The following is a 72,089-nucleotide window of genomic DNA, read 5'->3' as shown; positions in this document are numbered from 1 at the left end:
TACGTCCTACAAAGTAGAAAGGCTGAAAGGAACAGGCAAAATCTAAAACTCCTATACATGCAATTAAGAATTTTCCAATAATCACCCTTGAGTAATAACTGTTCTACTATACGACTTTGCAAAGAGGCGCGTCGCTATTATTTTGAACTTTGATTATTTCAGTCTATGCTATGGAAATTTACCATTGTTGGAAGTATTTTATCACTATGAGGCAAGACATACGCATTTTATTTTATAACGAATGAAACATGTATTATTATTTCAGACTTAATGTAAACAATGGGGCCTTTATGGGTTTGCGTAAGTTTCCTGAGAGGGGTTGTTTCTCCTCAGCCTCTACGACTTTACATGCTTTTTTCCGGAAGTACCGGGTGACGGTCTTCATGAGGTGTATTGCCTTGTTCTCATGGTAACGGTAGAAGAACATGATAAAGATGTTAATCATGTAAAGGATCACCAGCACTAGCCATTCATACATGTTACAAAGGAGAATGAAATAATAACTAGATCATAGTAAACAGCTGCTGTAATTTGGTTCGAAGTGGCGGATAAAGGCTTTCATGTAAGATGGTGTCTAACTTAGGTGTCTAACCGTTTGACCTGCGCCCCAGTTTTGCCAATACAGTCAACGATATCATTGATGTAAGTGTATAGTTTGAAGATGGATTTGGAATTGTTCATCAATCATATTAACTAAATGCATTTATCATGCTAAGTACCGTTTACGTTCTATAATTGTTGGTCATTTCTAAGGGTAGTAGGAGATTATGAGTGTCTTACCAACAGACAAGTGTAAAGAGTTGCTTAAATATTTGGTTGAGTCAGTTTTCCAAGATGTGTATTGGTTTGTCAATATGCATGTAATAATAAGTTTAAACCAATCAATAATTTAAATGTACAAGCTAGCCAATGATAACACACATAGACAATATATCAATAGTTCATACAAAGGGCTGTCGTACGCCTCAAATTGTATTGCAACGCACTCGCAAAACAATAATGGACTTATCAGTAGACCTGTTGTGTTTTTAGAACCAAAATGATGTTTTATATATGTTTATTTGGAATAACATATGCTTAAACAAAGTGCACTATCACATTTGTACTTTTTAATGCAAAATGTTTTAGACCATCAAGGCTCGTTTTTATCCATTTGATAAAACTCATTCAATTAATTTATCATTAAATGACCACTATATGTATGACAGTGTTTATTTTAAGGCCATAATAAATAGTGAAAATATGATTCATGGCTCCTATTATCATCAAATACGATGGTATTCAAAGCCGGGGCTTGGAGACTCCTATTTGGGGGACTCTTTCCAAACTAGCCAAGGCGACGGCAAAGACCCTGGTCAGCCCCAATTAAACCGGTACTAACCCTTTTTTATTTTTTCGTATGATAGTGTAACGATTTAGATGATATTTATCATTGTTACACATACATTTTAGGGTGAATGGTATATTTGGCTTTATACCTTATCCAATGTTGGCGGCGATAAAGCCATAATGCAGTTTAAAGGCGTGGGCAAACATGCAATAATATAACACCTCCACCTCCGCAGGTAAAATTGGATACGGCTATAAGAAGCTTTAAACTGTTCGGATTCTCCATATCCGTTTCGTTTTGTATAGTCTGTATCTGGATTCTTTAATTATTGTTTAATGGGAACCGTGAAATATGACATTTTGATTTCTAAGGCTTAATGACGTCAATATGTATGTGCCTATAAGCGATATTGGGGTAACGGATTTGATGCGTGCTTAATATCTTGTTAATACCTCGCTACACAATGTTTAATGAATCATGTTTTAGCAAGTAACTTGTTACTACAAACATGCTTCTATTCAATACAAAATTACACATGCAAAGCAAAAGTGTCAACAATCAGAAATTAAAAATCCAATAACTATAACGAATAGCTTTTGTTTGTGTTTTATTCCAATAAATCTTTTCCTTAAATGTGGAAACGGAAGAAAGATTACAGAACTTATAAAATCTTAATCGAAATGTTCGTGTTTTTCGCACGCCTTGCTGTTAAACAAAATATATATAAAGGTTTATCTTTTTGCAAATAACTCCTCGATATAGTCCCTTCAATTAGGGCATATTGAATTATTTTTGATGTATTTTCAAAAACAGCAAATAACATGAAAAAATAGATACAAAAAAGTCAAGTGCAGCAGCCAATTGAATGTTAAAACCCGATCAAGATTTTGATTTGGTCAAAGTTATCCAAAAATTGAATTGGTTCTTTAATAGAATTTAAAAAAAATACTACCAATCAATCAACTCGTTGAATGAGTCCAGAAACAAGAAGATAACATCTGGACATCTTATTAATATTGTGTGTTTACATCGGTTGTGACCTATGGTGTCCCATGTGTAAACCTCTTTGAAGTCACATTATTCCACACCCTGATAATGATCAACAGAGCTTTTATCATTTGTGTTTGAACAATCAGAATTAGGCTTAATTTTCTTTACAGCATTTGAAACGAAATCAAATGATAAAATAAACATAAACAACAGCACATTATTGTATGACGGATGGCTTACCTTAACGTTTAATCAAAGTATGGTACATTATTAAGCTTATTCAGATCCATTTTCTGCAGGTAATGTATTTAATCTTATATAAATCACACTTTTTGATCAGTTAATGATAGAGATGCAAACGAATATTCGAATATTCGAATATTCGATCAAACGTTTGGTATTCGAATGTCAAAATCGGTATTCGAAAAAAAGTTCAATATAGAGAATAAAACATATTTTGGCTACAACACTGATGTTGTTTATAAAGTACTTTTGTCTTGTTTTTACAACGGTTGGCCCAAAATGCCAGAGGTGTGAATGTGATGTCTAGACACGCGTCATGTGTCATTAAGGGACATACCGCCGGGTGCTATAAAAAGTCCCCCTACTTTTACAATAACTAGCTAGGAATCGGCGTTAACACCAATGTGTTGTCTTGGCTGCAAATACTGTGCAACAAAGCGCAAATCGAGGTGATGGCATGAATGCCATGTGCTACAATAATATTGTTGCATATATGTGATTTAAACTGTTTTCATTTTTCGATACAATTTTCGTGCTTTGAACTGGATTTTAGGATATATTTCCTCTATTGTTGTACAATAGCTCAGTCCAATCCACTTATGTTTTCGTTTTATTATTTTACTAGAACCGAATTGGTTTGGGGTTTCCATAGTTACATTCAGTCATTTTAGAGGTCAATCTCAGAACGAGGCTGATCATCCTACGGAAAGACCCTCCATTGGCGCAAAACACTGTTTGACTAGGAATACATATAATTTCACATTGTTAACAAAAGGCAGCGTAATTGAATTATTCGATTTGTTGTTTGTCTGCTTATAATGTATTGCCTATTTTTTTCTGAAAATGGAGAATTTTAAAGGCTCATTTGGGGAAAATCAGGGTCCGCCGCGCGTATTGTCTACGACAAAATAGGGTTAAAATGCCCCGGCTATTACTTTAGTGAATAATAATAATAGTTAACTACATCTTATAAAATACGTATTTCGGTAATCGAAAATTCGAATTTTCGATTGAAAGAATAATCGAATATTCGAATATCAATTTTGCCATTCGTTTGCATCCCTAGTTAATAATAAAAGAAACACATTCTGTCTAAACATTAAGAACCACATAGCCTATTTGACATCATATTTAATATGTTGCTCATTCGACTGAATGAAGCTTATTTTCTGAAACTATATATGGAAATGATTTGATTTTCGAAAGAGCGTCATGAAGTGATCTGTCACGTTTATGAACCTCGTAGTGAGACGAAAATTAATGAATGAATAATAGCTTCCAGCTTCGCCTCTAACAGGAACGTATTGGTGTTTCTTGGATGTATACTACCGCACAATTAGGTGTGAGAATTTTATAACGAGGAGGAGGAGTGATGGGGGTGTTGACCGCACTGAACATGTCATTACTGTTAATTAATCACATAATTATATTGTTGTACAGAGTCGTTTAGTCCTTTCAAAGGATCAATATAAATTTAGTGCCCAAATGTTATTACTCCCTGTCTGCAATAAGCATGACGTGTTGTGTGTAGGCGTTTCGAAATCACACAGTGCTTAGTCCACATAGTTGTTTATGGTCGTAAGGAATTATATGGTATTCATGAGTGATCAGTGTATAAGAAATGTCGTCAAAAGAAATAAATTGAGGCGCTGCAAGAAGATATAATAACTGTTTGAGTTCATGCTTATGTACTTTAGCTCGATTGTGAGGAGGATTGAACGCTTTTATGAACCATATTAGACTCTGTTTCCTGGGTAAAAAACATTTTGGTGTTCTTTTTGAGAGGCCATGTGAAATTATCCCTGGTGTGGATCGAGCCCACAATAGAGGTGGACAAAATTATCATTAGATCACTCGCACACTTTGAGTTTCTCTTACCATAAAACTATGCAAAACAAATTATTTAAGCATTATCTAGCTGGTTAGGGTTTAAACCTTCAAACGGATACAAAACAAATAACTATTTAACAATCAAAATATAGTGAACTAAATGCATTTATAAATCTTATAAACCTTAAAAACAATTACACAAGTTTACAAGTATATTTTCAACCAAAAACATGTTATAAAAATTCGTAAGTCATCATCTTAAATGTGTTAAGATTAGGAATACATTCATAATGACGGAAAAAAACAACAAATATACGCGCAACAAAGATAACCCCAAAGACCTTTCGTTTTTAAGTCGATCTAGGAAAGTTACTCAACAATTATCATTAAAAAAATAGGTGTTGATATTTTGTCCGCGGGTATTTCGTTCGGGGGGATTTCGTTCGGGGGAATTTCGTCCGTGTAGAGTCCTGGGGGGAGGTTGTCTGATGGAATTCCGTCCTAGGGGATCTCGTCCGGGATGATTTTGTACGGTTGGATTTTGTCCCGATAAATATCGACCGGGTCACACACATGTTTGTTGGTATGCAACGCGTTAAAACAGTCTTATCTGGGAAATGCAAAGTAACATGGTGAGCGTATTATGTAGCATGAGCTTTCCTTAAATAAATTGGAAATTGGTCAAGATCCATATAACATTGATCTGAATCGATGTGTGTCTGGTAGAAATAGCGGCATTTCGAAATATCAATGAATTTAGTCAAATTATAACATGACAGATTCATTAGACATTAAAACCTCTCAAATTTGGCGTATAATAGACTCACATATTGATATACTTTTTTTGTAATATCTGTAATTCATGTATCTCACCTATCATCCGTTACACTATCAGTCATTTATGCTTATAAGTACCATACTTATTTATTTATAAGAGCTCGGCCTTTAAGAAGACAATGATGATCAACTTGTGCCTTGTTTCCGCATGAAAATGAGCAAATTTAGATATTTTGAACAGTTCTTGAATATCAGGATTAGATATGGAGGACATAAAGTAGACGTACACTAACAAATTCATAAATGCCTGCGTATACACTCTTTTTGTTTTGCGATAGCAATTTAAATTTAAATAGATAAAGAACTGTATTATAATTAATCATTACATAATCATTACATGTTGAAAAATCACAACAAGTGATATATATATTTGTTATATTACAACTACATACGATACTGCCAAATCGTGTCGTGTTCTGATATTATCGAAGGCTAAAAAGTTGGTATCCATTAAGGACAAGAAATCTAAGTAATGTATAAACCAATCAATTCTGCCAAGATATAGATTATAAAGTTATAATATGATATAAGCATCCCAAATGCCTATTAGTCTGTTACTTCAGATATATATAAAATTTACGTTTTGATTTAGATATATATCATTTGTATTTTTGAAACATATGTGTTCCTTGTTATGTTCATTTTCTATGGATTTCCCTTGTTAAATGCCATGTATCAGTGCTACCATATTAATTATTTTGTGATACATAACATGTTTTGTCAAGAAACTGTTGTTTACATGTTTACGACAAAAAATCAATTCTGTCTCTCTGTCTTTCTGCCTGTCTGCCCGTTAAGGATAACTGGACCATTCATATAAGTTGGAACGCCAGGTCAATTGACGGCTACCTTGAACCATTCATAAAATACACACTTACTCTTGCATTTTACCAGTTTCGGTCCATTATCTTTTGATGGGACACATTATCAGAAATCTTTCGTTAGAACTTAATATACACAATTACTAAGGAAAATATTTTAAGAAGATTGAAGCAAAAATATAAATATCCAATAGCTCCGGCTCTAAAAGTAATCTTGTCTGGGCTATGATTTCATCACGCATAGTGGGCCTGGAAAGTGGTTGTCAGTTGTGTTCAGTATTTGGTTTAATCAACAAGAATAAGGGCTAGTTTTTGTTTTGCACAAACAAATAAAAGTGGAGATTAATACGCCGAAGAGTATACTACTCTTGTACATAACTGAGTTGACGCCTAGTACATTATCAAAATGCTGAATGCGTTGAAAGACTGAAGGCGCGACACGCAGGATTTTACTTCTTGAAAATGCTGTTCACAGGCAATAACAAAAGCGCGGGATTTTATTTCATGACCATTCTGTTCAAAGGCAATAATAAAAGCGCTGTAAGCGTTTAAAGGCTGTAGGCGCGATAAGTTGGAATTTTCTTCTGACAATTCTGTTCAAACTGATAAACCTATGTACTTTGATATATGAACATCACTTTCATCTCGTTTATTGCTAGTGTGAAATTAATCAAATAAAACCCGATATTGGCTCGGAACATTCTATTTGTTGTTGGTATAGCAAGGCAGGCTCTTTTTTTTAACACATTTCCATTTTCAGCGTAATTTTCTGTAAGTATCTAATCCCCGCGGTTCCTCACCGATTAACAATTTATTTAAGACGTAATGGATTGCTTTCATATAATCATTTCAATCTGATGAACAAATTCGATTAAAGCAGTCTTTTAATCGTATAAGTTTTCGTCTAACTATTTTGTAACCCTGGCGCATTGATACTTTTAACAAGTTATGTCAAAAAGTAGATCTGGCGATATATGATTCCTTCCCTTTTCATTTCATTTAATGCATTAGACCGCATGCCTAAAATATGATAATATCAGAAAAGGTAGCATATTAGTGTTGCTTCATAATACACCGCATGAGCTAATTAAGGAGAGAATGACTAAAGGCATCCGCACATATAGGTTACTATTCAATTCAGTGCATTGACAGTGTTGCGTCTTCAATTTAAGTGAAGGAATGTAAACAGAGTCAGCCCCCGAAGGTGAATGGACCTCGGCTAACGCCTCGGTCCATATATACCTTCGGTGGCTGACTGGCCGGTCCTTATAATGTCATATTACCCTCAGTGGTGTGTTATATTTCTTACATATCACGCAGACAGAATTTCCCTTCTGTGGAGTGTGTGAACGTCTTATTTGATTGAAGTTTCTGGACTGTTCTACAAACGCCTACGTGCCTTTGGAAATCCCTGAAGGCTTTACAATGGACGAGACTTGTTGTTACAGGCTTGATTTTGAAAGGTTTGCAATAATTGATAGAAATAAAATCCTTTTCAAAAGAAAGAATGTAGCACCGTTCAAATAAATACACAGTTTTCATCAAACAAGTTCTTTTACTTGAAAGATAAAGTTTCATCACATATTTAGAAGTGAATGACGTCGACATGACGACATATAGCATTGAGAACATGAAATGCTACATGTCACATATTTTTAATTGCTAAGTCAGATTATTTTATTTAGAAAAAAAAAAAAACGTATAAATTTCAATTTTCCTCATGACTTTCTACCCGGTATTATTATGACTATATGTTATAATGATGATGGCAAAAATAACCCGACAATGTAACCACGTACATTGAAAGAAACAAAATGTTATATTTTCAATACCACATAATTATGTTGATGTGGTACTGAACTATTGTATATAAAAACGTTAGTTTCGACTATCTGGCCGCCTCCGAGATATTCTGCAAGATGATAATTAAATGTCTCACGCTAGTATATTACTTTAGAGTAAAGACTTTAGTTTATCTTGTTAACCTATCACAGTTATTTCCCAAGTGGTCGTATCATTTTATGAACAGGTGTGAGATGTGTCTGACTTGTTCGTTCGGCGGGCGTTAAAGTGATCGCTGTTCTATCGAGGATTGTTATCATTGCTCTGGCTGTTTCTTTCCTATTATATTGTGTGTCTTGTTTTATTTATGTCATTTTCCTATTCTTTCCGGGTTAATTTGAGGGCGAGATGTCAATCTTCCGAGTCTAAACGGAAACTGGATTATATTGACTTACTTAACCTAGCCTAGGAACCGCAGCACCTGTTAATCAAACTTAGTTCTCTAAATTATTGCTACATTGCAATACGTAACAGGACAGCAAGCATCAAGTTGATTTGTTAATGTTTTGCTTCATATCGTTTCCTTATCCTTGATAGCATCGACACAATAATCTTCCTCCATCCAGAAAACAAAATATTTAGGCGATGAATATTGTAGACACTCCCGGTCGAATCAATCGTTGAATACAAATAAATAACACAACATCCTATTTGCTTCTATTGATGATTCTGAGAGGAAGCGTAAATCAACTGTCAACTAAGGAATATATATTATTTTACCGTGCAAACAGGAATAAATCCCCTTCTGTGGAATGCGTGAAAGTCGTATCTAATTGATGTTTCTCGAGATTTTTTATTATCTTTCTCTAAATGTCATTGCTCTCCTCACGCAACAGAAGACTTTGGACACACCATTGGGATAAACAAGGGGTGAAATACTTTCGCGCATGCTTCATTTTGACGACTATATGACAATTTCTAAGATTAACGACAATTCACGGTAGATGCTTGTGTAAATATTTGTTATACCAGGGGCAATCGTAAAAATGCAAAATGTCACGATAAAATAAAACAAAAACAATACTTGTTTCTCTGCGATCCCTGGGAGATGGTATATTGTTTGCCATTTTCTTATAAAAACTTTGTTTTTAAAATTGATTTAATGAAAAAAGCCAACAATGTCCCTTTTCGGGTTTTACCAACGTTGAATTTACCGTTCCGCTGACTGGTCCAGGGTGTGTACCCCTGAATTGATCAGTGAACGGTGCATGTATGTATATTCCATATGTATGATGAACATCATGTGTACATGTACTTTTGCTTTGATCTTAAGGCGATGATTTTAAATATTGTTTACAGATATTCTTTGTGTTTTGTCCTGTGTGTGCATCTTTTGTTTGTCAGTTTGACTTTTGATATACTTGCCGTAAAATCTGCGCTCTCACAGATTGATTGTTTTATTTTGTTTTTTCAATACCACAATAATTTTATATTTTCAATACCACAAAATTATGTTGATGTGGGACTGGACTTTTGTATATAAAAACGTTAGTTTCGACAAACTGGCCGCCAGGTTATACGCCTCCGAGATATTCTGCAAGATGATAATAAAATGTCTCACGCTTGTATGTTACTTCAGAGTAAAGACTTTTGTTTATCTGGTAAACCTATCACAGTGATTTCCCAAGTGTTCGTATCATTTTATGAATAGATGTGAGATGTGTCTGACTTGTTCGTTCGGCGGGCGTTAAAGTGATCGTTTTGCTGTTCTATCGAGGTTTGCTATCATTGGTCTGGCTGTTTCTTTCCTATTATATAGTGTATATTGTTAATTTCTGTCATTTACCTATTCTTTCCGGTTTATTTTGAGGGCGAGATGTCAATCTCCCGAGTCTAAATGGAAACTGGATTATATTGACTTACAGAACCTAGCCTAGTAACCGTAGCACCTGTTAATACAACTTAGTTCTCTAAAGTATACGTACATTGCAATACGTAACAAGCCCGCATCAAGTTGATTTGTAAATATTTTGCTTCATATCGTTTCCTTATCCTTGATAGCATCGACAAGATAATCTTCCTTCATCCAGAAAACAAAATATTTAGGCGATGAATATTGTAGACACTCCGGATCGAATCATTCGTTGAATACAACTAAATAACACAACATCCTAATTGCTTCTATTGATGATTCTGAGAGGAAGCGTAAATCAACTGTCAACTAAGGAATATATATTATTTTACCGTGCAAACAGTAATAAATCCCCTTCTGTGGAATGCGTGAAAGTCTTATCGAATTGATGTTTCTCGAGATTTTTATTATCTTTCTCTAAATGTCATTGCTCTCCTCACGCAACAGAAAACTTTGGACACACCACTGGGATGAACAAGGGGTGAAATACTTTCGCACATGCTTGATTTTGACGACTATATGACAATTTCTAAGATTAATGGGAATTCACGGTAGATGCTTGTGTAAATATTTGTTATACCAGGGGCAATCGTAAAAATGCAAAATGTCACGATAAAATAAGCTAGTGTAAAGGTACTATGTGATACATTTGCAATAAAGAAAATAAAATTGGTAAAACTTGCAAAAAGTTGACATCTTTGTTTACAACGCAATGCATTTTCATTACTTATGTAATACACCACTTACGACACATGATTCTTTCGCAGTTTATGCGCATTTTTCCAATTCTCAATTTACTGGGGCTGTCTACCACGTTAATCACAGTAAGTTTTACGGTATATTTAACTGTACTTGCAAACAGATATGATTTTTGGACATTAAGTCAGTCCTGTTTGTCATTATCTGCAAGGTTACTCTAGTATATAATTGCAGTCCTGTTTCCTATTTTCTATTATCAAAGGAGGAAAAATATTTGGTAAAATGAGTCAGTATTACAAAAGTTAAGTGTCATTAGTTTATGTAGGCATCTGGTATCAAGGCGAGGATACACGTCTGTCGTAAATTCATTAGTGAAAGAATATCGCCATGATTATGAAAGACGTGAGAACAAAAACATAAAAGTTGTATCCACAATTTTGAAAAAAAAGAGTTTCATTCATATATTGCCGTCTGGACTGCTGAATACATATGAAACATTTATGACTTCTCTGTTATGAAACTAAACAAATAAACATACAACATTACCATAACATGATAGATAAATAAAAATGAATCTGCAATGGATTGGTTTTTATTTCAATTTATTTAATATTACACAAATCAACAATCATCAATATCAACAACAAACTTAACATAATTGTGACAGGAGTTGCAAAATAGAACCATGCGAAGGAAACGTATAGGAAGGAGCATTTTAATTCTTCAGTTGATCGTATAGAGTCACAAAAACAGTATCTTAGCTTTTTTAAGGAATTACCTAATGTTTATTCAATCCGATCAATGAAAAAATATTGTTTCTTTCCAAATAACGTGCCTCCTTGGATAAGACTCATTTTCGCCGACGATGTCACATGTGTCAATTAACAGTAATTAAATTGGTCATTGTCCAAAAGACCTGTTCAAGTACGTATTATGCCTATTGCATGATTAAGAATATTTACAACAACGTGTAAGTATACAATCATCTTGTACATTCTGTTTGTATGTATACAAATAATATTACCAACGGAAAAAGATGGAAAACGGGATGGTAAAATGCTTTTGTTCACCATTGTCTTCGGTTTGATTACAGTAGCCTAAGAAATGGTTTAAAAGCTTTTTGCTGAAATATTTTAAATATCTGATACCAGCTGAATAACGCGTCACTATGAGTTCCTCGTTATATTAATCGACATGATATTTGGGAAAGAAGACACTGATTGGCTCATCGTAAAGTCGCCAGAAAATATCCTCCTAAGTGTTAAACTTAGGACCATATTATGGTATGTTTATAATAAGATTAGAAAAACACCAAATGTTTAAGATTGAAACCAATTGCTTTATGTGTTTTATGCTAGTCTTGTCAAAAAACATTTAAATTCTGTCATTTTGGCATACAGAAATAACCGCCTTTAGTGTAGCTTGATTTGTCAAAATGTTATTAACTTTTTACAATCTGCTATCGAGTAAATAAGGAAAAAACTTTCGCTCGGTAACATAAAAACGCAAACGAAAAAATGAAATGACAAATAGTATTACGACACAGCTAATCAAACTTCTAATAATTCCAAAACTAATGGCAATTAATATACCATATACCAGTAACTTTGTATCCATGTTGCATTAAAGAGCATACATCACAAGCAAGGTACCAAATCGTAAACGTATGCCAAAAACACATTTCGGAAGACTTAACCGAACTCATGGCAGGCTTATTCGTATTATTGTTATCAGTAAACAGTGAAGACAATGTAACGTGCGGACTTAACCGTGAAAACAATGTTAAAAGTCTTCTAAAAATATTAATCGCATTTTATTTGCAAACAAATTACCAAGACTAATTTCTAATTATGATTCCGATCTCGGACAGGACTTTGCAACGAAGTCACCAACAACATTTAACTAAAAAAAGCACGATATACTTATAACAATTACATATACAACCAGACATAGAGCGCCAAACGGTTTTGTAAGTTTCCACTTTGCGAGGTTTACACAAACTAACATAAAAAGCAACCGTAAAAAGAAGAATAAGTGCCGAGTACGAGATCCCACCGCTGTTGATAATGAGAGGGTCGCCCTTTTTTCACGATGGCTGTGTCGAGAAGCCAGGGTAGCCCTAGACACATTAAGATGTCGAATACGTTACTACCGATAGAATTGGATACTGCCATATCGCCATAACCTGTGAATAAATACAATAGACGATGAAATTTTGTTCGACATGTCTATTCAAAATATGTACTACAATTATGTCATGGTCTCAACAATTAGTAAAAACGTGTAATTAACAAGTATAACTAAATATGTATGTGTCTGATGTGTAATAGCATCCGCTGAAATCATGATCGTATATCATTTGTTTAACAGTAATGCTAGAATGGTAATACCCACTATTACTATTAAATAACATGCTGAAACGATGGAAAGTAATAGCTATAGTGCCAAATTATCAACGCACGATTCTTATGGAAGCTTTTTTCAAATTAATGTTTCTGACTAGGTTGCTGACAAGGAAAGCCTTTTTTACCATCTCTTGCAAAGAAAATACTGCTTAGACAGTCTGGTACAGAAGTTCCGGCCGCCAATATGGTCAAACCCATTACCGTGTCAGGAATGTCAAACGCGTCTCCTAAAAAATATAATGAGAGAGCCATAATTGTAGAATTTATAACGTATAAGAATTACCTAAAACGATATTTCGACATTATATTATAGCTTTATAGCGCCAAAATTGTCAGGGGTGTAAGGCGTGCCGAAAATGTCAAGCATATCTCCTTTAACACACAAAACAGATAAAATGAATGCATTTGCCATTGATGCGATTGTATAAATAAGTTAATAACGAAGTAAAAAAGAGCCTGTCTTAGCCAGCAAGCAAAGAGGATATGTAGTGACCATTTGTCCAACACAGATATAAATATACTATGGATGCCAAACAGGTCTGTCCTCACGGTGTCCAGATTTAACGACAATATGTTTTTTGTGAATGTTGCCGGAACTGTCAAGAGCATTTCAACAAAGAATACGGCAACGAAAACGATAACATGGCATTGCATCTACTAGTTGTATATTTGTACGGCTTGCAGATCACCTAGTCGACACTCATCTGATATTGCTTAGCTAATAGAACAAATATCAAAATGTCTGAAATGCAGTGGGAGTAGATCCCTCATAAAGGTTATTATTAACAAACACTAATCGTATTTATTTCTGTAAAGCATCAAACTAGTAAAATGTTAGAATGACAACATAACAAATCTAAGGCGACTTATATTGTAACTACACCTTGAATGTAGCCAGATCAACACATCTTAACCCACCAATGATTGTCACCATCCACACCATGAGGTAGGAACAAGCTGCGATCCAGACAATGGACATGATGAAGGTCATTATGTAGAACTTGTGCCTCACCCCCTCCCGTCGGCAGTCGGGGATGGAAACGAAGAATATACACTTTAACGGCAGGCATCATAATTGCCCAGTATATCCAAAGTGCGGCCCCGTCGGGAAAGATAAACGGGGATTCGTACGGTTTTTCACCTGAGATGAGCATAATACATCATAAGCTCTTTCCAGTAAGCAAACTTATATGAAGTATCTAGAATAACTTCAATTTAAATCACTGCTCAGATTCACACTCAACACAGCGGTTTCATACACGTTAGGTAAAGTAGTCACCGCCTCTCGTTTATCACTTGGTAATGATTAAACTCACGTGACTTTGCTAAAAATAATGTTTTATTTCAAATATATATTTCTTATAGTTATGAAATATGCTCTTTTTAAAGACTGAAACAAAACCAAAAGGCAATGCATGGATATAAAATAAATTGCTTAACGGATTACTTGACCTAAAAAAACATCAAAGACATTTCCTTGCAAAAGTAATGAGATTTTCCAAAGACATTTTCAATATTTTGTTTTTATAGAACATGTTATCTAGTGATATTAACGATTGCTAGGCACCAACCTCATTTAAGAAAATCATGGACTATACGAATCAGATCATACGCCTGAGAGCGGTATACCTCAGTTATTTCGAGAAAATAGCACTTGTGTCTGCCCAGGAGAGAGCTTTTATAACAGTGCGTCATGGCTTCTGGAAAACTTCATCCAATAAATGTCACAGTATTACTGCAACATGTTATAATAATTGTGATAAAGTAAGACGAATGACGGACTGGTTAACATTTACTTTTTTTCTTTGTACGCGCCGGTAGAAAAATACAGTGCTCGTCAAAGGAAATCACCGAGTAGGCAATGTCCTCACTGTATGCTTAGATAAACGTATTTTTAAAACCTTTAGTACGAGAAACGCCTATGAGCTACAGTATATACTGACTGGTGTTAGATTTATACCACTTTTTATGTATGTTCTCATGAGGTCAGAGTCTTGACTCAGTCACTGATTAGTACGAGTAGTACACCCTGTAACGAAAAAATGAGTACAAAATAATAAAACTGAAAAGCGATAATATATACACCGAGTCATCATAATAATTATAATAGTGTTATTAGAAATGCGGTTGTATTCGACTCGAGTGGATTTTTGCAGATTCGGATTTCACGAGGCGCTAGCCGAGTGAAATCAAACTCTGCAAAAACCACGAGGGTCGCAATAATAATTTTAGCTACTCACATTTTATTTATAGCAATGGACATACTTTATGACGGACCTAAGTAAATAGGTTAACATACAAAATGAACCTACCGTATAATATAGCGCTTGATTATTAGCGTTTGTTCGGCCATTCCGTTGGTATTGCGCCATATCAGTACACTCAATTACGTCCGGCTCTAATAGTTTGTACATACTCCAAATAATGCATACTTATTAAGCTAAGTCTCATGATAGTCGTTAGGTTTCTGAAATCTATGATACCACTTTAACCCATAACCACTGTCTAATATTTTCCGACAGACGCAAACATAAAAACTGACAGGCAGCACTTAAGGAAATATCCGAGAAAATTCTATATGTCTTTACTAGACAAAAACATGACCGTGAAATGTACGCATTTTCATTTTATGATTTCACAGGAGGAGACTTTTAAATAAATAGTTATTAAAGAATGTGTTTTTCAAGGGTCAGAAATAACTGGAAATAGTGAGATTGAAAATTATAATTGAAACTACAGTCAAAAACCAATATACCGAATAATCATGGTGGTATGAACAAACTGATACTCACAAACAAATAATATACAAACACGAATTCAGACACCCAGTGAACTTAAATATGAGTCGTGTACCTTCTGGATAGTGGACAATCGGCTACTCAGAGCTTGTACTCTCTGCAGAGAAGCCAGTTTGCAGTGGTTTCAGATCAGCAGAAGATGTGCTCGCATTGTCAGATGTGTAGCTACTCCCCAGAGAATTCTCTGAAAATATTCATAAGATCATTATTGACTTAACGTAGACCCGTTCTCATCAAATCAGATAACAAAGCCGGTTAACCCATCATTTACAAATAGAGATATTTTAATAGTTGTTTGTTTTCTTGTATCGTGGTGTTCTTTGTAAGATGTTGGCGCTGTATCTTTTGTTCGAAGATAGCTCTGTGTCTTTCGTTTGGTGTTTTCTCTGTGCATATTGGTCGTTGTTAGCGCTGTGTCTCTTGTTCGGTGAAAGTCCTGTGTCTCTTGTTTGGTGTTAGCGCTGTGTCTCTTGTTCGGTGTAAGCTCTTGTCTCTTGTTCGGTGCAAGCTCTTGTCTCTTGTTCGGTGTAAGCGCTGTGTCTCTTGTTCGGTGTAAGCTCTTGTCTCTTTTTCGGTGTAAGCTCTTGTCTCTTGTTCGGTGTAAGCTCTTGTCTCTTGTTCGGTGTAAGCTCTTGTCTCTTGTTCGGTGAAAGTCCTGTGTCTCTTGTTCGGTGTTAGCTCGATGTCTCTTTTTTGGTGTTAGCTCTATGTTTTTGTGCAGTATCTTTTTCAGTGATAGCTAAGCGTTTCGTGTTCGATATTCAATCTGTGTGTCCTTTTAGGTGGAATCTCTTTTGTTGTTTTTTTGTACATTGATAGCTTTATGTTTTTTGTTTGATGTTTGCCCTGTACCTATCTTTCGATGTTAGCCCTGTGTTTCTTGATCGATAATACCCTTGGTCATGAGGTCTTTGAACAGGATCTTGGTTAAGTTGTAATGGAGTTGTCATAATAATTTCGATGGTTTTATAGGTGAAAGTTAATTTGTTGATATGTGAAACACCTACTCTTAATAATTGTTCGCCGTGCTAAGCGATAATTTCATTCCAAGTTTATTATCTTTTAAAAGATCTTATCAAGAGCATACGTCCACCCAGTAGTTATTTTATTCTGTTCCTACTCGATCATTGATTACGTCTCCTGAAATCTTAAAAATGCAATAATTTATAGATGCAGAACGCTAATGAAAATTCATCCATTAAGTGTTACCTATATTATTCTACGATTAAACGATTTCGAAAATCGGGAAGACTCAAACGTTATTGAATTATGTATAGCAACGCCCGTAAAATAAAATGTTACGATAACGAAAATCATTTTAAGAAAACATATATTATCATTTCCGAACTCCTCCATCTATATTTGTTATCGGATTTACATTTTAATGAGTGTCTTCAACTTTAAAAATCACCTAAGAAGCATTTATAAATTGTGTAGTATTTGAGTTGAAAGGCGTTTGCGTCACTATCAGAACATCCTATTACTCGGTATTAGCCATAACTTTAATGGTATATTTGTGTTCATAAAGTGTCAAATGAAATTGTGTTACCCTGTATGTCTCTTTTTGTTTGTATGTTTGCTATCATTGATTGTTTTTGTAATGTCTATGGTACTGATAGAAACATTAATAATTCTGCATGCTCCGTCTTCTGTAAAATAAGACCATCTAAAAACTGAAGATTCTAAAAAGTGATATAATTATGATACATTGGAACGATGCCATTTTAAGAAAACAAGCAATGTCGTCAAATATAAACAATCTTGTCCCTGGTGAATTAATGACGCATGAGTCTGGGAAATAGTTGTGTGCGTTGTGCGCTTCATAGAATCTAATTTCATCCTATAATTAGATAACAACCCTAAAAGGGTTGAATAAGAAGGCTTCCAGGAGTTATGTCTAATGATCGCATGGTATTTTCCCATAATTTTACGCTAGAATTACAATAACGAGAATGCACTTAATTTGCTTTCCGTTTGTCAAATAAATATTGAACATTCTGTAATGTTTAATTATTTTATTGAGGCGTTCTTCCTCATCGTAGAATTATTTTCACACACAGAAAAAGTTCTTGACCCGCCTTTATGCTCTCTACTTTCTCTTTACATTTATTTGAGTTCTGATATGAAATAAAAAAAATCAAATAAATAATCGAAAACAAGAGAAGAAAAACATCGTAACTATATATCAATCACTACTTTTAAATGATTATTAATGCAAGTAGTAACCAAATAACTAATTTAAAAATGACGTATCTTTTGCAAATCATGAGCTTATCGCAGAATTGCATTACTATTACTGTTCTTTGTACACCATACGAAAACATTTTGTGAACAATATTATGATAGGTGTGTAAATATTGACTATCTTGTTGGGTTGACTGTTTACAACTTTATTTGAACTGAATTTGAATTTCGTGCTAGAAATCATACGAGTCCATTTATTTTCCTTGAGTGGCTGCCTCATTCATTTACTTTTCCAATACATTTTATTTGTTTCAATATATATTACAAATCGAAGGCCTTCTTCTTAATACGTCCTACAAAGTAGAAAGGCTGAAAGGAACATGCTAAATCTAAAACTCCTATTTATGCAATTAGGCATTTTTCAATAATCACCTTTGAGCAATAGCTGTTCTACTATATGACTTTGCAAAGAGGCACGTCGCTATTAATTTGAACTTTAAGTCTATGGAAATATACCATTTTTGGAAGTATTTCATCACTATGAGGAAAGACATATACGCATTTTATTTTATAATGAATGAAATACGTATAATTATTTCAGACTTAATGTAAACAATGGGGCCTTTATGGGTGTGCGTAAATTTCCTGAGAGGGGTTGTTTCTCGTCAGCCTCTACGTCTTTACATGTTTTTTTCCGGAAGTACCGGATGACGGGCTTTATGAGATGTATCGCCTTGTTCTCCATGTAACGGTAGTAGTACATGATCAAGATGTTAATCATGTAAAGGATCACCAGCACTAGCCATTCATACCTGTTACAAAGGAGAATGAAATAATAACTAGATCATAATAAACAGCTGCTGTAATTTGGTTCGAAGTGGCGGATAAAGGCTTTCACGTAAGATGGTGTCTAACTTAGGTGTCTTACCGTTTGACCTGCGTCCCAGTTTTGCCAACACAGTCAACGATATCATTGATGTAAGTGTATAGTTTGAAGATATGGATTTGGAATTGTTCATATTAAGTAAATGCATTTATCATGTTAAGCACCGTTTGCGTTCTATAATTGTTGGTCATTAAAAAGAGACATTCCTAAGGGTCGTAGGAGATTATGAGTGTCTTACCAACAGACAAGTGTAAAGAGTTGCTTAAATATTTGGTTGAGTCAGTTTTCCAAGATGTGTATTGTTTTGTCAATATGCATGTAATAATAAGTTGAACCAATCAGCTATTTAAATGTACAAGCTAGCCAATGATAACCCACGTAGACAATATATCAATAGTTCATACAAAGGGCTGTCGTACGTCTCAAATTGTATTGCAACGCACTCGCAAAACAATTTGACTTATAAGTAAACCTGTTGTCTTTCTAAGAACCAAAATGATGTTTGATATATGTTTATTTGGATTAACATATATTTAAACAAAGTGAACTATCACTTTTGTACTTTTTAATGCAAAATGTTTTAAATCATCAAGGCTCGTTTTTATCCATTTGATAAAACTCGTTTAATTTGTCATCGAATGACCACGCTATGTACGACAGTGTTTCCATTAAGGCCATAATAAATAGTGAAAATATGATTCAGGGCTCATTGTTTATCATTGATCATTGTTACACTACCACTTTTGGGTGAATTTTATATTTGGCTTATTCAATTCTACTCTTAACTCGTACTTTAACTGCCCGGAGGATGTAGTGAGAGAAAGCCACAAGAGGCTTTAAACTAGTCGGATTCTCCATATCCGTTTCATTTTGTATATTCTGTATCTCGATTCTGTAATAATTGTTTAATGGAAACCGTGAAATATGACATATTAATGTCTAAGGCTTAAAGACGTCAATATGTATGTGCCTATAAGCGATATTGGGGTAACGGATTCGATGCATGCTTAACATATTGTTAAAACCTCGCTACGTAATTTTTAATGAATGATGTTTTAACAAGCAACTTGTTAAACTACAAACATGTTTTTTATTCAATACAAAATTACACATGCAAAGCAGACGTGTCAACAATCAGAAAGGAAAAATCCAAAGACTATAACGAATAGCTTTTATTTTTGTTTTTTATTCCAATACACCTTTTCTTTTAATGTGAAAACGAAATAAAAATTACAGAACTTCTTAAAATCTTAATCCAGAAGTTGGTGTTTTTCGCATGCCTTGTTGTTCAACACAATATATATATATATATATATGCAAAAAGATAATCATTTATATATATATATATATATATATATATATATATATATATATATATATATATATATATATATATATATATATATATATATATATATATATATATATATATATATACATATATATAAATGATTATCTTTTTGCAAAACATTCCTCGATATCGTCCCTACAATTAGGCCATATTGAATTACCAACATTCTTTAACGTATTTTTAAAAACAGCAAATAACATGAATAAACATAGATAAAAGTTAACTGCAGCAGCCAATTGAATGTAAAAACTCGATTAAGGTTTTGATTTGGTGAAAGTTATCCAAAACGTTCTTGGATAACTACTAATCAATCAACCCGTTGAATGAGTCCAGAAACAAGAAGATAACATGTGGACATCTCATCAATGTTGTGTGTTTACATCGGTTGAGACCTATGGTGACCCATGTGTGAACCCCTTTGAAGTCACATAATTCCACACCCTGATATTAATCAACAGAGCTTTTATCATTTGTGTTTGAACAATCAGAATTAGGCTTAATTTGCTTAACAGCATTTGAAACGAATTCATACTATAAAATACACATAGACAACAACACATTATTGTATTATGATGGATGGCTTAGCTTAAAGTATAATAAAGGTATGGTACATTATTGAGCTTATTCGGATTTATCTTCCGAAAAAATAAAACAAAACACATTCTGTATAAACATAAAGTATCGCATGATTAATAGCCTAGTTGACGTCATATTAAATATGTTGCTCATTCGACTGAATGAAGCTTATTTTCTGAAACTATATATGAAAATGATTTGATTTTCGAAAAAAGTGTCATGGCGTGATCTGTCACGTTTTTGAACCTCGCAGTGAGACGAAAAAGGAATGAATGAATAATAGCTTCCAGCTCCGCCTCTTACACGAACGTATTGGTGTTTCTTGAATATAGATTACCGCTCAATAAGGTGTGAGAACTTTATGAGTAGTAGGAGGAGTGGTGGAGAGGTTGACCGCGCTGAACGAGTCATTACCGTTAATCAATCACAAGATCATATTGTTGTACTTAAGAGTCGTTTAGTCCTTTCAAGGGATCAATATGAATTTAGTGTCAAAAGGTTATTTCTCCCAGACTGCAATAAGCATGACATGTGTGTAGGCGTTACGAAATCACCAAGTATTTCGTCCACATAATTATTTATGGTCGTAATAAATTACATAGTATACAAGAGTGATTATTGTATGAGGAATGTCGTCTACTTAAAAGGCGCTGCAAGAATATATTAGAAGTATGCTAATGTATTTAAGCTCGATTGTGAGAATCGCTGAAAGCTTATATGAACCACATTAGACTCTGTTTCTTGGGTAAAAAACGTTTTGAGGGGTCATGTGAAATAACCCGTAGAGGTGCTCGAACTCATAATAGTTAGAGGTGGACAACTTTACTTTTAGATAACTCTCACCATTAGAGTTCCCCTTACAATAGAGTTATGAAAACCTGTTCTTTTTAGCATTATCTGGCTGGTTAGGTTTAAGAACCTGTAACAAAGGTAAAGAACTAAACCCTGTGTGTTTTAATAATTAAAATAAAGCGACCAAACTACATTTATTAAGCAATTGAGACAATGGCACAAATATTCAAGTATATAGTCAATCACAAACATGTTTTAAACATTCGAACAACAATATGTTGACTGTGTTTAGAGGTTTCATACAAGCCTATGGCTTTCTCCTCAATTCCATATATTATAATATGTGTACGAGGTATGTTCGGAAAGTTCCCTGACTGTACTTATAACTTTGTTATTTTTCAACGTAGAGCTTTGAAACTTCGGTCAAGTTGAGACACATATATATTCATTTTGATAATAAGCGGACATTCGCCTAAGTTAATACTCAATAAATTCTAAAAATATTGTATCCATAGCAACATAATATTTACTGTTGTGGAGCAAGCCTTATATGTTCCTATAATGTTCACATTAAACGATTTTTGTAACATCAAAAAACGCGGGAAACGTCATCATGACGCCGAACCACAACATGACGTCATTAGGCCTAGAAAAAAATTGTTTGGTTAGGGTAGGCTTTTTTTTTTCAAACTGACTATAAAAACGGTAGGGTCGGGTTACCCGAACCAAATGTATTTTTTATTAGGTCTTAGTAAAATACGCATGACGTCATTTGAGCAAAACAAAATCCAAAACAGGAGCTCAAAGCAAACATGCAACGCGAAATCATTGAAAACCAACGTGTCGTGATATAGTTTCTCCAGTGTTTAGATGTTTAACCATCGAAAACATTGAGAAAGTTGATGAAATCATTTGGAGACAAAACTTCGAGGCGCACAGCTGTTTTTGAGTGGCACAGACGCTTTTAGGAGAGGCGCGAGTCAACATCCGACGACGAGAGATGTGGGAGACCGGCACTTGTGGCGAAAAAGCGCGTAATGGTAAAGTCGATGCTTGATAGGGACCGACGAGTGTTTACATGGGAAATGGCCGAGGAATGTGACATTGGGGTAGCAGCTTATAAGCTAATTACTGAAGAGTTTAAGATGACAAAGGTGTGCCCACGTTGGATACCAATGCTGTTGGATGACAATCAGATGAAGGATAGGGTGAATAAATCATTGAACTTTTTGGAGGTCCTATCGACGTGAAGGGGACAGATTTCTTCAAAGAATAATCATAACGGATGAAACGTGGTTTCATCTGTTCGACCCTGAGACTAAACAGCAAAGTATGGTCTGCAAAACATCGTCTTCACCACAACCAAAGAAGGCTCGGGTGACGAAATCAAAAGGAAAATTCATGTTCATCGTATTTATGGACGCCAACGGTATAATCCTGACACATGCGGTCCCGGCGGGCGTTACCGCAAATGCAGCGTATTATTCAAAGGTAAACCTTTTTAATAAACATATTTATAAACGAAATTACACATTTATATAATCATGCTATGAATCAAATGTAGAGAACTGATGCATAAATTCAATAATAACAGCAGTGAAACGGTGTAACCTCACAATGCATTATTTTTCAAATAGTCAACTTGGTATTTAATTTTGTGTTATTTATTGAACAGGTCGCGAGGCGGGATATGGTCCAAGCACTGCGCATAAAGAGGAGCGGCATGGAAGAGGACATAGAAAATGTTTTCTTACACCAGGACAATGCCCCAGCGCACAGAGCCCGGTACACAGAGTTGGCGTTGGATGTTCTCGGGATCGGCAGGTTGGAGCACGCCCCCTACAGCCCAGACCTTGCGCCACTTGATTTTTCGCTTTTCCTGGCCGTCAAAGCCCAGCTACGCGGAATCCGATTCGACGATCTCGAGAGCCTACGGCGTCACGTGCAGATAATATTCGTATGCGCTGCGTGGTGTCTCATTTTCTACTTCTAATTATCTGCATTGTGTCAATTGTTCATCGTTAGGCACTTGTTAAAGGCGTCTTATATTACAGAACTCCTTCCGGATTGCCCAGTTAGACTGTTTATTTTGTCTGCAAAACACCCTTTTCGTCGAGGAAATAAGGTTTTTCGGTCATTAAGTGTTGACATTTCGTCATGATACACAAGTCGTGCTACGCAAGTTATAATAACGACCAAAGAAACACAACAACGGCATTTCACTATCCAACCAATTTCAGAAACATTGTTGAATTGCATTGCAATCGTATAGACGAAAATATCATGATGATCATTCATGATATCTAAAGCTGATAAGGAAACCCGTATGTTTGTGATGTGTTATAAACAGAAATTGTAAAATGATTTTCATCAGGATTCCATGCGATTATTAATTCTTAATTGCAACATAATTGTTACCACGTTGGCTATATACTATAAGTTACGGGGTTAGATTATGACCCGACGTTTAATATATATATATATAAAACGTAGAAAAACTGGTAACATTGATCAAGACGCCAACGCTTTCAGTGAAATGTTTCATTTTTAATCGGATTTGGGAAATACACGCCATTTTGGTACGATATAAAGATTAGTGACCCGATATGAAAAGTTACGGGGTCATGGCTTCATTTTACTGACCGTTCCAAGGCGTTACCTAACAATTATATATATATATCTATAGAATTTATGCACTGTTCTTGTTTGTGATTTTATGTTCTATGTCTTTGGCGTTTGCCCATTGCCACTATTGCCGGGTTTATGTTTAAACTGTTTGCTACTGAGCATGTTTCTGTACCTTTTTGCATAAATATTGACCAGTCGCGGTGGCCTTGACCATTGGCGTTGCGTCATTCATGTTACAGGCGTGATATATTCCACAGTCCTTCAGAGAACATTTGGTGGTATTTACATACTTTTACTCATCACTAAATGAATATCATTTCTTACCAAAAGTTTTTATCAATTAATTTCTGCATAAAGTAAAACGAAATATTAAAATCATTACACCACATGCAATTTAAGCAGAGCTTTCAACGGTATAATAATTGTTGGAAATATCTATTCTGGAGATCAAAGGCTTAGCCTTAGTCTTTCAATATGGGCTATTTTGTTTCTTGGGTAGGGGCTGATGTTCAAAGTGACGCCGTTCAAACGCCTAATCCTGGTCCTGCCGCTGCTACCGGCCAATGGGCCAAAAATATCAAAATGTTTCTGATGGCAATATCGTGCATGTAACAACCCTAATGTCTACTATCTCCCAGGTTGTACAAGATACTGACCATGAATGTATTGACTTACAAGGTGACATTTGAGCTCCGTTTGTTACTGACTTCAATACATTCTACAATGGAAAAAAGAAGGACAAGCCAAGAAATCGTCAACTTGAACAAACACCCTTTTTAGAAGCGCAATTTTAAGGCCGTACGAACACTTATGCGAAACAGGCAATGCCGCAAAACAACACCGTGAAAAAGACATTAAACACTTGTATTCGTGAGAAAGCTAGATGACATTGGTATTGATTCATTTGTAGTTGTTGTGAACTTTTTCAATCGGTCCGAAACTGTAGTAATATTTCATATGTATCTGAGAATCCGACTGACTTCTTTTCCAATGCATTTTTAATATTTCACAAAAAATGTCATGCAGGCAGCACATATGGGGATCAGAAACATATTTTTTACAATTGCCCTTTAAAACGATAAGTAAATAAAGAGCTCTGTAAACAATTCAAGAGCTGCTTAACTTGGTTATATTATATTTATTCTACTTCTTTGCCCTCATGGAATCGATTACAACTTTTACTGCCAAAGGAAATAAGCATGTTTTGCAAAAATCATCATCTCAAAACGACGTCCATCACGGCAAAGACATTCGAATGTTTTTGATCAATACAGTCATATTGGTTGAGCTGAACTACGTAGACGCTTTTACGCTTAAGAGAACGTCACGAAAATTACAATCGTTCGAATTAAAGTGTGTGTACTTTCCAACTTTCGTGAAAATTCCTTGTTGGTTTTGAGTGAATTGGTGTTTTTTTACTAGTTTTGCAACACCTAAATTATGATGCAAACAAATTAAGTCGTATGCTTCAAAATATCCGTTGTTAACCTTCCTGCTGTTTGCTAGTGAAATGTTATATATCCTTCTAGGTTTGCAACACTTCTATTAAGAGGCAAACAATTTAAAGAAATTGCTGAAAAATATCAGTCGTTTCCTAAATTATCATGTTCATCTATATATGACGTTTAGTAAGCAACCAATTTCAATTTTTCAAGTGACAAATGGATTTCTAAACTTTAATTAAAAATGCCCTTACTCTAAACACATGTTATCAGCGTAATTAGATGGGGATGCCCACATGCAATAATTAGTTTACAATAATGGCACAATAAAGCTTTCAAACAAATTTCGACTCAATGTCATACTGTGTGATAAAAAAGAATCGAACTACTTTTTGTTCACTGTAACAATATACGCAGTGTAAACTAAATTATACAAAAATGTGTATTTGTTTTGGCGTTTAAACATATTATGTATCAAACCTTCTGGGTACCAAAACAAAATATTTTGTTTCGCAAAGAGTCTTTAACTTGCTGTACATCATACTTTAATGTACATTTGTTAAAGTGTTCGGTTTGTTAAGGTTCTGACCACATAAATATTTTACTGATATGATATTGACAAGGTATTTTGAATTCAATAATTGGTATGAATGCAGGTCAACGGGAAACGGTGTTAAGGTTATTTCTTATATCCATAATAGGAATTATATGATAAGGGATATTTGAGAAGCTTCCTTGGAAGATTCTTTCAAAAATGAGGAAGAAAGTTTTACTGTTTTATTTCTTAGTTTTAGAGATCCTTCTGACTTTATGTAATTTACCGAGGTTTTAACTGACTTTACGACTTTTATTAAGTCGCCATGCTTTAAAACAAAGTGACTACAAGTACTGTCTGATAAACCAACAACGTAACCACATACAGTGAAACAAACAAAATTTTATATTTTCAATACCACATAATTATGTTGATGTGGGTCTGGACTATTGCATTTAAAAACGTTTGATGGGATTTACTGGCCACCAGGTTATACACCTCCAAAATATTTTGCAATATGATAATACAATGTCTCACGCTAGTATGTCACTGCAGAGTAAAGACTTTTGTTGATCTTTTAAACCTATCACAGTGATTCGTATCATTATATGAATAGGTGTGAGATGTGTCTGACTTGTTCGTTCGGCGGGCGTTTGAGTGATCGTTTTGCTGTTCTATCGATGATTGCTATCATTGGTCAAGCTGTTTCTTTCCTATTATATTGAGAATCATGTTTTATTTCTGTCATTTTCCTATTCTTTCCGGGTTATTTAGAGGACGAGATGTCAATCTCCCGAGTCTAAATGGAAACTGAATTATATTGACTTACAGAACCTAGCCTAGTAACCGCAGCACCTGTTAATCCAACTTAGTTCTCTAAAGTGTATGTACATTGCAATACGTAACAGGACAGCCAGCATCAAGTTGATTTGTTAATGTTTTGCTTTATATCGTTTCCTTATACTTGATAGCATCGACGAGATAATCTTCCTCCATCCAGAAAACAAAATATTTAGGCGATGAATATTGTAAACACTCCCGATCGAATCATTCGTTGAATACAAATAAATAACACTACATCCTAATTGCTTCTATTGATGATTCTGAGAGGAAGCGCAAATCAACTGTCAAGTAAGGCAAATCTATCATTATATAGTGGAAACAGAAATAAATCCCCTTCTGTGGAATGCGTGCAAGTCTTATCTAATTGATGTCTCTCGCGATTTTTATTATCTTTCTCTAAATGTCATTGATCTCCTCATTCAACAGGATACTTTGGACACACCACTGGGATATACTAGGAGTGAAATACTTTCGCACATGCTTGATTTGACGACTATATGACAATTGCTAAGATTATTGAGAAGTCACGGTATATGCTTGTGTAAATATTTGTTACACCATGGGCAATCGTAAAAATGCACACTGTCACGATAAAATAAAAAAGAAACACATGACTTCTTTCTCTGCGATTAAAGGGAGCGAGTTTAATTTTTTGGTGGATTGAGGATGAACTTATTATGTGATTTAGTTCTCATAAGCGAGTTAAAAGGGACTAGACTCCAGGTGATACAATTGCAAGAAAAACATTGTCAAAAACTTACATAAAGTTGGCATCGTTGTGTTCAACGCAATGAATTTTACTTACTGATGTATTACACCACTTACGACACATGCATCTTTCGCAGTTTATGCGCATTTTTCCAATTCTCAATTAACTAGGGTTGTCTACATGTTAATCACTGTAAGTTTAAATTTTTTTTCGATATATTTAACTTTACTTACAAACAGATATGATTTTAGGACATAAGGTCAGTCCTATTTGTCATTATCTCTCAAGTTACACTAATATTCAATTGCAGTCTTGTTTTTAATTGTCTTATGATACTGTGTTGTTGTCTTTTTGTACAATTTGTTTGATTCAGGCTGATGCAAACATGTTTTCAAATGGTATTGTTTAAACTATATTCTAATGATCACATTTCGTTGTGCTCATGTATATAAAAGGTCTAAAACTAGAAGCAATGTGAATGTATGTAGTATTTACAAAATGGTCGAGAAGCGTCTTTATGTTGGTACAATATTAAATATGAGGTTACATTTAGAGGTGCACAAGAAATAAAATAAAGCTCATACAAATATCATTAACGACTTTTTGGAACTTTGACTTCAAAAGATGTACACTATTTTGAAATATTCGCAAACATTTATCAGCAGAACATTCAATTCTGGTTTCAATTTGGTTAATGTTGGTTTCTTGGATATTTGCTTGTGTTACACTACACGATGACTTTTTTCTCTATTCACAGGAGGGATTTTTTTTTGTAAAATGGGTCAGTATTACAAAAGTTAAGTGTTATTTACTTATGTGGGCATCTGATATCAAGGCGAGGATACACGTCTGTCGTAAATTCATTAGTGAAAGAATAATGCCATGATTATGAAAGACATGAGAACAAAAAAGTTGTAGCCACAATGTTTATATGTTGCCGTCTGGACTGCTGAATACATATGAAGTATTTATGACTTAATATCAACATACAACATAACCTTGACATGCTAGATAAATTACAAAACCATGAATCTGCAATGAATTACTTTATTTCATTTCCTTTAATAATACACAAATCAACAATCAACAATATCAACAACAAACTTAACATAATTGTGATACAGGTTGGAAAATAGAATCATGAGGAGAAAACGTATAGGATGGACCATTTTGATTTTTCAGTTGATCGTATAGAGTCACAAAAGCAGTTTCCCTGCTTTTTAAGGAAAGGTTGAATTATGCTAATTCAATCCGATCAATGAACAAATCTTGTTTCTTTCCAGCCTCCTTGGATAAGACTCATTTTCGCTAACGATGTCACATATCTTTCAATTAACAGTAATTTAATTGTTCATTGCCCCAAAAGAGCCTGTTTACGTACGTTTTATGCTTATTGCATGATTAAGAGTATTTAGAACAAAATGTAAATATACATCCTGTACATACTGTTTGTATGTATGAACATAATATTAGCAACGGACAAAAAAAGAAGAAAAGGGGATGGTAAAGAGAAATTGTTAACCAATGTCTTCGGTTTTGATTACAGTAGCTTAATAAATGGTTTAAGAACATTTTTCTTAATTAATCTAAATCTCTGATACCAGCTGAATATCGTGTCACTATGAGTACCTCGTTATTTTATGATATCCGGGAAAGAAGCATCTGATTGGCTCATCGTAAACTCGCCAGAAAGTGACCTTCTCTGTGGTAACCTCAGGTCCTAATTAGGGTATGTTTATTATGAGATTGGATGAAGACCAACAATTGAAAATAGAAACCAAATTGGTTTAATGCTAGTCTTGTCCGAAAACCATTGCAAATTTCTATCATTTTGGCAAACAGAATTAATCTCCTTTTGTGTAGCTGAAGTTGTCATAATAACTTTTTTTACAAACACTGCTAACGAGTAAATTAGATAAGACTATTCGCTCGGTGACAATAAAACGCAAACAAAAAATGAAATGACAAATAGTTTTACAATATAGCTAATCAAACTGCTAATATTTCCCAAACTGATGGCAATCAATATACCATATTTCAAATATATTGCATTGTTAGATGCGCTACCGCAATAACTCATAGCAATTTGTGAATATTAACACATTTTATGTGTTTAAAAACATACACTATTACTATAATATGTCAAATGGGAAGTTCACAATAATCAAACATAACAATATACTTTAAATATAACTGCGCTCATGATATTTAATATTCATCTTGTGCGATATTTTCATCCTAAAGAAACGTTGAAATAATTTGAAAAAGGGTAAAATGTAATATGTCTAATGTAAAAATGTAAAAAGCGTACATATACTGGTAACTACTAATACCAACCCTAATATGAGTTCCGCTAAGGCTAACAGTCGCATTCATCGCAAGCAAGGAACCTAATCGTAAACGCTTGCCGTAAACACATTTTTCGTTAGACTTAACCGAACTCATGGCAGGCAAATTCATGTTATTGCAATTAGTCAACAGTGAAGACAATGTTAAAAGTCTTCTAAAATATTAGTTGCATTTTATTTGCAAAGCAATTACCAAGACTAATTTCGTATTAGGATTCCGACCTCGGACAGGACTTTGCAACGAAGTCACCAAAAACGTTTAACTCAAACAAGCACGATATACTTATAACAATGACATATACAACCAGACATAGAGCGCCAAACGGTTTTGTAAGTTTCCACTTTGCGAGGTTTACACAAACTAACATAAAAGCAACCGTAAACAGAAGAATAAGTGCCGAGTACGAGATCCCTCCGCTGTTGATAATGAGAGGGTCGCCCTTTTTCACGATGGCTGTGTCGAGAAGCCAGGGTAGCCCTAGACACATTAAGATGTCGAATACGTTACTACCGATAGAATTGGATACTGCCATATCGCCGTAACCTGTGAATAAATTTAATAGACGATTATGTTTGGCGTGTCTTTTAAAAAGTAAACGACAATAATGTCATAATCTCAACAATTTAAAGTATAATAAACAAAGATTAATTAATATATATGTGTTTGATGTTAAGGCACATGTTGAATTATTATCGTAAAACCTAAGATTAACAGTTTTGTCACAGAAGTAATAGTGACATTAAATTTTAAATTTTGACATACTAAAACGTTTGATAGTAATAGCTATGGGCACGAATCGTATGAACGCTTTTTCAAATTTATATTGCTAACTAGTTTGCTGATAAGGAAAGCCCTTTTATTACCATCTCTTGCGACGAAAATACTGCTGAGACAGTCGGGTACAGAGGTTCCGGCGGCAAGTATGGTTAAACCCATCACCGTGTCAGGAATGTCAAGCGCGTCTCCTAAAAAATAAAAAAATAAATAAGAGGGCCATAAGTGTTCTATCTAAGATATGTAAGGATTAACTCAAACGATATTCCGACAGCCGAAATTGTCGCTATCATAATATCGTCAGATATTTCAGGGATGTAAGGTCTGTCGGAATGGTCAAGGAAATATCCTAATCAAATCCGAGGAAATTGAATGCATTGTCCATTATTGCGAGTGTATAAAATAGTTAATACAGAAGTGAAATGAAACTTTCTTAGCCAACAAGCCTGTACAAAGAGAAGAAATATAGTGACAATTAAATAAACTGAACTTATATCAAACGTTCTGAAAAGTAGGCACTTGTGAGAGTAAATCCGTCATCAAGGTTATTGTTAACAAACACTAATCGTATTTCTCTAAAGTAGCAAATTAGTGAAATTTTTAGAATGGCAACATAAAAAATCTAAAGCTGACTTATATTGTGTCAGCTTGCAATCCAGCATACTTATTATTTCCGCGAGCTTGTTTAGAGGATCGTAAGTAACTACACCTTGAATGTAGCCAGATCAACACATGTTAACCCACCAATGATTGTCACCATCCACACCATGAGGTAGGAACAAGCTGCGATCCAGACAATGGACATGATAAAGGTCATTATGTAAAACTTGTGCCACGCCCCCTCCCGTCGGCAGTCGGGGATGGATACGAAGAATATACACTTCAGCGGCATCATAATGACCCAGTACATACGTAGTGCTGCCCCGTCGGGAACGATAAACGGGGATTTGTATGGCTTTTCCTCTGAAATGGACATAATATATTATAAGCTATTTCCAGGAAGCAAACTTAAATGTTGTATCTTAAAGATTTTCAATTTAATTCACTGAAAAAATCCTATAATATTATTTTTTTTCAAATATATTTCAACTTGAGGATTTGAAACATGCACTTTTTAAAGACTGTAACAAAACAAGAAGGCAATGCAAGAATATAAAATAAATTTCTTAATACATATTATTGCTGAAATCCAGCTGATTTGGCAAAGAACTGTTTGGTTGGGGTTGAGATATTTTTGAAACAACATATGACTGTTTACATGTTCATTCTAGCTATCTTTACATTACGGTATTCCCGGTGTCCTAGTACGTGCACATATGCATTCTGCATATAGACACATAGAACAGAGAACTGCTCCTGGGGAGTTCACTGCGTAGGAGAGTGGCTATGAACTTCAATGTTCGAGTAGTACTGATACATTACAGGTCTTTAACTAATATGATTAAGTCTTTAGTTTATACTAACTTCTTCCTTCTCAAGTGTGACGAAAACCGATCATCCTCAATACTGTTATAATGAGAAATCAAAAACCTTACTGAAAATTGAATCACATACCCTTTTGGTGTGGGATGGTACAGCTTTACCTTAAGACCACTCTTACCCTCTAGATTTAGCATATAGTAAGGGATTAGTGATCATTTATATCCCATGACCAATTCAATATTGTGAACATTTTGGGCCGATTGTTAAGAACGTTGTAAAAGTTAAGAACGTGAATAACGACCATTCTTTGTTACTTTTAAACGTGAAATATTTGATGATGTGCTTAAATATGTAAATATAAAACAAGATTTTCTCAAAGCTTGTTAGAAATACAGCATGTTGACAAGTACTCTAACAAAGTTTCGTATAGAATTAAAACTATTGTCTTATCATTTCACAGGAGGAGACTTTCAAAAATATAGGTATATTAAATGTGTTTTTTCAAGGGTCGGAAATAAGTGGAAAAAGTGGGATTAAAGAATATAATTGAAACTACAGTGAAAAAACAATATACCGAATAACTATGGTGGTATGAACATACGCACAATTAAATGATATACAAACACGAATTCAGACACCAAGTGAACTTAAGTATGAGTCGTATACCTTCTGGATGGTGGACAATCGGCTCCTCTGAGCTTGTACTCGCTGCAGAGAAGCCAGTTTGCTGTGGTTTCAGGTCAGCAGAAGATGTGCTCGCCTTGTCCGATGTATAGTTACTGCCCAGAGAATTCTCTGAAAATATTCATAAGGTCATTTTTGACTTACAAGTAAACCTGTTCTCATAAATTCAGATAACAAAGCTGGTTAATCCATTATTTACCAATACAGATATTTTAGTAGTTGTTTGTTTTCTTGAAGCGTGGTGTCCCTTGTTCGATGGTAGCGTTGTGTCTATTGTCCGTAAATAGCTCTTTCGTTTGGTATCTTCTCTGTGCTAATTGTTAGGGTTTTAACTCTGTGACACTTGTTCGGTGTATGCCCTGGGTCTCTAGTTCGGTGTGAGCCATGTGTCTCTTGTTCGGTGTAAGCTCTTTGTGTCTTGTTCGGTATCTTTTTCAGTATAAGCTCAGAGTTTCTTGTTCGATATTATATCTGTGTTTCCTTTTGGATAGAATCTCTTTGTTCTTTTTGTTCGTATATAGCTCTGTGTGTCTTGTTCGGTGTAAGTCCTGTGTCTCTTGTTCGGTGTTAGCTCTGTGTCTCTTGTTCGGTGTAAATCCTGTGTCTCTTGTTCGGTGTAAGTCTGTGTCTCTTGTTAGGTGTAAGTCCTGTGTCTCTTGTTCGGTGTAAGTCCTGTGTCTCTTGTCCGGTGTAAGTCCTGTGTCTCTTGTTTGGTGTTCGCCCTGTGTCACTTGTTCGGTGTAAGTCCTGTGTCTCTTGTTGGGTGTAAGTCCTGTGTCACTTGTTGGGTGTAAGTCCTGTGTCACTTGTTGGGTGTAAGTCCTGTGTCACTTGTTGGGTGTAAGTCCTGTGTCTCTTGTTGGGTGTAAGTCCTGTGTCACTTGTTGGGTGTAAGTCCTGTGTCACTTGTTGGGTGTTCGCCCTGTGTCACTTGTTCGGTGTTAGTCCTGTGTCTCTTGTTGGGTGTAAGTCCTGTGTCACTTGTTTGGTGTAAACCCTGTGTCTCTTGTTCGGTGTAAGTCCTGTGTCTCTTGTTCGGTGTTAGCTCTGTGTCTCTTGTTCGGTGTAAATCCTGTGTCTCTTGTTCGGTGTAAGTCTGTGTCTCTTGTTAGGTGTAAGTCCTGTGTCTCTTGTTCGGTGTAAGTCCTGTGTCTCTTGTCCGGTGTAAGTCCTGTGTCTCTTGTTTGGTGTTCGCCCTGTGTCACTTGTTCGGTGTAAGTCCTGTGTCTCTTGTTGGGTGTAAGTCCTGTGTCACTTGTTGGGTGTAAGTCCTGTGTCACTTGTTGGGTGTAAGTCCTGTGTCACTTGTTGGGTGTAAGTCCTGTGTCTCTTGTTGGGTGTAAGTCCTGTGTCACTTGTTGGGTGTAAGTCCTGTGTCACTTGTTGGGTGTAAGTCCTGTGTCACTTGTTGGGTGTAAGTCCTGTGTCACTTGTTTGGTGTTCGCCCTGTGTCACTTGTTCGGTGTAAGTCCTGTGTCTCTTGTTGGGTGTAAGTCCTGTGTCACTTGTTTGGTGTAAACCCTGTGTCTCTTGTTCGGTGTAAGTCCTGTGTCTCTTGTTCGATGTTATCTATCTGTCTCTTTTTAGGTGTAAACTCTATGTATATTGTTCGGTATCTTTTTCAGTATAAGCTCAGCGTTTCTTGTTCGATATTAAATCTGTGTTTCCTTTAGGTTGGAATCTCTTTCTTCTTTTTGTTCGTATATAGATCTGTGTTTCTTGTTTGATGTTAGCCGTGTGCCTCTTGTTCGATAATAGCCTTGATCATGAGGCCTTTGAACAGGATATAGGGTACTGGAGTTGTCATTATAATCTCGATGGTTTTATAGATTAAATTTAATTTGGTGATGTGTGAAACACCTTCTTTTGGAAAAAGTTTTTTACCTTCCTAATAATCTTATCAAAAACATACGTCCATCCAGTAGTTATTTATTTTCTGTTCCTACTGTATCATTGTTTACGTCTTCGGGAATCTTAAAAATACCATAATTGATAGATGTAGAATATTGATAAAAAATCATCCATAAAGAGTAACCTCTTTATTGTGCATACTTAAACATACGTCTGCGAACTAACGGTTTCGAAAATCAGGAAGGCATTCCAACGCGATTGAATTATGTATTGCGACGCGCGTAGAATAAAAAGTTACGCTAAAGAAAATCATTTTAAGAAAAAACATATATTATCATTTCCGAACTCCTACTTCTGTGTTTATTTTATTAGATTTGCATCTTTTTCTGAGTTGGTTTAACTTTTAAAATCACGTAACAAGCATTTATACACTGTGTAGTATTTGAGTTGAAAAAGGCGTTTGCACGCTATCGAAACATCCTTTTCCTAAGTTGTAGCCTCAACTTTTGATGGTATTTTGGTGTTGATAATAGTGTAAAGTGTAATTGTGTTACCCTGTGTGTGTCTTGTTTGTTTGTATATTTGCTATACATGATTGTTTTTGTAGTTTCCATGGTTTGTAGAAACATTACTTTGTTTTACATACTTCGTCTTCAGCGAAATAACGACCTCCTAAATATTTAATACTATTCTGAAACGTGATTTAATCATATATAGCAATGAAGCATTTTTAAGATAACATGTAATGTCGTCGAATACCAAAAAACATGTTTCTGTTGAATTAGTGGCACATCAATCTGGGGAAAAAATTGTGCGCTTCATAGAATCTCATTTCATCCAATAATGAGATAACAACTGATATTAGAATGGTTTTAATAAGCACGCTTCCAGGACATTATGTCTAATGATCGCATGGTATTCTCCCATAATTTTACGCGTGAATTACAGTAACGAGAATGCACTAAATATGCTTTTAGGTTGTCCATGAAATATTAAATATTCTGTTTATGTTTAATTATTTTATGGAGGCATTCTTCCTCATCGTAAAATTCTCTCACACACAGAAAGCCTTCTTCGTCCGTCTGTATTCTCTCCGCTTTCTCTTTACATTTATTTGAGTTATGTTTTTATTTTGTAATGTTTTTCAAATAAATACTATCAAGCAAAACAGAAAATAAACATCGTTACTGTTTATCATTCGTTACGTTTAAATTATTTTTAATTCTGGTCATGACCAAATACCTTACTTAACAAATAACATACAGCAACGTGTGTACATGGTAAGGAACCATTTGCAAATACAAAACCATCATATCACTGGCGATAATATGATTCGTGGCTTCGATTGTCTGGGTGCATCTTAGACAAGTCAATAGTATATTTGTGTATTACGCTAATATTCAAGAAGTTGAGTTGTGACTGCATCATACATTTTACCTTACCATTTTTCCTTTAATAAATCGTACACACTCAAGGCTTTCTAAAAACATTCAACTTATAATGCTTACTGTCACTCTAAACTCGCATTCAGTTGTTCCTGTTTAAGTAATTCTGAAATACAATAGTTGTTTTATTTGCATTATATATTTAAATCGAGTTTGAATACATCTACTTTTGCAAATCATATGCAAAGACTCTCATTACCCTAACCGTTCCATTCTGTTGACCATTAAGATATTTGTGTACAATTTTGACTCTGTTGTGAGCTTGACTGTTTATAACTTTGAATTTGATTTTCGTGCTAGAAATCATACGAGTCCATTTATTTTCCTTGAGTGGCTGTTTCATTTATTTACTTTGCCAATTGTTTTTATTTTTTTCAATACAATTTGAAGAACTTCTTCTTTATGTTTCCTACAAAGTAGAAAGGCTGAAAGAATGCGGATAAAATTGATATTACTTAATAAGCAATTTAGCATTTTCCCAAATCACATTTGAATAATAACTGTTCTACTTTACGACTATGCAAAGAGGCGCGTCGCAATTCTTTTGAACTCTACCCTTTTCAGTCTGTGGAAATATACCATTGTTGGAAGTCTTTTACCACTATGAGGCAATATATATGAATATCTCTTTATAATGCATTTTATTTTATTACGCATTAAAACTTCTCGAATAAAATACGTAATAGTAGTTCAGACTTAAATGTAAACAATGAGGCCCCTGTGAAAGTGGGAACAATACCTGAGAGGGGTTGTTTTTCGTCAGCCTCTACGTCTTTACATGCTTTACTCCTAAAGTACCGGATGACGGGCTTCATGTAGTGTATCGCCTTGTCCTCCAGGTAACGGTTGAAATACATTATCAAGATATAAATCATGTAGAGGATCACCAGCACTAGCCCTTCGTACCTGTTACGAAAGAGAATAAAATAATAATTAGATCATAGTAAACAGCTGTTGTTATTTGGTTCCAAGCGGCGGATAAAGGATTTTACGTTCGAGGGAGTGTAACCTAGGGGCTTAACCGTTCGACCTGCGCCCCTCCCACAGAACCGATTTTTTTTGGTTTAAAGTGTTGGTAGATGCACTCACCCTGCTAGTGATATCTGTGAACATGTTTCGTACCAAATTAGCATTTAGAGGCAGTTTTGCCAACACATTCATCTATATAGCATATAAACTATTTTATGTTCTCGAAAACGATGTCAATAATGTAATTGTATAGATTGAAGATGGTTTTGGAATTGTTTATCAATTATATTAATTAAATGCATATAGCATATGAAATACCATTTACGTTCTATCATAGTGCGTCATTAAAAACAGACATTCGTAAGGGTCGGAGGAGATTATGAGTGTCTTACCAACAGCCAAGTGTATAGAGCGGCTTAAATATTTGGTTTGGTCAGTTTTTCAAAATGTGTATTGGTTAGTCAATATGCATATAATGATAAGTATATAAGTATTAACCAATCAACTATTTAAATGTACAGGCTAGCCAATGGTGACCCGCGTAGACAATCTATCAATAGTTTATACAAATGGCTGTCGTAAGCCTAAAACTGTATTGCAACGCACTCGCAAAACAATACTGGACTTACCAGTAGACCTGTTCGTCGTCGATGACTATGACAAGGGCTGCTATTGAGATTAGGTAGAACAGACAATCTCGAGTCATTGGGTACCATGTCAGCTTCACCACCTTTTAAAAGAATAAATTGTTGATCTTAGGTGTTCATCTATTGAGAACAAGTCAATCGGACAGTCAATGGTATTTCGTGTACCATATCAGTTTAAAATTAACTTTAAATGTCATAAAAAGGGATCTTAAGTGTTTTTGATGCAAGGCGTATTTTTATAGGTCAGGGAGTTACATTTAACTGAGGTTTGGCGTTACAACGTCTATTGGACTTAACATAAACAGGCAGCCCCAAGTACAGTTCAAATTTCTAGGGTTGCCCCTAAAAAGACACCTGTACTTGTTGCTATGAAGGTAATGGACGCAAGGGAGAGCGTGGTTACGTACGTAATAAACTTTCATCACAATCGAGCTGAAACATTACCTACCATGCCAGCAAAGATTGCACAGACGCCGATGATGAACAGAATGTTAAAGACAGCTGATCCGACAATCGTACCGACTCCAACGTCACTCTTGGCAATAAATACACCTAAGTTGTAAAGAAAAGTTTCTATTATTTGGGCAAATGATCAGAGATATATGTTATTTATGGACTAAATACAAGGTTTTGAAATCTGAAAATTAATATTCGCTTTAGAATACTTGTTTATATGCTGGACGGCTTTAAACTAGTTTATCTTATATGTTTCTATAAAGAAAAGAATACCATAATAGTAGTTAATGTTTCAAAGGCCTACAAAATTATCAATTTAATTTAAAACGTTGTTTCTTAATTTCACATGCGAATTTGAAAGACAATCAATTACCTACTTAAGATGGTATATGACAAGCATTCGATTGCCCTCCTTTAATATTTTGGACAAGTGTATTAAATACTAAAACAGACAATTTCATCAAGTTTACATCTATAAAATTAACATATCAATGTACTTGCCTATAACGGAAGTGAAAAATTCTGGTGCAGAACTTCCGGCCGCCATGAAGGTTGCCCCGGCAACGTCCTCCTGGAGGTTAAGTCCTGTAATGGAAATACATTTAAATTTGGAGTACCTAAATCATATTTGAAGAAGTAAATTGGAATTGGAATTTGATAAGCTCTTAGTAGAAACAAAAGGTCATGTAAAACTATGTTAAGCTCCATATGAATCTCGTATCCAGTTTTTCACATTCAAATTATAGCAAAGTGAAATGCACTTTTAAAACTAGTGTATGAGTTAGGAAGTATATTATGAGCCATAAACTAATTAAATTTGGCGTTAGTGACATCTAAAAAAAGTTTGGAGACAAGAAATCATATTATGACGCCACAGCTGTTATGCGACTAAGCGTAGCAACAAACTTTCAACTTCTTCACTCTCTTCTTCATCATCGCTTTGAAATATAATAAAAACTGATTTATTTGTAGCAACAAAGAATACAAAATTAAATTACTTACGTTCACAAATGAATTCCAAAGATGGCACAAAGTAGTCATCACAAACTATTGCAAGAGCCCCAAACATGTACAGTGCTATGGCAATATGGAGTGCAATGGCCCCATCCTGGGTCTCCTTAAGTGTGAACCAGTTTTTAGGGAACTCTTCGATCGCTCGAGAGGTACAGTTCTTTTCTTCAACACCGACTGCACCAAGGGATTCTGAAATATGTTGGATAATTGTTATACTATTAATATTTAAAACGAGTGATAAAAATTATATTTGCTTTTGCTAAAATACTGACGTTGGCATGATGTTGTATGGTCTTGTTTTATTTGGGAACCGTGGGCAACCGAAGTTAACCAAATTGTCCAGTTTGGTTACCACAAACTTAACTCACATACGCCCGGGCCGGGAATCGAACCAAGAACGCTTCGGTGACAAGCGAGTGCACTAACTTTGTATTTATTATCAAAACGTGGAAAGTTACAGTCAATCTACGATAAAAACAAATTGGGTGACATTTTCGTTATGACCTTTTTTGACAGCAAACTAAACAACTACTACAAATGAACATTTAAATAAGTTTAGAGATGTGTTGGCCTCTGGGCTCGTCACCATAAACAAATATATCTACAAAGTAACGTTAATGTGTTTGTAATACTTTAGTTGCATATCAAAACTCTTTCCTTTTCACATTTAAGCAACCATTGTTTATTCCTAATAAAATGTGTAACGAAACATTTGTTTAATGACTTTGCAATTTGTTCAATTGTTTTTGTCCTTGTTTTTGTTATCTAAAATTGCAAAAATTTGATATCTCTTTTCCTATTTGACTTCAATGTAAAAAAAACTCATTTCCATGTTTACTGCAAGCATCGGTTTATTGTACAATATTTTCTTCAAATAAATGTCACTTACGCGAAAACTATTGTTTTTTTCACTTTATGGTCTGATATTTTCTAGCAGGGATGTTTTAATTAACAAAAATCGTAAGTTGATATTAATCTTTACCCTTCCGTCTCAAATCAATTATTGTACATTAATTTACTTTAAAGAAGATTAATTGCAATTTTAAGCTTTTTTTCAATTAAACAATGCATTATACAGTGACAAGCCCACTAGTCTCACCGCTAACGAATACCCTGATTAGAGGCCGAATGTTCAGACTTACCATACACTTAACTAGACACACAACATTACTAAACAAAACGAAGTATAACATATATAACACAAATTTATCTTATAATGATGTTCAAATTATAAAAATATAAAGATAATGTTTTATCTTGTTCTCGTTTTGTAATAAAACATATTGGAACGGTCTACAAAGTAAGATTTGACTGGAACTATACGAGGACTAAATCTCACAAAGATTCCAACATTTAGGTCACATTGTTTTTGGCCAATAATTGTCTTTGAAACCTAACATTGTCTAGCCGACAACGCTATGAATGGGTAATACAATGCCATACATTCTTGCAACCACAATGCTATCATAATGAAATAGGATATGTTTAAGTAGACAATTTTCTGATGTTTCATTGTGATTATTCCATATTTAGTTTTAATGTTTCTGTTAATGGTGTTTGTTTTATTACAGTTAGGTTTGAAAATCAAGATATCTGATTTTATTATAACAATGCCTAGCACGTTATGTAAAACATGTATTCCATTTTAGCAATAGACATTTGTCTTTGTTGTTTCTTCTGTATTTTGTTATCTTATATTGCAAAAACAGTCCACCGTGAATGCATCACGTTAACCTCTTCTGTGTCACATCGTAACTAAATCGGATATCCATGTATAATGTCTGATTTGACCTGGTTTGCACTGAAATTAATCTATATCTCAATGCTTGTTTTCTTAACGATTTATGATCGTGTTTTATTTCACAAAAGGTCATATAAAACCCTGTTCTGCGACCCTCGTGACAAAAAGGACGAGATTTCACTGAAATGAACAAATATACTCTTATTCTTGCACATTGAAATTTTCCCTATATGTTTTTTATAACAAACCGAAATCAAAATTTGATTTTAAAAAAAAATAAATAAAGGGAAAAGCCTTTTCCATATCCTAATTTAAAGAAATATGTATTTAAGGCTCTGTAGTACGCCATATAAGAACCGGCCACCCGGTTAGCCTGCTCGGTAGTTTATAATCACAACCACCGTACGTCCATGCAGAATACAATTTTATTGATAACAATAAAACCTTGAATTTCAGAAGGACGAAAGGACAACTGCCATTGAAGGTCATTACACGAAACATATGGCCGATTTGTTGCCAAGTGCGGGTCCTTTATAGTATATTTATACACAAAATTGTGGGCCTGAAGTATTAAATCAAGCAAACGATGTGTGTGTTTTGGCAAATACTTTCTTTTAAATAAGAGTCTTCTTTGAATATTCTTAAATCTGGCATCTAAATACAAAAATAGTAGCACTATGACAAGTGTACTCAGATAAAAATGCTCATAAAAACGCATACAAGCTTGTGTCCGTTTTTCTGTATTAGCTTTGGAGTGAAGATGAGAGCTTTAAAAGGGGTTTAAACCTCCCGTGAGTGCTGACTGAGTTTTTACTGACAGTTACCCCCAACAATTACAGATGACGGTATTTTGATTGATGGATTATGTGTGTTGTCTTGGAGTATTACATGTGTCTTACGTTATCTTTGTTTGGCAAATAGTGTTTGGATGTTTGGCTTCCGTGCTTGTTCATGTAGTTTCAAATGTTATTTTCATTGGGTTTGACCTAAATGACATCACAAAAATGTGTTTATCACTCGATTTATCAAGGCGATGCCAATAAATAAATTTTCTTACGTTAGGGCAAAAAACGACACAAGAAATTTGAAGCATTCTATCAATGTCGGTGTAAAACCCAAATTCGCTTCACTTATAATGAAAAAAATCTTTATCACGCCACTAAAGCCACTATTGCTCTCTGTAATCAATCGGGGAAATAAAGTTCGATAAAAAAAATCAATAAATATCCTAAATATTTTTGTAGTTACTCTTCGATATAGAAATATCATGTTTATTGTTTCATACGAACAGCAACAAAAATATTTTAGCTCGGAAGACCAACCATTACCGAGCTACGCACTGTAAAATGTTACAATACCCAATATCCACAAAAGGTTGACGGCAGTAACGGTTTCCGTAGGTGGAAATTGATACCGTCATTCACTTACTGTTACAGAAATAGACACACATACGATGATGCTGTAAAGTGTATCTTTAATTGGGTTGAAAACAGCGGAGTTCTTCTATTTCTACTAAGAAAAGACATTTTCGGACGATCGGATTTTTTTAAACTTTTTGGAAACATATAAACAATTCCAAAATTGAATGTGTTTTATAATTCCTCTGTCAGCTTAATCAAAGATCACGTTATCATAAACCGTCCTTCATAGTGCCTTTTGTTTCAACGCAACTTGAAATAAGTCTTATTTCATTGATATATAGGGTATATATATGACCTGACGTTTTTTATGGTGACCTGTTCGGTGTGTAATCACAATTTCCTCGAGACCTCAGTTCGAAACGGTGATATTGGTCACCAGAAAAGCATCCTATCGTAATATTCAATTTATTATATACGTTTATATTAATTCAGTATTGTTTTCCGGTTTCAATTTTATTTTTATTTTTTGTTATCTTTCATATGTCCATATATGGAATGGCTCGCGCGTATGAATACTTATTATGTGTATTCAAAACAAGGTAGGCTATTCCAGTCAAACAAGTCAGGAGATTTAGATTAACTTTAATGAGCAAAATAAGTAGAATAACTTTTATATTTCACGCCATAAACAAATTGCTATTACGAATACCATTGTAACAAATGAAAGCAAAAACAAACAAACATCAACTGTTCTTATTTGACAATTTCAAGACATTTGTCTTTTTAGAAGACATAACGTAGGATGTTTTTACGATCGTCAATTGCAGAATTAGGGGGGGTTCGTGAAACATGACCATCGCTGTTTTTGCATTAATTATGGATGATTTCTTAACGTATAACAAAAGGATTATACATTATTTAGCTTATTCGGAGTCCATATTCCGATGGTAAGATATTTAATCTAATATAAATTACATCTGAAATCAGTTAATAATAAAAACAAACAAACACGGATTCTGTCTAAATATAAGGTACCGTATGATTAATTGCCGAGTTGACGTCATATTAAATATGTTGGTTATTCGACTGAATGAAGCTTATTTTCTGAAGCTATATATGGAAATTATGTGATTCTCAAAAGAGCGTCATGGCGTGATCTGTCACGTTTTCGAACCTTGAAGTGAGACAATAAAGCAATGAATGAATAACTGCTTCAGGCTTCGCCTTTTACAGGAATGTACTGGTGTTTCTTGAAAGTTGAATACCGCTCATTTAGGTGTAAGAAATCTAATGAGGATGAGGACGAGTGTTGGGGGTGTTGACTGCACTAAACTTGTCATTACTGTTAATCAATCATAAGATTACATTGATATTCGTCAGAGTCGTTTATATCTTTCAACGGATCAATATGAATAAATTGTCCACATGTTATTTCTTCCTGACTGCAGGAAGTATGACGTGTTATGTGTAGGCTTTAACAAATCACCAAGTTCTTAGACCATGTATTTGTTTATGGCCGTAGGACTTTATATGGTATACATCAGTAATCATTGTAAGAAGAATGTCTTCCAATGAAATTGAGGCGCTACAAGAAGATGTTAGAAGTGCTTCAGCTTATGCTTATGTATTTTAGCTCGATTGTGAAGATGGCTGAACGCTTATATGAGCAACACCAGTGTCTATCTCCTGGGTAAAATACAATATTGATGTTCGTTTTGAGAGGCCATTTGAAATACTCTCTCATGATGCTCGAACCTACCAATTCAGGGGTGAGTGGTTGAGACCTTTATCTTAAGATCACTCTCACCTTTTGAGGTCCCCTTACCATAAAGCTAAGCAAAAATAATTATTTTAGCATTATCTGCCTGATTGGTTTTAGACAATAAAACGAAGACAAAGAACAAAAGTATTTACAATCAAAATAAAGCGATAAAATTGCAGTAATGAAGCAAAGAATGGCACAAGTTTGAAAATGCATTGACATCTTAAATGTGTTTATATAAGGAATACATTCAAAATGACTAAAACAAAAATTATATAAGAGAAAAAGAGAGATCACCAACGACCCTCCGTTTCCTGGTCGATCTATGGGAATAACTAAACAATTGACATTAACAAAATAGGTGGAGGTATCAGGGCGGATTTTGTCCGCGTCATTTCGTTTGGGGAATTTTGTTTGCGGAGAAATTGTCCAGGGGGATAACGTCCGGGAGATTTACGTCAGTTGGGATTTAGTACGGGGAGACATTGTTCGTCCGTGGAGTCCTGAATGGAGAGTTTCAGTTGCGTAGATATTAACGAGGGGAATTTCGTCAGGGAGAATTATGTCCGTTGGGATTTAGTAAGGGGAGAAATCGATCGTGGGATTTCTTCCGAGGGTTTACTTGCGGACGGATTTCGTCCGCGGGAATAAATGACGGAGACATTTCGACCGGGAGAATTTCGTCCGTGAAATCCCCAAGTCCGGAGGATTTTGTGCGATAGGATTCCGTCCGAGAGGTTTTCGTCAGGGGTTATTTTGTACGGTTGGATGTCCGGATAAATTTCGTCAGGCGGAATTTTTTCTCGGGGGATTTCGTACGCAAGAATGTTCATGTTTACATTTTTGTTTATATATGTTTGTATTCAACACCTTAAAAAACATTCTTTTTGGGAAATAAAAAGTAAAATGATGAACGTATTTGATGGTGAACGTATGATGTAGATTCGGATTCCCTTTAAGTAAATTGGATGTTGGTCAAGATGCCAGTAGCACCACTCTAAATCGATGTGTTTCTGGTAGGAATAGCGGCTTTACAAAATATGACAGAATTTATTCAAAGAAAAACATGACATATCCATTAGATTTTTAAGCTCTCAAAATGGGCACATGACAGACGCACGCATTGGTTAGCATTTTTAAATTTCTAAATGTCTGTATATCTCAAATCATTCGAATCCCTATCGCTCATTTATGCTTATGCATATCATCATAATATATTTAATAATCGACCTTCATAATGATAATCAACTTGTTCCATGTCTCCGCATGAAAATTGGCAAAAACATATTTTTTGCACAGTTTATCAATATCAAGATTTAAAATAGAATAAAATATAACTGCATGCGTATACACTATTTTTTATTAGCTTTTAAGTATAGTTATTCAAATCTAGATGAATGAAGTACTATATTTCTATAAATTATGACATAATGAAATAGCAATAGAAATTATATTCTTTTGCGATATTTTTACTGCTAAAAAGACTGCCGGATTGTTTCGTATTTTGATATTGTCGAAGCCTAAACAGTTGGACTCCGTTAAGGACAAGTGAATTTATAAACGAATATTTTGTTTGATAAATAAAACGCCTTACTGCCCTTAGTCTATAAAGTGATATATAACATTAGCCTCCCTACTCCCTATTATTCTGTTATTTCAGAATTGTACCATTTATATTTTTGATTTGGATATCTATAATTTGTATTTTTGAAATATTCTTATTCTCTGGTATGGTTTGTATCTATATTTTTCCTACCCATATGCCATATCATTTCAACATATTAATTATGTTATGATGCATGTCATGTTTTGCCAAGAAACTATTAATTAATTTCTATCCGTCCGTCCGTTCCGTCCGTCCGTCCGTCCGTCCGTTCCGTCCGTCCGTTCCGTCCGTCGGTCCGTCTTTCTGTCTGTATTACTGGAGCTTTCTGCGCCTGGCCAGTGGTTGTCATTTGTTTTCAGAATTCGGTTTAATCAACAAGAATAAGGGTTATATTTGGCACAAATAAATAAAGATAAAGAATGATTAGCCGATGTATTCACAGCACTAGTACAAAAACAAAACTGAGTTGATTCCTATTACAATATGAACGCGCTGAAAGCGTTGAAAGGTGTTAGGTGCGACAAGCGTGATTTTTCTCTTTTGATTATTATTTTCAAAGGCAATAACAATAGATTCCAACAACTATTTTAGAGATGCCCAAAATTATAACCAATAAGTGTCTGTCATTACTTTAGAAATCATCAATTACTTTTTTTGTAATGATGATTTTTAAACAATTAGAGACGTTTTATTACAGCAATGAAAAGCCTATCTGTGGTAGGATAAATGAATATTGCTTTAATCTGGAATGTTAATTGCTACTGTTAATGAAATGAATTTGACTATTTGAAGGAGGTAAATTTTCCGACTATACCCCGGTTCCTCACCAAGATTTTTTAATGATTCTTCGGCTTGCTTTCAAAGTCACATTGACGTTGCAATCTGCTGAATGTATATTAATAAAGCTGTCTTTATATTCTTACTATTTCAAACCGCAGAATACAATAGGTCCCATATAACACCAGTGCAATAATTCGTTAACATTTCATGTTATAAAAAAGATCTGACGATACCCGTTTTTATTAGCGTCACTAAGGGCAGTCGACCGCAGACATAAATCATAGGGTTTAATCAGAAAAGGTAGCATGTTATTGTTGCTTGAGTGTTGCTTGAGTCCCGCTCTGGATATTTTACACCGCCTAAGCTAAGGGAGTTGAAAAGGACTAAAGGCTATGTTGCCTTTTACTAAGCAATCGGTAGGGCGAATATTTGAGCCGTTGCTGCCTGAGCGTTGACAGTGTTGTCTTTACTAAATATGTTAATAAACTGCCATTCACGTGACTAAATAAGCGGAGCCAAGCTCATTTCGCGCCATAATAGTTGAGGTCAATGGACCGTTCTGCTGTTTTTTACAGTATATATCTTTAAGATGGGCCATTTCTTATGTTTAAAGTAAGAAATACAAAATTAACGAGATTTCTGTAGCTGATTCAGACCCTGCTGCCAGAAAAACAATCATTCCTTAATATATGTTTTCTATTTTGTGTAACTAATTAATTATATATCTATAAAATTATTCCAAATTAACATTGCCGTGGTACGTTTTACAATGTTTTTATGAGAGTGTTATGTTTTGCGTGTTTAGATGAAAATAATCCGCCAATGCCCGTCTCAGGTTTTTCTAAAGTTAAATTTACAGATAACTCGTTTTCCAAGGAGTGTACCCCTACACGTATCAGTAAACGGTACATGTATGTATGTGCTTTATGTGTGATGATGATGGACAGCATGTGTACTTTTGCTGATGTTGATCTTAAGGCGACGACTTCAAAATTGTTTACATAAACTCTTTGTGTTTAGTCTAGTGTATGCACCGTGTGTTTGTCAGTTTGACTTTTTGTATGTTGCCGTTAAATCTGCATTTCCATAGATTGATTGTTTTGGCACCTTTTCTATTTTGTGTGTCTAGGAATGAGCCGGTTTTTGCGTATATGTCTGGATGCAAGTGACAAAAGACCTTTTTCATCTTTACATTCGAAAACTGATGTGTTATGGTTAAAAGCGTATTTACTTTTTAAGAAAAAATAATGTTTGGGAGGTTTTTCCAAACAATTGAGATTTGTTCTATTGCTAGTAATCTTATATTGGATGAATCAAAGTTACTGGTGCTCGGCTGATTCTGTGAAAAAACAATAAAAATGGTCAAAACTGTCAATGTCTGAGAGCGTAACTTTAAGCAATACCACATTAATTTTTGAAGCTTGTACCTATAGTGTATATTGTATATTTGTCAGTAAAAATTTAATTGTATTTCGCAAAGTTTTAATTTGAGTCTCCCCAAGAAATACATGTGTCTTCATACCTATTTATTTCAAAGATTAGTTTCGGGAAAAAGACGTAAATGAAATCAGAACAGAAGGACATTAACGACCTCATTTAAGGACCAGGGCTATTTCCTTAAGTGCATGCGGACAGATTTTATGTTTATTGCTTCTCTGTAAATATCAGAAGCTGGCATAAAGAAATGGAGCAATATGTCGCATTTCCAACATCTCGTTGCTGTCTATAGCCTTAAATAAGCAATGGAGCGAAAAATACAGTATATCTTAATATCAGGTCAAGACCAAATCTTAAAGTTAGTAAAATATTAAACAATTGATGTTCTGCGTGGTTCAGTTATTGTCAACAAAGCAAATTAAATATTGACAAAAAACTTGAATGACCACCAACAATCGATACTCTTATTATATCACAAAATAAAAAATCGATACCTTTCGATGTTTGATCCAACAGAACATGCCAAAATATAACATATAAGTTTAGCTATTGGTTTTTGCATTTAACGTCCAAGTTTCTCCCGCTTGTTAGTAGTTAATTCCATATAAAATGTGTGTTTTTTTACCATAGTTAGACGCTACTTCAAGTTATCAAGGCGTCTGGTCTAACAAAGGTTGATCAGATTTCCCTTATTTGCATGCAACATCTATTTGTCTGCTAGACACTCTATCGTAAACCGGAAATAAGGTTTGTATATCAGGCACCGTTGGCATTTTGTCACTCCGCGCGATAACTAAAGATAGATAAACGCACACCATATGCGATTTTCCGTCCACGTAGTTTTAACATGCACTCTTACTCCCTAATAAGATTCACCACAATTAAACAATATTGTTTTGATATTCCAAAAAGGATGAATAAATGTCGTAAACAATGGTTCTTATGAAGGATACCGAATTTAATCTGAAAGAAATGTACATAAAACACATCATTTCTACCTTATTGGACAATAGTAGATCACAGTATATATTTTAGCATTCACCAGTCATTTAATATTTTTGCGCTTTCTTCTATTAAATACACGGTTACCATCTTGTTATCAGTCATTATTATTTTCCATAAATGCATTATTTAGTAAGTAGTTAAAGCTTTATCAGTCAATATTTGCTATACATGTGTATGTATAGTTTTCGAGTAAGAGTGACACTTTAAAAAACAATATTGAATAATTGAATAAAAAAAATCAAGCTAAAAATGATGGTATTTTAATATTTTGTTTCTGATTTAATGCACGGGAATGAGGTCAAATGACTTCTTTCTGGTCCTAAGGCTAATTTTCTGCACATATTTACACATCGTGCAATATTTTCAAGGTTACTTGCGCAATGATACAAAAAGTGTAGCTACATTGTATGATGCAATAGTGATGTATGATGCAACAGATTTGAGTTTTGTATTGGAAATATCTGTTGAAATCATTTATCATTTCTTATATTCATGAAAGAAATCGTCATCATTTTTATCAAACAAAAGTGAATAAATACGGATTGTTATTGGAACTTGGTTGAGGAGCACAAATACATAAACCTAACAACCACCATGTCCAAGCCTTGAGCATTATGCTATCTAACAGAATTTTGGTTAAATTCAGTGCTACTGGCTTGACTCTGTTATCTCTTTTTTATTATTTTGCAATACACGTGTGTATTGGTGGAGCAATATCCTTTGTTTGACTATATATGTAAACTTACTTATATCATACGATTAATGTACGATATTTATCATATTGTAAGTAGAACTAGATCGAAAAAATGCGTGTATACATAACACAATGTTTTAAAATGATTATTCGCCTCAAGTACGTTTATTCATCGTCATCGTATACACAAACAAAAGTAGGTCAAAATGACCCTTGATAAAGCATTTCAACATATATCAAAGCATATAGCACAAGGGATATTACACATGTACATTACTTTTTCAAATTGGTTTATAGATTTGACTAGTGATATATACTTTAAGGACATTGAAAAAGTGTAAAGATGAATTACTAGTGAACATAACATCACGTGATCTACCATCTTTTTTAATAGTGTAAATGAAAGGAATCAACATCAATATACACATATTACCCAGTAAATGATCTGTGTGGCATTTTTATATGTTTGTACGTTCGCTTGCATTAAAAATATCTAAATATCATCAAAAATAAATAAATAAATTAATGCATACACATGGCTTCATTTTCCGTTCAAATATAATGTTAACTCGAGAGAGCTGAAGCATGTAAATGTAAAGGGGTGCTTTAATAGCTAAATATCTCTAATAAGATAACGGAAACGACGGGGACAGGCCCAGCAGCCTCTATTTTTACATTGAACATGTTGCCAAGCACATGGACCGACCGACAGACACTAATTTAAAAAAAAAAACGTTAAGTATAGTCTTAGATTCGTATAAAAATGTGGTGGGTCTATGTGTTGGGACTTTCTGTCGTGTCACGGATTTTGGCCAAAAGACGGAAAATCTTCATTTGTAAACCTATCACTTTTCAACAAATATACCATACAATACATAATTGGAATAGGCCAGCATGACCCGTGATAAAAAGAAAGATTGTCAGATACTTGGTTTCGTTATTACTATTCGCTGCATGGAGTCTAAATTTCGACTGCAGACAAGAACAATTGTCTGTGCATTGTATCAGTTGTACATCGTTAGGCACTCATCAAAGGCGTCTGGTATTACAGAGCTTCATCAGGATTGCCCATTTCTCCTGTTTAATTTGTTTACAAAACTAGTTTCATCCATTTTATTGCGGAAAAAAGTTTTTCGTTCATATAGCGTTGACATTTCAATATGATATACAAGTAATAATAGCGACAGAAAACAAATGGCAGCAGTATTTCACAATGTAAGCATTTTTAGATACAATGTTGAATTATATTGCAATGATATCATCGAAAATATCAAACTGATCAACTGTAAGGTTTAAAACTGATATATTGGTGATGTGTAAAAATAAAAATTGAAAAAAGATTTTTAACATAATCACATTGTAATTATTTATTTCTAATTGCAACATATTTTTCCACAATGTCTATACATTAAAAGATACGGGGTTATCTCGTGACCCGATACGGACGGATGGACGGACAGGTCCAGGTGATTCCTATTTTGTCCTTACGATATTGGATGTACGGGGCCAAGCAAACAAGATATATGACGTGGAAAAAATGCCTACATTGACCAATACGCCAACTCGACCTCGGAAAGTTGTCATTTATTCATCGAAATCTGAAAATACACGCCACTTTGGTACGATATAAAGTTTAGTGACCAAATAAGGAAACACGTTAGTGCCAATCAGAGCTCATATATCACCTTGTGATCAGTCCATCATGGGCAGAATCATGTTCAACTTTGAAGATAGTAGACATTAGGTATGTTACATACAAGATATTGCCACCAGAAACAACTTAATAGTTTTTGGCCAATTTGCCGATAACAGCGGCAGGTCCAGGGTTTGGCGTTAGAGCGCTATAACTTTGGACATATGAGACCCACCCCATGAAACAAAAAGCCCATTTTTACAGACTTTGGCTTATCGTTGTGGTGTGATGATTTTATTCATTTTTTACTTCATGCAGATTTTATAAATAACTACTTGTGATAAGAAATGATTTGCATTAAGAATTAAGTAAAAGTGTGTTAATACCACCATTCTAAAGAAGGGCTTTCTGAAGGACTGTGGGATATATCATGCCTCCAAAATGAATGACACAACGCAATTGGTCAATGATACCGCGACTGGTCTCGCGATGACCCAATATTTTTCATACATTCTACAATGGAAAAACAAGGAGAAGACCAAGTAGTCGTAAAAGTAATAAAGACCCTTTTTAAAGGCATAATGCTGATGTCTAAAAAACAGTTTTTGCGAAACAGGCAACGCCACAAGAGAACACAGTTATTATGACATCAAAACACTTGTCCACGCTGCCTGTAGTTGCGTGATAGTTTAAATTAATACCAACGTGTAGTTTAATTACATTTTATATTACTGTGCTTTCAAATAAAACATGTTGTTACAGTAGCCCTTTAAAACGATATTTACTGCTTGAGGATACATTTTGCACTGTAGATCGAGTTAATACCTAATAAATTAAGCGCTGCTTTACTTGATTTGATTTTATTGTATTTGTCTGCTATGTCCTAATGAATTCGATTACAACTTTTACTGCCAAAGGAAAAAAACAGTTTTCCAAAGAACATATTCTCAAACGACGTCAATCACAGCGAAAGTCAATCGATTGTTTTTGATCAACACAGACATATTGGTTCAGCTAAAGTACGTAGACGCTTTCATGTTTAAGAGAACTTCATGTCGAATTTAAGCGAAGGTACATTCTAGCTTTCATGAGAATTCCATTTTTTATTTAGTGAAATATTATCTATTTCTCTAGTGTTTCAACACTTCTCTTAAGGTGCAAACAAATAAAGCTTTTTGCTGCAGAATATCCGTCGTAACGTTTTTTTTTTCAATTAACATGTTCATCTAATTAGGACTTTTAGTTAGCAATTAACTTCAATCTTTTCAAGTGGCAAATGTATTTCTAAGCAATTGATTAAAATGCCTTCATTCTAAATACAAAAAATAATTATACTTTCTGCGTAATATGATTGAGGTGCCCACATGCAATTATTATTTTGTAAGAATGAAAGAATTAACTTTCAAACAAATTGGAGGTTTCTACTCAATGGCAAATTGTGTGAAGATAAAAACGAATTGAAATACTTTTTGTTCACTTTTACAATATACTCATGCACTGTGTTTTGGCTTTCAAAAATATTGCATATCAAAGCTTCAGAAAACAAGTACAACGAGTATTTAACTTGCTGTGCATCATACTTTCGTTAACAATGCAAAGGTTTTTGTTTTGTAACTTTACCCTACCCTCCCCCCCCCCTACCCCCAAATAAGCAGTACCCAAATTAATACACTTGTTTAAGTTTACTGAAACCGATGAATCAATATAAAAAGACAATGGTTCTTATGAAGAATACCATGTTACAAATGACGGTACAGAACACACGGTATTTTTACCTTATGAGACGATAATTGATCACCGTAAATCACCGAAACACCCTAGTCATTTAATACTTGTGCGTTTTCAGCTATTAAATACACGACCTTGTCAGCAGTAATTATTATTTCCCACAGATGATTGATTGATTGGTTATTTAATTGATTGATTGATTGTTTTAGGTCATGTGGACTTTTTCGGATAACTTCTTAAGTGAAGCCGGTCTGATGTCATGCACTTATAGCCCCCGTACGCAACATAAGAAAGTGGTGATTGGATAAAGTGGATTTCAAGGCTTTAGACATTTGTGGGTCTTACACTTACATATATTGGACAGTCTGGTACACCAGAGCGATGATGCTATGCGTACAACAGATTAGATTTATCATTATCATACCTCTAAAGATTGAGAATGGTATAGGCATATATAAAGTACTTTCAACAGTTAAGGGTCGGAAAGGTCGATTTAGTTTTATGCAGTATCAAGTGTGATATGGCGCAAACCAAACCAAATGTTTATGTCCTGAATAGGACTGAAATTGAACTAATATTCAAAACAATATATAAGCATTATTTGTACAGAGTTTTGATCCGGGAGGTTGTATTTGACTCGAGTGGATTTTTGAAGATTTGGATTTCAGGAGGCGCAACTCATATGCATTACAAAAATCCCGTACATGATTTGTTTGTAAATATATGGCTACAGAAGAGCTACAATATTTTAATATATTAAGAAAAACAATAGAAGCTATAAGGACAAGCCCAAAAGTTAAACATTTTACAAATACCATGTCAAAGGCACAAAGCTAAAGAGTTACAGACAGTATATCGAGAGAAACGCATCGTCCAAACAACTCAGAGAGACTCCACGTGCATCGTTTATTTAACATAAAAAAACATTTCTCGGAAGATAACTAATTTAAAGTTGGCCTTTTGTATGATAGTTAGATATTTGGTTTTGTTATTCGTATGTCTCATTTTCTACTGCTGACGAAATCAATCTTCTGTGCGTTGTGTCAATTGTTCATCGTTAGGCACTTGTTAAAGGCGTCTGGTATTACAGAGCTCCATCAGGATTGCCCAATTCACCTGCTTAATTTGTCTGCAAAACTAGAAACATCCATTTCGTCGCTGAAATAAGGTTTTTCGATCATTTAGCTTTAAGCAATATTTGACTTTACAAGCAATTTAAGAAACAATGTTGAATCGGGTTGCAATTAAATAGAAGACAATATCAAGATCATTCATGATATATAATGCTGATATGGAAAACCGTATGTTTGTGATATGTTAAAACCATAAATTGAAAAGGATTTACAACAGAACCCAATGAAATTATCCATTCCCCATGGCAACATAAATGTTTACACGTGTGTTATACATTATAAATAACGGGACTAGTAGGTGACCCGAAATGGGTTATACAGGACCAAGGAAACGTTATATATAACGTGGACGAATTCGTTACATTGATCAAGACGCCAAAGCTATCTGGGAAACATTTCATTTATTCATAGGAATCGAAAATACCCGGCATTTTGATACACTATAAAGATTAGTGAGCAAATGTGGAGAAATACAGGGTAAGCGCCTGACCAGTCGCGGTGACATTGACCAATTGCGTTGTGTCATTCATGTTAAAGGCGTGAAATATCGACTGTCCTTCAAGGAACCTTTTTTCAAAATGGTGATAATTACACACTTTACTTATAACTTAATAAATATCAGTTCTTATCCGAGGTGATTATAAATCTGCCTAAAGTAAAACACAATTTTATAATCATTACACAACCTGCCATATAAGCAGAATTATAAGCGGCATTATCATTTTTGGAAATATCTATTCTGGAGAACAAAATGTTAAAAATGCTTAGCCTTAGTCCTTCAAAATGGGTTATTTTGTTTCAGAAGAAGAAAGTGGTAATGTTCAAAATTAAGCCAAATCCTGAACCCGCCGCTGCTACCGGTCATTGGGCTAAAACTGTTTCTGATGGCAATACCTTGTACAATGCATGCAACGTACCTATTGTCCACTATATTTTTGGTTCAACAAAATACTGACCATGAATGTATTGACTTACAAGAGGACATTTGAGCTCCGATTGGTATTGACATCAATGAAAAAGTGATCAAATTAATAGCTGTGTTAACAATTCAAGTTCTGCTTAACTTGGTTATATTGTATTTATTTGTCTGCTATGCCCAAATGATATCGAATGTAACTTTTACTCCCAACGGAAATAAGTCTGTTTTGCAAGGATCATTATTTCAAAACCCGGCATAAGTTTATCGACAGATTTTGATCAACACAGTCATATTTGTTCAGCTGTGAAATTTGTGAAAATAATCGGGAAATCGTTCGAATTTAAATGTTGATAAGTTCCAACTTTCATGATGATTCCGTTTTATGTTTTAGTAAATTGCTATCGATTCCTTAAGCTGCACTCTCACAGATTTACCGTTTTTACAACTTTTTAATTTTTTGTCTTGGAATGAGCAAATGTTTGCGTAAATATCTGCAAACCAGTGATAAAAGACTGCTGGCAAAAGGTCAGAGCGTAGATTTTTATATTTCCGTTCGGAAATTAATGTTTTATGGCTTAAACCGTTACTAACGGTTTAAGAAAAATGCATAAAACATCAATTTTTGAACTTAAATATAACAATCTGCGAATTAATTTGTTGTCATCAGTCCTATATATCTGGTATCCATGCATTTTCACGAAAAATAGCTCGTTCCAAGACAAAAAATTTAAAACTTGTCAAAACCTTCAATCTGTGAGAGTGCAGCTTTAAGTGTTGCAACACTTCAATTAAGATGCAACCAGTTTAAGTGTTTGGCTGCAAAATATCCGTCGCAAAGTTTCCTATTGTTCTTTAATGTAATGTTATATATTCCAATAGCTTCGCAAAACTTCTATTAAAATTCAAAATATTTAAGTTGTTTGCTGTGGAATATCCGTCGTAAAGTTTCCGCTATGTTCCTTTAATCCAAATAAGGTGTTAAGTGAGCAATTCAATTTAATCTTTTCAAGTGGAAAATGTATTTCTAAACCATTGATTATAAAATGCCTTCATTCTAAACTCATGCTTTCTGCGCAATAAGATTGAGGTGACCACGTGCAACAATTGTTTTGTAATAACGTCTCAACATCTAAAGGAATTAACTTTCAAACAAATTTGAGGTTTCCACTCAAAGGTAAACTGTGATAAAAAACAAAAACGAATTGAAATACTTTTTGTTCACTTTTACAATACACTCCAAACAGTCAGATTAACTATAAGCAAATATGTGCATTGAGAAACGGTATCAACTGCAGTTCGTTTTGATAACTGATAAAATCATGATTACCCTGCCTCTTTGCAATCAAATTCAGCAGTTATTTCCCTTTGTCGGACCGGACAGTTTTCACTGCAACCAATTATATCACGTGATAACGATCAAATTCACGTGAGGTCATTCAAAATGATTCAATTTCATATCATTTGAAATTGAATATGCTTTTATCAGAGTGAGGAATCACGTGACTACAAAGGGGTTCCCACATGGGTTACAACCGACTTAAACAAACAAGTATCTCACAATAAAGTTAGTAAAGATTAGAACAAATATCATATGTATAGGATTGTCACGAGTCGCCATAATTATGCTGTTATTTAATGAGTGCAGGAAATGTATGAGTAGGTAATCTTATCATTATATCTTAGATAAGTAAAGAAAAAGTGTATCGTGTGACGATGAATGTCAGTTTGTTTAATCAAATGCTAATGAGGATTTGATACCAACTGGTCCATACAAAGACATTGTGATTTAAGCAGTTATAAGGTCCGAGTTACTACTTGGCATATAAGATATTTTTTTCCAACACTGGCCACAAGACCAGAACAAAACTTGATGATATGCAAGAAAAAAAGTGTCAATGTCTCATTGCATGTGATTCAATCCCACAGAACCTGGTTAATGGCATGTATTTACATTCCGTTTAATCAACAAGAAGCATTTATATACAACAAGATGTCGGTAAAGCATTGCCTACTTCAGCAACTCATGATATCTTAAGACTGAAGCTCTACAATTTCACTTACTTAGTCACCAAAATAAAATCATTCAATACGATAGATGAAACAGACGTTGTTGCTTTTTAAAATTCACATAATTCAGAGATTAATTTCGATTTATTCCTGTAAGCAAAAAACCTGTAAGGCAAATCTTATAAAACCACTAGTTCGATATATATTAGAATAATAGACCCTTACTAAAGTGTTACAAATTTGTTTGTATCATTCTCATAATATCATAGAAAATATGCCGAAGAGTCGGTCTATCGTTAGAGTGTTTTGCAAAATGTGTTCAGAAACCCGTAATGTGCTAGGACTGAAACCCGTAATGTGCTAGGACTGAAACCCGTAATGTGCTAGGACTGAAACCCGTAATGTGCTAGGACTGAAACCCGTAATGTGCTAGGACTGAAACCCGTAATGTGCTAGGACTGAAACCCGTAATGTGCTAGGACTGAAACCCGTAATGTGCTAGGACTGAAACCCGTAATGTGCTAGGACTGAAACCCGTAATGTGCTAGGACTGAAACCCGTAATGTGCTAGGACTGAAACCCGTAATGTGCTAGGACTGAAACCCGTAATGTGCTAGGACTGAAACCCGTAATGTGCTAGGACTGAAACCCGTAATGTGCTAGGACTGAAACCCGTAATGTGCTAGGACTGAAACCCGTAATGTGCTAGGACTGAAACCCGTAATGTGCTAGGACTGAAACCCGTAATGTGCTAGGACTGAAACCCGTAATGTGCTAGGACTGAAGCTCTAAATGTGCCCTTGGTTTCTTCAAGGAAATAATCTAATATATTAGATATTTGAGAAGCTTCTTAGGAATATTTCTTTTGTAAATATGTGTGAATGTTCTACTCGTATATTTCATACTATTAGACTTCCTCCTTACTTTATGTGATTTACCAAGTTTGAGCTGAACGTAATGTTGAGGCCATCTTATGAGCCAGCATATTGTACGATTAATTTTAATCGCGGTTTTTTAATACAGTGGGCATACTTTTGTTTGATCATAAAAGTGAGAACGACTTAGTGGCATATGTGTCAGCAACGAGGCCGTGGTTTCGATCTCCACCAGGGGTACTTTCTCTTAACCTCTCAAAAACTACCATAGTATCAGTTATATCAAGAAACGGACTCAGTCTTAAGCCATCTTAATACCAGAATGCACTCCTTTATATTATTATATACTTATTTGGATTTAGTTCAATTGAGAAGACAGTTGAAAGTTCCAAGTATGTATTATATAAAGATAATAACAATTAACCAGTTTTCTCAAATCTTGGCACTACATTGTATATCCAATTAACTTCAAAAGCAGTTAATATTTGGAAGTTAACAGCGATGACGTTAACATCATTGTTAACTTTCACAAACCTCTGAACAGTAGGCCAATATTTCTTGAAACCAATAGTTTCGCTAGGGTCTGGGGCATTCCCTGTTAACGCTTCCAAGCATTACGTCAACAGTTTAAACATACCAAAAGTATGATTTAATGAAAACGGTTAAAAAAATTATTTGAATTCTGATTTCTGAAATTATTTAATGTTAAACTGAAGTCCCAGATCTATGTTGAAAAGATGGTTCAATGGTTTGAAACTTAAAGTGGCTTCAGATATAGATATTATCGGTTAAAAATACAATCTGGGTAATCGGATTCCCAGGAAATAAGCGCGGGGACCACGGACAAAGTGTGTGTTGTATTGAAGATAGAATGGAATGCTCATTTGGCGTAAGAGATCGAAACAAAATGTTTTAAATTATTATACATGTATTGCATTCTTCTTTCATTGTACAATATTCACAGAGCAACGAATAAATCATTTTAGAAACACCAGGCAATTCCACCCACTGATCTCTGCTAAATTACTTTTAAGTCTTAACAGATTTTCCGACGATCAAAATGTCTGTTTCTTCAAAGAAAGTTAATGTTTCATCAAAATTACCAATCGTTTTAAGTTAATCAGAAGAACCAGCCTTCTTCTTTACCTCTCTCTTCATTCAATATTTACTTTTCTCACATCTTTCACTAAAATTTTCTCATAACATTTTTAACACAAAAACAACAACAGATAAACAATATACTTTGAACATTACTTGGTTACTAATTTGATGCTTTGGGAGGGGGCCGTAACTGATGTTGGTAAAACTCGTGGCCAATCCCTTTGCAGGATTGATAATGAGTTATTTGTCTCAAATTATGAGTAAACCTGTTTATGTTGCATTGATTGTTTCATTGTATTAACTTTTATGCAATTAGATATAATTAAAATATGTTTATATTATCAGAATACCTTGAATTGGCTCTAACTTGACATTTTTTTATTTAGATTGTTAGCATGTACTCACATAAAAAATTGTTATGCGACTATGTCGCATCCAACCATTTATTTGTATGGGTACATACTAACATGCCTCTAAAGCTGCACTCTCACAGACATACCATTTTAACAACTTTTTTTTATTTTTGTCTTCAAAAGAGGAAATTTGTGTGTAAATATCTGCAATCCAGTAATATAAGATTGCTGACAAAAAATCAGATCATATATTTTCATATTTCCGTTCGAACGGTTTAAGGAAAATGCATTAAACATCAGTTTTGGAACTCAAATATAAAAATCTGCGATCTTTGTTTTTGTCAGAAGTCTTATATAACTGGTTTTTTTTTATGGATTCTCGCAAAAATTGGCTCGTTCAAAGACAAATAATAAAAAAGTTGTCAAAACGTTCAATCTGTGAGAGTGCTGCTTTAACCATTACTGAATGAATATTATATACTTTTATAATTAAAATCAAACCTTAAAACGTTGACAGGTTTTCGCCATGCTACCTTTTGTAAAAGTAGTCATGCCATGCCGAATAGAACGGAAAGTGTGTGAAGATCTCTCAGTTTGTCTCAGTAATTTCAGCCCAGATGTTTGAGCATGTTGCAGATTACAAACCATTAATATAAATCTCTTGATTTTGTCCATGAGTGATATAGGTTGATGACAATATAAGCAGTATCAGAGGCATTTTGTTCGATGTATTTGGCTTAGCGGGTATAACCTAGTTGTAAATAAAATACGACTCAGTCACGTTTGAAGGGAAGAGTTGATTTTACTAAAAAATGACTTAAAACGTTATCCGTGGTAGTGCTTTGTTAATGAACCAACGTTCCAGATAAGGTTTTTATATGCAATTAAGTATAACTCCATACTTTTGTAAGTATTTGGGTATTCCCATATTAAATGAGAACATATACTTAATGGTTTTTATGGTTGTGTACCAGCATATAAATTTAAAAGCATTTGCAAAGGAATTCATGGGCATCATACACTACCTTTTGATGCTTATGTTAATTTGTTTTACAATTACATGACTACACTTAAAAACACCTAACAGTCCAAAACCTTTCAGCGCTTTTAGCGCTTTGATCACAATAGTAATGAAGCAGGTAAACTCAATGTCGCGGGAAAAATAAAGTCAATTAAAAAACCCCATGATATTTACTTTCTCAAAACCATGCTATACACGAACTGTGCGACTTTTGAACCTGGTTAATTTACCTAATTTATTTATTTGTACCTTGTTTTGTTCTTTGAACTTATTTTAAAAAACAATTTCATGATTAAAAACAAAACTTAAAATTTAAGATGTATTGAAAATGTTGCACGAAGGTCTTCAATATATTTATTTAAGAAGAGAGGGAATAATTGAAATATTTAGCTATCCCGTCAATCCTTAGGATGATGTATTTGTATTAAGCGCTGTTTCAGCTTATTTTCATGAAATAAATTATATGCTTGTTAAAGAAGTTCTTTAAATGAAACTACATGAATGAAACCACAATGGTTCAAATGTAAAAAAAAAACAAAAAAAAAACAAACAAGATAATATTCCGTCATGAAAAGCAGCCACATAAACACTTTTAATAATGTTTAATGTAGCGGTTCTAAATCAACGTTCATGCATAAAAAGCATACACAAAAAAGAATCAAGATACCACAAATAACCCAAGTTTACGTAAGAACGTATAAAAATAAACGCCAAAATTGCACCATTTCGTACATGAATTGTTATTTTTTTCAAGTGGGTTGTACATTTTAAAAAATTAATTAACTTTGGTTCTGATGGAAGGGGCGCAAGTCAAAATGTCCCGCACCCCTTAGTAACGCCCCCGTTATGCACCAGTCATTTGTAGCCATGGCGCCCCGGGTCTGGGGAATAGCGGGGACTTTGAATTACGGTCAAGCCAACCCCTGGTAAAATCCCCGCCTTGCTTTGCTTGGTCGAAATGCGGGTAAAAGCCCTGCCAAAAGCCCTCGCACCCTAGGGGCATCCTAGGTTAGGCCTATTCCCCGCTATATTTGGCGCGAAAACAAAACCACCGCAGTCATTCGGCACTGCGGACCACCTGAAGGGTAAAAACACGGCCCATTTCCCCCGCTCTCCCCAGTATACCTTCGGGTCTGTGACGGGGGGGGGGGGGGGGTGTTAGTCGTGGTTACAATTGACTGGTGCATTAACGATAACTCCATGTCCCGCCCCTGTAAATGAGATTAAACAATTATCTAGTACGTATTTAATTGATGTCTATAAATAAATAACTTTACGGGAATAACTAAACGGTCCATTATCGAGCGCTTTATAGCGCAACAGTATGTTAGTTGAGATCACCGTCTCTCTTATTAATACAGTTCGTTGCTAAAGTGTGGAGCGCTCTAACAAAGCGTATTTTGTGATTCTCTCATCCCAGATGTTGCTGAAATCATAATGATGTTCTTCATTTCCAATATTATGATTTGTCAATGTTATTACGATCCTGTAGTATTAAACATACAATATAAAAATGTGCTTTGCATATGTATGATTTGCAAGATATACAAAGGACATATTAATAACATTTTTAGTTCATTTTTAAAGGCGCACAATATAGGTTGATTCAAAACAACTTTTATTTATTTTAAATGCATTTTATTTTTAAATTCATTTAAATTTAATGATACAAACAAACAGAAAAATATGTGATATCGGATTTTAATTTCTTTATATAAATGTTAAAGGGCTAGTTTAATCCTTCTATAAGAGACCCCCCCCCCCCAAAAAAAAAAAAAAACACACACACACAAAAAAAACACAAAAAACAAACAAAAAAACAACAACAAAAAAAACTATATATATATATATATATGAATATATATATATATATATATATATATATATATATATATATATATATATATATATATATATATATATATATATATATATATATATATATATATATCCTGCTGTGCAGTTCTAGAGGGTTTAATTATAGAAATGGACCCTCAATGGCCATGAGCCAATAACACCTCCAAAACTGCACAGCAGCATACTCAGAGCAGAGATCTGATTAGATAATTATGCAATTCGATTAAAATCAATACACAGAGGTTGTGAACTATAAACGGTTTGGGGGTGCGTGGGTCCCTTTTAGAAGGATTAAACTATGCCTTTAAGGTAATCATTGTCCATGTTACAAAACTGGAAGATAGACCCACCCCACAACAAGACACCCGGAGAGTCTATAAGGACATGACGATGCGCGTTTAATAGGACAATTACGGCACTCAATATATATATATATATATATATATATATATACACACACGTGATGATGAATAGTACTTATTGGACAATTAAACAATATTAGTACAGGTTAATCAACTCATCGTTAATCTTGGTAGATGAATGTATGTTATCTAAAATAGCATAATTGAGATTATTTGAGACATGTCAATGAATGAGTTACATGTGCAAGCATAAATAACTAAATTGGTGGGTCTGAAATGTTTTAACATATTACCCTCTGGAAATAGTTGATAAATATGGCTAACACATTTGTGATGACGTCAGTTGTGATGACGCCAGCGAAAATGAGCCATCTGGATAAAAACACGTGACAATTTCCTTTTTTGTACAGTAATGTACCTCAGTCACAATGCAATTTTTGGAATTTATTCATCAATTATCCCTATTTCAGTTAGCAGTAGGTACATGCTAAAATGATTTTCAATATTTTCACACGGGCATATAACAGAGGCGGATTCAGGGTTTAAAGTCAAACGGGGCTAACTAAGGGTGTACCTCTTTGAGTTGCACCCCTCCCTCACAATCGAAATTAATTCGGTTTTAAGTGTAAGATGGGGCCTTTAGTGGTATTGCACCAATTTCTTTTAACAACTTCAAGTCAAAATGGTGCATTATGGGCGTTTTTTAATATTTATTTTTCCTTTTATTGAAATTAAAGTAACAAACGATTTTATGGGAAGGGTGTCCATGCGGCCCCCCAACCCCCGGTACTGCTCGTGTACATATGACTTTTATTCATGTTTGAACATATGTTACCGATGTATTCATATGTCACAGCTGGATATATATAGGAGATCGATATAATAAAAATAAATTATGATTTCGTCATATATTACAGCTAAATTTCATACCATTAAAATTTCGTCGCTTTAAGTAACGAATAATGAGGAAAAAAAAATCTTGATTTTATGTTATGTTCGGTAGATGGCATGTCATTATTTTCACATGTATGGTTTCATTAGGCGCTGAATAGACATTCGGCTTCGGAACGTTTGTTTTGAACCGGACGAAATTTAATAAGATAATTTTTAATTTAAATTATTTTAGTTTTTAAAGCTGCACTCTCACAGATTTACCATTTTTAACAGTTTTTTTTATCTTGGAAAGAGCATTTGTTTGCGTAGATATCTGCAAACCGATGATATTTGATTGCTGACAAAAAAACAGATCAAAGATTTTCATATTTCTGTTTTAAGATTAATGTTTTATGGCTTAAACAAACGGTTTAAGAAAAATGCATAAAACATCACTTCGGTTCTTCAATATGAAAATCTGCGATCTAATTATTTTGTCAGCAGTCTTATATAACTGGTTTCCATGGATTTTTGCAAAGATTGGCTCGATCCAAGACAAAAAATGAGAAAAGTTGTCAAAACGTTCAATCTGTGAGAATAGAGCTTTTAGGTACGGTAGATTTAATGCATCAACAATAAGGCCAATACAAATTAATTGCAAGATTTTCATAAATTTCTCTTTAAATAGGGGCGGGGTGACTTTTTTAATTTTCATTTATTTTTATTTTTCTTAGATGACTGTTTCACCGTTGAATATGTGATCTTGCTCTTATGATTGCATCAGAGACCAGATATACGTGTTTCTAGACGAACCATGCACACAATCATAACAATTCCCCTTTTTTACATGTGAATGTTATGCATCGACACCGTAGGAATGAATAAGCACCGTGCCCTGACAGTAACGGACGGATACGCTAAAGCAGACCCTAGATCACCATTTTTATTTGAGTCAATACAATTTAAGGCGCGGCGTAAAAAGGGGGCGGGGGATTAATTAGAAATTTATTTATAATCGACTTCTTTTTGATCATCGTTATAGCGTGTGTGTGTGTGTGTGTGTGTGTGTGCGCGTGTGTGCGTGTGTGCGTGTGTGCGTGCGTGTGTGTGCGCGTGTGCGCGTGTGCGCGCGTGCGTGTGTGTGTGTATGTGCGCGCATATTTTCATTGTCAACGCCGATTCAAATGACGTCACCATATCTTGGAGAGGCCATGCAGTGATTGACAGGCCTTTTTTACAAGCGCACGGCATAATTTAAGACCTGATGAAATTTGGAACGAGCTAAATCTAAGTCTGTTAGAAATTCTTAATTACTTAGTCAATAATAAACCAGTATCACTTTATTTAATAAAGTCTAACCTATTCTTAGAATACAACATGAAGCCAATGAAATTGAAAGTGGGTTTCCTCCGAGTACTCCGGTTTCCCCCACAACACAAGACAACACTCTCGCGTAACATCGTGCCAACAAGAGTGATTAATATAACGTTGTAATAACTTGTTTCGCAATCGTTGTAAAAAGATAAGTTTAAACTAAACTTATGTAATAGCAGATAGGCAATTATTAAATACTCGGCTTAAATCATTAAGATTTTCATCTTTCGCGGTTGTTTAAAGGTCTGCCTACTAATCACTCGATACACACTCGTTGTGTAAGATTTTGCGACAATGTGTCAGCTCATGAGGATGTATTCCAAGTCAGTTAAATTACCTGGAGTACAAACTTAATGATTAAGAAGGGCTAGTTCGCTTCGCTCATACCGCCTATTTTTTATCATTTAGATTATACTTCCACTTTCTAAAAAAGAAGTTTTTATGCATTCTCGTTTGCCTTTAATGATAAAAAAAATAAAATAATAAAAAAATATAAGAAACAAATAAAAATATGAGCGATAGTTTTGCGTTTTTTTATTTGCAAATTCTGTGACCAGGTAACTAATAATTTTAAAAATCATATACATACAGTCACATACGTTTTATGTGTACTTAAATCATATAGTTACTTTGTTTTGTTTTTATCATTAAAGTAAAAAATAATAATACATTAAAATTATTTCATCTTTTTTATATATTGGGATGCACTTATATTGTGCGCATGTAAGGACGTTTTGCATCAACATACATTTTAATTGTCATTACTATTTTATTCAAAGTTAAAAAGGATCATATTTTTTGTACCTCATTTAAATTATTGGTAACTTAGGTAGAGCAACCCATGAAGCGCATGCGTGATATATAAACGCAATGAAACTCGAGACGCTGAGCATTACATATTCTTTCAAGTATAATATATATGCCCTGTAACTCATTGTTAATTGCGGTATATAAATTAGTTATGCAATGCACCTTCGAGGTTTTATGAGACATGTCGGTGAAAACGTTTCACGCTTAATAAACTTACTCGATTCGTACTTTTTAAAATAGAATCTCCAAGTAATGGTTTCATAACTATTGAAAACAAATTTATGTCGATGTCAGCAAAAATGAGCCATTACAGTGTTTAGTTCAGTTTAGTTACCTGCACTCAAATTGCACTTTACGCATATGTAACATATGAACTATTTATTTTAAAATACTTAATTTATCATTGTGTCAGAGATGGATGTATTAGGAAACTTTTTCACATGGTATATAATTGAAAACAAAAAATCAAGTCCGATTTGTTCTTGTATTATACAGAAGGAGATTTCTAGCCAGATATTTTGATACCGAATTTGAAATTATCCAAAATGTAAATAGCATACTTGTCTATTTCTCTTAAAGGGACTAGACACTAGATGGTCTCAAAATCGACAAACACACTATTTCCTCGAAACAAGCCGAGAATTATCAGAACGAACTGGTATGAGGCCAAAAAAAAAAAAAAATCTTGATAAAAAAATATTTTGTCGAGGTCTCGAGTTTACCCGTTTAAAAATAGCGGATATTGGTTTTCTTGTGTAGAGTGTGTATATTTAGATTGTGAAACTCACGTGATTAGCGGTAGAAAACAGTAAATTTTGAAGAGGAAAAATCAGTAAACAAACTGAGAAAGAAATATGTGTCAAAAGCGATGTGATACATCAGTAAGTAAAATGCAATGCGTTGTACAAAACGATTTCAGTTTGAAGTAAGTTTTTGACAATTTTGCTTTTTTTCTTGCAGTGGTATCATCGGGTGTCTTGTCCCTTTAAACACATCAAGGTGAACATGAAGCCTCTCTTCGCTAATGATGAAACAAAGTCCAGTTTAAAGTACATGTTAATCAAATACTGACAATACGATAACCATAGTGATTTGACAACAACAATAACACGTTGTTAAGAATGACGGGACACCGCGCTGTGCATTTATGACGTCGACATAAAAATGATAATAACGCCCCTCAACGTCATTACGTATATCGTGTTTTGTGACACGTAGCTTCACACAAAAACTAAATAAAACGGTAAACACCTTTATATGGATTGGCAAGAGTTAACTTTTTTTAAAACATTACTGATAACTTAAAGGAGCACAATAAAGGATGATGTACTTGATTTGTTTTAGAATTTTGATACAATATCGTGTTAAGCTTATATAGCTTTAAAGCTGAACTCTCACAGATTGAACATGCTGACAACTTTTTTAATTTTTGTCTTGAAACGAGCCAATTTTTGCATACATCAATGGAGACCAGTTATATAAGACTGCTGTCAAAAAATAGATCGCATAATTTAACATTTAAGTTCAAAAATTAATGTTTTATGAATTTTTCTTAAACCGTTAGTAAGGTTTAAGCCATAAAACATTAATTTTCAAACGAAAATATAAAAATATACGATCTGGCTTTTGTCAGCAATCTTATATCATCGGTTAGCAGATATCTACACAAAAAATTGCCCTTTCCAAGACAAAAAAAAAATAAGTTGTAAATATGACAACTCTGTGAGAGTGTAGCTTTAATAATCAACACAAACACAAATGCATATAAGTTAAGTTCAGATAATACGATAATAAGATAATCGACGTTTTGGCTCTTTTTTAATTGGTTAATTTGTGGCCACGTAGCTATTAATTATAAAAATAATAAAGGCTTATTTTTTCTCTTTACCGTAAACAATTGCCTTTTTTTGTTTTCTCATCAATTAAAATGAGTTAAACATGAAAATGCTTTAAAATTAAATACTTATTTTTTGCATATACCTAAATTGTGCGACTTGCACTCTCACAGATATACCAATTTTATTACATTTTTATTTTTTGTCTTAAAGAGCAATTTTTTGCGTAAATATCTGCAAACCAATAATAAAAAATTACTGACAAAAGATCAGATCGCAGATTTTCATATTTCCGTTCGGAAATTAATGTTTTACGGACTAACGGTTTAAGAAAAATGCATACAAAAATCAATTTTTGAACATAAATATAAAAATCTGCAATCTATTTTTGTCAACAGTCTTATATAACTGGTTTCTATGGGTTTCGCAAAAATCTGTAATAGTGCAGCTTTAAAACTTCGATATCACAGCGTATTGTAGCATGACCTTTTTACCGAGTTAAATACAACAAGTTTTCTATGTAAATTAGATAATCTGTTAACCATTTTACTAAAGCGCGTGACGCTGAATAATACTTATCTCAGTTGAAAAGTTCGTGCCCTTGAGCTCATTGTTAATTATGGTAGATGTTTTCAAGATGCACTTTCTCTTCCAAATAGTACTTACCACAATTAATACAATTGTTTTAATGTACCAAATAGGATGATTAATTATCGAAAAAAATGATTTTTATGAAGGATACCGTGTTTAATTTGAAAGAAAGGTGCAAAAAAAACACACAGTATTTCAACCTTATGAGACGATAGTAGATCACACTAAATCTTGAAGCATCCACCAATCATTTAGTATTTTGCATTTTCAGCTTTGAAATACACGGCTACAATCTTGTTATCAGTATTTAATAGTTTCCATAAAGACATTCTTAAGTTAATCACTTAAGCTGTATATTTGTTATACATGTTGATGTATTGGCTTTGAATACGAGTGTTGCTTTAACTATATGTATTAAGAATAGTACACTCAAGGTCATTCAATAATTTTACGAGTATTTGAGTAAATGGGTTGAAAATATTTAGATATGGCAACCGCATGTGATAAAGTCGAACCCCGTTGGTTCGAACTAGTTTGGCTCGATTTCCCCGTTGGTTCGAACTAGTTTGGCTCGATTTCCCCGTTGGCTCGAACTAGTTTGGCTCGATTTCCCCGTTGGTTCGAACTCGTTTGGCTCGATTTCCCCGTTGGCTCGAACTCGTTTGGCTCGATTTCCCCGTTGGTTCGAACTCGTTTGGCTCGATTTCCCCGTTGGCTCGAACTCGTTTGGCTCGATTTCCCCGTTGGTTCGAACTCGTTTGGCTCGATTTCCCCGTTGGCTCGAACTAGTTTGGCTCGATTTCCCCGTTGGCTCGAACTAGTTTGGCTCGATTTCCCCGTTGGTTCGAACTCGTTTGGCTCGATTTCCCCGTTGGCTCGAACTCGTTTGGCTCGATTTCCCCGTTGGTTCGAACTCGTTTGGCTCGATTTCCCCGTTGGCTCGAACTCGTTTGGCTCGATTTCCCCGTTGGCTCGAACTCGTTTGGCTCGATTTCCCCGTTGGCTCGAACTCGTTTGGCTCGATTTCCCCGTTGGTTCGAACTGGATGTAAGGCCAATATTTTTACACTGAAAGTAAACATTCCTGCTTGGCTCGAATTCCCAAGGCTCGAGGTATTATTGCCGGTCCTTGGGAGTTCGAGCCAACGGGGGTCGACTGTAATTTATATTTATGGGTAATATATTTGGGGCGACGTCAGCGAATGTTAGTCTTGTAGAAGAAAATGACATTTTCATTTTAAGCAGCATAATTCAAAAGCAATATCAAAGGTCAATATTTATTTTTTTCATATTTCACATATTTATGTTACTTATGAATCAAGCTTTGACTAAATATGGTATAATCTTTCAGGACATAGGTATGATAAACATACATAGTGGCTGTAGAAGAAAGCTTTATCACAAAATAAAAGTATTAACTTTTATCATGATAGAAACAACCTTTCGTAATTTAATTTGCTGATTAATTTTACATCCTGTTCTTTGATGTCATGTGTTTAATGTTCTATTTATTTATTTTTCTTTTCGTTGTTTAGTGGTTTTAGATGAGTCGAATGATTTGTATTTATTGCTTAAATACTGTAAAACGTTCCATTAAGCAACATCTATAATGAAACTCGGTATAAAAAACTCAACAAGGCACATGTCTGTACGTTATATATCTTACCGAGTCAAAATATACGAAAATGTTGTTATTATTGAAGAATGGTGTTAAATTTATATTTTGTGTAATGCTGACAAAACAAATAGATCGCAGTTTTTCATATTTTCGATCGAAAAATTGAAGTATTATGGCTAGAAAAATTAATTTATCGGCATCAAGCATAAGCAGTCTTATATCACTGGTTGTTAAACATTTATGCAAAAAATGGCTAACATCACGACAAAACAAAAACAAAACATAAAAAAAGTTGTCAAAACGGTCAATCCGTGGTGTACAGCTTTAAAGGTTTAATCCACAACTTAAATCATATACTAGGAAGGACAACCTAGTTTATTACCAACTGACTATAAAAACGGTCGGGGCCGGCGCCATTTTCGTCCGTCACTCGGTAGGATCAGGTAACCCGAACCAAAAGAATAAAGTGTGTTCCAACAGTAATTGGTTTCAGAAATAGCCTTCAGTTAGCATGGAACATTTATAAAAATACAAATATCTCCAGATAAATTTAAAAATAATTGGGCAATTGTAAGAAACTTGTTTTTGTAACTACACTTTTTCAAAAGTTGTTTGTACAAATGAATAAAACAATGTATCGAAATGATCAATTAGATCATTAACATGCATGTTTTGTAATATTTTTTCTTTTCCTTCATTTTTTTCCAGTCATTTTTTTCCAGTTTAGATTGGTTTTACATTCATAGTATCTCAATTATTATTCGTAAATAACTTAACTGCATTCTTATAGCATGCTTGTAAATTGGTATTATGTAATGTCATACTATGTTATGTAAAATGCATATTGTTGAATAAATCCAAAAAAAGGTAACCCGAACCAAAAAAAGTTTGTTTCTTTGCCTAACTGATCTTAATTGCCTACCTTGCGTAGTGAAATCAGCCTGACGTTTATATCTTCCGTTCCCGGCACTTTCCTCGTGGATTCCAGCTCCTGCGCGAGACGTTTTTCCATGCAGTTTTTCTAGATACTCCGATTTCAAAACGAAAGACAAACATATCAACGCAAGATATCCTGTGGTCATTATCATAAACATATACTTTCGAACTTGACCTTTTCGTCTGTACATTGTCCGCAAACCACCTTTCGGGTCCATACTGACATACGTATTATCCATTATTTCTTTGTGAAAACTACTAATCGCTTTAGAAAATCATAACAAACTGCATACTTATGTACCAAATAAATATTGCAAAACCATAGATATGAAGAAGGCCACTTCAATATCTAACTAATAAGTGTTTAAATCAGTTATCTCCTAATATTGACACAACCCGTCTATATCTAGGTATGTTAAGATTGTCCTCATATATCTAATTATATTTTGATTATCTCGCTTTACTGCAGTCGTAAAATTAAAATTAATATTACTGATATCTCTTAACGCGCCGTCAAAATTAATCACTATTGCGGTAGTTATTCAGCATCATATATTATCAGTTAAAATCACAACCCTTTACACTACAATGCAACTTTCAGAGCGGCTTCAACTTAATACTGCCTTACATGTAAATCACTCTCATCACCAGTACACGAAAGAAAACTCCGATAACGATGTCCTCTCCTTCATACTGTACATCGCTTCAATACAGCGAGATATTTTTATCGCGTTCTATTTTGTTTTTGTTTCAATACAGCGAGATATTTTTATCGCGTTCTATTTTGTTTTTGTTTCAATACAGCGAGGTATTTTTTATCGCGTTCTATTTTGTTTTCCGTTTTTGTTTCAATACACCGAGGTATTTTACACCCAGTCTAATTTGTTTTGTTCTGGATTTTATTTTATTTATGGTTATGAATTCACCGAGTCACCATTTAATCATCGTAAAACGAGTGTTTATTGATTTGACTGAACATATTTTATTCACCCGCGTTTACATACATAACATAAACACACACACACACGCACGCATGCACGCACGCACGCACGCACGCACGCACACACACAGCCACAGCCACACGCACGCACGGACGCACACACGTTTAATCAAGGCGAATGTTGATTAGGGCTCTTAAACTATACGACAAGCGGACATGGAGGCTAAATATTTCGACTGTTGAAACTCTAATGTCATGTTTACCCCGTTTATATGACGAGATTATCAAACGTCTTTAATCTGTTTATATAAACAAAATTACCCACATTGGTAATTCAAACGTTTGGGTAAAAATTGTCCCTTGGCTGAAGAGGGGGTAAATCCGCCCTCGGTGATAAATTTCACCTAGGTTAAGATGTTATCATATGAAATGGGGTAAAAGTGTTGTAGGCAACGAAGGACAATGATGTAAGTGGCCTCATAAAAAACGTTGTCATCTAAAGTATTTCGACAGTATAATTATTACAAACATTCA

The 72,089-nt window shown here is 34.4% G+C and overlaps 1 protein-coding gene and 1 pseudogene across 1 annotated transcript; both read right to left on the bottom strand.

Annotated features, from left to right (window-relative positions):
- Window positions 1–12,292: 12,292 nt before the first annotated feature.
- On the bottom strand, window positions 12,293–13,909 carry LOC128224769 (sodium/potassium/calcium exchanger 5-like; annotated as a pseudogene).
- Window positions 13,910–28,624: 14,715 nt separating this feature from the next.
- LOC128212972 (sodium/potassium/calcium exchanger 4-like) lies at window positions 28,625–71,281 on the bottom strand. The gene is made up of 10 exons (XM_052918442.1): window positions 70,602–71,281; window positions 39,193–39,393; window positions 38,692–38,775; window positions 38,183–38,286; window positions 37,717–37,817; window positions 36,858–37,024; window positions 32,805–32,933; window positions 31,461–31,679; window positions 30,806–30,907; window positions 28,625–30,485 (listed from the first exon to the last, which is right to left on the bottom strand). The coding sequence occupies exons 1-10, from the start codon at window positions 70,852–70,854 to the stop codon at window positions 30,151–30,153; spliced, it is 1,695 nt and encodes a 564-aa protein (XP_052774402.1). The 5' UTR covers window positions 70,855–71,281; the 3' UTR covers window positions 28,625–30,150.
- Between the last annotated feature and the right edge of the window lie 808 nt (window positions 71,282–72,089).

The sequence above is a fragment of the Mya arenaria genome, chromosome 1 (assembly GCF_026914265.1).
Source record: "Mya arenaria isolate MELC-2E11 chromosome 1, ASM2691426v1".
In the NCBI taxonomy this organism is placed as follows: domain Eukaryota; kingdom Metazoa; phylum Mollusca; class Bivalvia; order Myida; family Myidae; genus Mya; species Mya arenaria.
The sequence above is the reverse complement of the archived record's forward strand: the minus strand, read 5'-3'. Positions and strand labels throughout refer to the sequence as shown.

Coding starts and splice junctions, on each gene's coding strand:
- LOC128212972 (XM_052918442.1), bottom strand. CDS start 70,854: ATGGATAATACGTATGTCAGTATGGACCCGAAAGGTGGTTTGCGGACA. Junction 38,776..39,192: donor TTTGGAATTCATTTGTGAAC/GTAAGTAATTTA, acceptor TTTCCATTACAG/GACTTAACCTCCAGGAGGAC. Junction 38,287..38,691: donor ATTTTTCACTTCCGTTATAG/GCAAGTACATTG, acceptor TTTACAACTTAG/GTGTATTTATTGCCAAGAGT.